This window comes from Sceloporus occidentalis, unplaced genomic scaffold (assembly GCF_023333645.1).
Source record: "Sceloporus occidentalis isolate IW3139 unplaced genomic scaffold, rSceOcc1.0.p SCAF_3, whole genome shotgun sequence".
Classification (NCBI taxonomy): Eukaryota; Metazoa; Chordata; class Lepidosauria; order Squamata; family Phrynosomatidae; genus Sceloporus; species Sceloporus occidentalis.
This window is the reverse complement of record NW_028316983.1, coordinates 41,477,813-41,537,454: the sequence shown is the minus strand read 5'-3', so window position 1 is coordinate 41,537,454 and position 59,642 is coordinate 41,477,813. Positions and strand designations below refer to the sequence as shown.

Genomic DNA, 59,642 nt, shown 5'->3' with positions numbered 1-59,642 from the left:
TTTGGCATTACTTTCCTTTTCTTCATCCTCCTCATCCTTTCTTATATGCCTTTGTTGAGTTTTACCCTCGACTTATCCATGGGTCATATCAAAATCCATAATTTTGCCCTGAAAATCTGCCCTCGATTTAACCATGAGGTCGACTTATAGTTATATATATGGAAAACTCTTCTAGAACATGGCCACATAGCATAAAAAACCCACAAAAAACTATTATCATTATTTAACTCTGGGAAAGCTCATGCTGCCAACTTCTTTCTTTCAATTAGTCTCAAAGGTGCTACAAGATCTCTCTTCACATTATCATCATCATCATCATCATCATCATCAAAGAAAGCTGTAGGAAGCCTTAGGGGTTATTCACATGATGAAAATAATGATGAATCTCTTTTGTTCACATGCATCCCAAATGCACTCAGTTAAGTTTTTTTTTATGGGGGGTGGCTGCAAAAAACCCCCACTTACCCTGGGATAATCGATATCAGACTTTTCCTTGGATTTTTACAAAAGATTTGAATCCTTGGCTGTGTGAACAACAATGCGAATAGACCCAAATAGACTCGGGATAAAACTCTTCATGCTTTAATGGGCTTTGAATGCATTTGCATTCTGGTGGGTGCAGGGACGAGGGAAGGATGATGAACTCACAGAGATGAGGAGTGATAGGGTTCCCAGAAAGATATGGTTCCATGGTGTGAATAACAAACCCAGAATGTAAAAATATAGCCATGTTAGCCTGTAGAATCAGTATGTAGATAGATCTTGTAGTACCTTTGAGACCAACTTTTGCTCTGGATTTTCCAGAAAGACTTGGGAGTGCTAAGCAGTGGTGGCAAGTAACAACCACCCGCCACCGCTGCACAGCACTCCAGGTTTTTCTGGAAAACCCAGAGCAAAAGTTGGTCTCAAAGGTACTACAAGATCTCTCTACACACGAACCCAAAATGTGTGAGTGCAACATTATTTGTATCATTCCGGTAAAAGAAAAGATGTATGGTTTTTCCTACCATCTGTATGCTGATGACACCCAGTTGTATCTTTCCACCCCTGACCTTTCTCCAAGGCTTGAACAGCAAGTCTCGTCATGTCTCACAGCTGTCTCGCAGTGGATGCGCCATCAGCGTTTGAAGCTCAACATGTCCAAGACGGAGCTTCTTGTCTTTCCTCCTAAGCCCACCCTTCAACACTCCTTTTCTGTCTCTCTGGACAACATTTCTATTCAACCAGTCCAGCAAGCCCACAGTCTTGGTTTTATCTTTGAATCTTCTCTGTCGTGTATCCCTCAGATCCAGACCACAGCCAAGGCTTGTAGATTCTTTCTATACAATATTGCCAAAATCTGACCATATCTGTCCGCCTCTACTGCCAAGATCCTGGTCCATGCCCTAGTGATCTCACAACTTGATTACTGTAACGTCCTCCTGGCTGGGCTTCCTCTTTCTCACCTCCGTCCTTTAATTTCTGTCCCTCATTCAGCTGCATGCATTATCACATCTGCCCACCGCTCTGACCAAATCTCTTCTGTGTTGGCATCCCTTCACTGGCTCCCCCTCCCTTTCCGCATTCAGTATAAGCTCCTGCTGTCGACATTTAAAGCCCTCCATGGACTGGCCCCTCCTTACTTATCAGACCTTCTTTCTCCTCACCTTCCCACTCAGGCCCTCCGTTCTGGTAGTCAAGGGTTCCTGTCTCAGCCCAGGATTTCCTCTGCCCCATCCCGGATTCGCCCCTTTTCACTCACTGCCCCTCACTCCTGGAACCTTCTTCCCCCACAAGCAAGAGCCATCACTTCTTTAACCAGCTTCAAAACGGAGTTGAAGACCATCCTGTTCAGGGAAGCGTTCCCAGGCATTGCATAATTGTCACTTGCTATTTGATGTTCTTTTGTTGCCTGTTTTATTGAATCATTTCCTGTATTGCCATGTACTTTATATGTATTATTCTACTAGAGAGGTCCCTTCCCCACCACCACTCCCTTCTCCTTTTGTGTCATGTCTTGTTAGATTGTAAGCCTGAGGGCAGGGAACCGTCCAATTAAAAAGATTGCATGTACAGCGCTGTGTAAATTTACAGCGCTTTATAAATAAAGGTTAATAATAATAATAATATGAATGAGGCCCTAGTAGACCACAAGTTGAACATGAGTCAACAGTATGATGCGGCAGCTAAAAAAGCCAATATGATTCTAGACTGTATTGTGTCTAAATTGAGGGAAGCAATAGTACCACATTGTTCTGCTTTGGTCAGGTCTCTCATCTGGGATAGTGTGTCCAGTTCTGGGCACCACAATTCAATAATAAGTTCCACCAGGCCCAGAATAGCCCTCCCTCCATTCATCTGCCATGGCCTTGGCCTCAGAGGGAGGGAAGAACCATTAGACTGGATCCCCTTCCCCACTGCCATTCCCTTCTTCTTTTATTTCATATCTTTTTTAGATTGTAAGTCTGAGGACAGGAAACTGCGTAATTAACAATTTGTAAACAGCTCTGGCAGAAGAGCCGGGTATAAAAACTATGAAGGAAGGAAGGAAGGAAGGCTGTTGGCAAGCTGGAGCTGTCCAGAGGAGGGTGACCAAAATGGTGAAAGGTCTGGAAATCATGTCCTATGAGGAACAACTTAGGGAGTTGGCTAGAGGTGACATGATAGCTGTGTTTAAATATTTGAAAGGGTGTCATATTGAGGATAAAGCAAGCTTGCTTTCTATTGCTCCAGAGACTAGGACACGGAGCAATGGATTTAAGCTACAGGGGAAGATATTCCACCTAAACCTTAGGAAGAACTTACCAATGGTAAGAGCTGTTCAACAGTGGATACATTGTCTTGGAGTGTGGTGGAGTCTCCTTTGTTGGAAATTTTAAAGAGAGGCTGGATGGCCATTTGTCTGGGATGCTCTGAATTTGCTCCTACATGGCAGGGGTTTGGACTGGCTGGCCCTTGTGGTCTCCTCCAACTCCATGATTCTAACTAGGCTTGAAACCAGATTTAAATGGATCTATATAATCTGTCTCATCCCCAAACCCTTGGAGCTGGGAGGCCACCACACGCTCTGGAATGTTTCCCAAGAATGAAATGTTAGAGATCATTAAGGCATCATATTAAGCATACATTAAACTAACATATATAGATGCAGTATTTATAGACTTAGTATTTATAAAAATAATACATCAAATCAATAAGTGATCTGGTGAGGACTGCCACATTCAAGAAATTTAGCCACTTGCTCAGTGACTTGCTTGTCATGAGGTCATGGAGCAAAATGGTCCAGAGTTCAGGGCAGTGGCCTGGGAAAAGCTGTATGATGTGTTGTATTAGATTTCCCCCAGCCTCTTGGTAATAACAGTCATGAAAGAAAATGCATAGGGTTATTACAGAGGCAGAAAGTATAAATCAAACATAATCTGCCCCATGTATGTTTTAGCATGTCAGATGCACTCTGTCATCTGGAGGACCAGAGGTTCAGATCGGGGTCTGCAAGAGGTCATATTTATGGTCCCCTAAGAAGCAGCTAATTATATTGTAATTCTAGGTGTAGGTATACAGAATCATATCACTATTAGAGCTGCTATCCAATTCTAGAAATTCAAATTTGGAAAGGGACAGAGGTGTGGGAGTACATATCCATTTGCAGCTGTCTGTGACTTCGGGATCTATAGAAAGGATTCTAGCCAGGTTTCATAAGACTATTTGTACATTTGCAAAGCTGACATGCTGACATCAGACTATATCCTGCAGCTTGGGAGCTTTTGTGCATACCATAGTTTGTACCATAGTGAATCAAGTACTCTTTGACAAACCTACAGATACAAGCAAGGGGAAAGGAAGTGTGAAGGGAGGTCAAAAAATCCAGCAAATATTACTGATTAAAAAAAATATGTGGGTCCACTTTCTCCTTCCAGTTCTGCAGAACAAATCACTCTCAAACACAATAAAAATGCACCATTTTTGCATGTTGCTTAAAATATCATTCAACACACTTTAGACATAGCATTCACTACTTTTTACTTATGTAAATGCTTAAATTGGATCTTGGAATGACAGGCTGGCAGAAAAAAATAAAATAAATACAGAACCCTTCTATGCAATTAGAGTCAGAAAATAGAAACCTCTCTGTTCCTTCCAGACAAATGGTCTTATTAGAATGAAAGGTGGAGGCAGAATTGCCAACATGGATCTTCTGTTCCACTAGTCTCCTCTCGAACTGTTTCAGGATTTAGTTCTCCTGCTAACCCATTTATCTTCATTTATTATTTATTAACTGTGCTTAATATGCAACAGGCATGATGCAAAAATAGTAAGACAATGGCCTACTACAATTTAAGAAAACAGATCCCCCCCAATTAAAAAAAAGGTGGAGGGAAGGGAAATCCTGCCAACTGCAAGATAGCAGAGAAAGGAGCATGGAAAAATTAAAAAGCATATAAAACTATTAATCGGTACAGGAAATTTTTTTTAAAAGCACATCATCAGAACATCCAGAGATAGAAAAGGGTTTTCAACACATTTTTTGATGCACAGCATTTCCTGCTTGCATAACAGGCAGCATTTTCCTCCATTTCGGCATCAGAAATATTTTAAGCAACAAACAACTAATTTTTAACAACATTAAATTAAAAGGATGGAATTGCAAAATGGGATAGTTGTTCTCCATCTTCTACTGGTTTGGCCACCAGAAATGCTCTATATCCGCTACATATCAGTAATTCATCATTAAATTACATCATCTGTTCTATCTCAATTATCACCCATGGGAAAAAAGTGATCTTTTTTGCATTTCTTTAATAATGTGACAGATGTGGTTTCTACTTTGTCCAAAGCTACTTCCTGCAGATCTAGGAATCTGCCCTTGGTAATATTAAAAATACAGTTTGCTACCAATTGTGTGGAATTATAGGTGGGATGTTTTCACCAGAACAGTTACATATGCATCAGAAGCCCCATCTTGACTTGATTTCCAAAGCTAAGTAGAGTCAAAACTGCTTGCTACTTAGAAGGGGGACCAGCAGGACATACAAGGAATCTCTAGATGGGACTAGAAAAGAAATATGCCTGAATAGTCACTGACAAATTAGACAATCGGGCTTGATGGTTCACTAGTTTGACTCATTAAAAGTTGCCATCAATCAAGTCATTTCTGATATTTGGCAGCCCAAAGATGAAACTGTCATGGGGTTTTCTTGGCAAGATTTGTTCAGAGTGGTTTTTGCCTTTGCCTTCCTCTGAGGCTGGGAGAATATGACTTGCCCAAGGTTGCCCTTGGGTTTCCATGGCCAAGGAGGAATTCAAACCCTGGTCTCCAGTTGTAGTCCAACTCAAACCACTATACCACACTGGCTCTCCGCTCATTAAAAGGCAGTTTCCTATATTCCATGATGATAAGTAATTACCATTCTCTTCAATTTCTATGCCAGGAATGAGTGAAACTCTATATTGTCACAATGAGTGCCCTTCTTAATGCTTTTGATCATTAAAGCATACATGAAATGGATAACCCTTCAAAGAGAGGAATCAGGCAAATAAAGGACTGCTTTCTGACAGTTGTTGAGTAGTGCTACTGAAAGTGGGGGCCCAAGGACCACTGCCAGTCCAAGAACCACCAGCTGCTGGTCCCTGGAAAGTTTCAAAGAAACAATGGGAACAAATATCACATGGGTCCCTGGCACTGGACAAAAACAAACTGCTGGTTTCCCACATTGGATAAGTAACACTGAAATAAAGGACCATATAGGCCACTTTAAGTATTTTATTGCATGGTATGTATTCCAGTTTCATGATATGTTAGTTAAACAGCTGGTGAGTCAACTCATTAATATTTTTAAAACAATTGATTTAAGATTGACAATTCCATGCTCTCCACAGGGTGCGGGATCCTCATAGTGCCTTTATTTGGCAGGATTACAGGAAATAGCATAAATCCAATTGCCAGTTCTAATTAGAGTAACACCATCAAATCAGCTAGTGAATGGCAAGTCAAAACCTATATAGAGAGTCCAACTGCAACTATGAGTTTCTTCTAATCGGAACTGTTAATTGGATTTAGGCCAATATCGTATATACAAAGCTGAAAGAAATAAAACTAACACATCTGATGGTCTAACAATGTTGGTATCAGTGTTATTTCAGTAGAATACAATTATCCAAAAGAATACTATCTTTGTAATGTATTTTACTGTTTACAGCTTAACCAATATTGCCAAAAGGAAAATGTTTTACTTACTACCTAGTATTCAAAATGGTCTACATACACTAGCTCAGTCTTTGGGTTTTGTAACCAGAAGATACGTTAAAGCATGAGTGGAATTTTGGTGATCTTTCAGATATTACTGCATTGCAATTCCCAAGAGCCCATATCAAGCATAGCCAATGGAGAGAAATATTTCTGACCCAACCTCATCTGAAAGGCTACACATTACCTACCCATGTTGTAAAGACTTAGCCAGCAGCTATGTTTTTCCTTTTCTCTAGAGAAAGTCCTTTGCTCCTTGTTGTGGTCCTGGCACGGGCCACGATTCCCCACAACTGCAGTTTTATTGCCAAAATGCACTGTCAGTGGACCACTTCTGGCAGTAAAAATTCTAGCTACACTACATTTTTAATGGCTATGAAAGATAATATCTTAATTTTGTAGATAGGAAGCAAAGTCTGAGAGCACACGGCATTCTAATGTTACACTCAAGTCCTAAAATATTCAACTTCATGGTGTACAACCCACTCAGCAGAGGCCTAAGAAGGATGCCAGTTTCAAAGAAACCCAACATAACTGCCTTGAGTTCCGTCTTTTCCCAGAGTTCTGTCAAGTTTAATAACATGGCTTCAAATTAACAGAAAGATAAAGCAAATTCAGTAGTACTTTCACATAAGCAAACTCATGTCTCAGACAGACTGTCTGGGATCAAACCTGAACCAGCTATTTCTCAGGCATCAGCTATTTCCTAGATAGCACAGTGCAGTAGAAGTTTAATTCAAACACTTAACAGAGCACCACTTGCAGTGGAGGAAAGGTAGGGAGGCAAACATGAATGTCTTGCTCATGCATCCTCCAGAAAAGTAGCCCTGAAGGGCTGGATGCTCCTTCAAGGGATCTGCACAGGTCATCTCTGCATTACCTTCCTCTAGCTTGGTGCTTCCTCTGAATGGGCAGAGCCCTCCTGTTGACAAAATAGCCTGCCTGAATCTAATCCAGCAACTCATTTATGTTAACTTTACTGTCTCCCTCCAATACCCTTGTTAACTAGAGAACTATTGTAACAGCCTATGGCTTCCAAATCAGCTATTCAGGCTGCCCATTACTGGTTTTGGTCTCATCTAGCTGACAGAATTTCATCTAGGCACCCACAACATGGACATGTAACATTTCCCCCTCATCTTTGTTCTAAACATCTTTACCCAAAGAATAATTCAAAAGCTTTCTTGCAATATTAATAGCAGTCTAATAATAAGAGGCTCTAAATTTTTCATTGCATGAGGCCAACATGGTTATTAATATCAGATTACAGTACTTTTCTTTGGCTCAACTTTAGTTCAACAGCAAACACACTCTCTGAAAAGGGGGGAGGAGTAAAAAACGGAGGTGTGAAGGGGACTGGTAGAATCTGAAAACAATACAGAAGTGTCAGACAGTAGCTGATCTTTCATTGACAAAACACTTCTGCTTTCCACTGTGGATGTTCCTCAAAACAAAAACTACCTTGCTCTGAAGAATAGTATCTCCTATTTATCAAGGAAACAGCAGCATAAAGGTGCAAATAAAATAGATATTTATTAATTCAGCAACTCTGGATCAGAGCAGAGGAATCATGTATTGTCCAGGAAAACCTGACCCAGAACAGCCAGTTTTGAGTTGAAGGGTTGACTGGGACAGCTTAGTATTGTTCTTCTTTTTTCTTTCTGTTTTATTTGTCCCTTGCAGTTTTCTGAGGAAGTATCTGCAGAATCCTTTTGCCTGCCCTCTTCCCTTTGATCAGAGGTTCTTGCAAAAGAGAACTTCTTGCTTCTTTTGAGAGAATAGAACTCCCGCATTAAATCCTCCACTTCCCACTGCTCTTCCTTTTGTTTCCTGCAACAGTGCAGGGCAGCAGGGTCTATCGGGTGGGCTTCAGTATTGAAAACGTATCCACCAGCATCAAGAATACACTCCCCATACGGTGTCAGTGTGACGTCAAAAGACGAGCCGTTGTTATGAATGAAGTTGTCAGGGTCAAACAGCAGATATAGGTATTTCACTGTTTCAGCCAGGAAGAAGGATTCCATGCGATTATCTAGTCTGTGATCTCTCAGGTCTTTGATCTAAAGGGAGGGAAGAAGTAGTTACACTGCATGTCAGAACTCAACATTTAACTATTTCAGAAGTAAGCTATCTGTTGCACTGGAAGAACACACAAGAAACAAGAATTAGGGGACTGACTCTGCTTCAATTCTGCTGGTTCAGAATTACGACTAAGAATCAATGATGTATTTGTGCTACAGAAAGATGACTGAACAGATACTGGGCAGGACTGGCCCTAACATTAAGTAGAAAGAAGTAGCCATCACAGGTAGTGGATGCTAGGGGTGGGGAGGGGACTGCAAAAACAGTTACCTGGCTATTCCTCTTAAGCAACCCATCTATTCTCCTCTATTAGAAGACAGAGCTATGTGGGTAATACAACATGTCCTGACTTGATCTTGGGAGACTCCTAAGCACAGATGGAGGTGCCATTTTGTTCTTTGCCTCAGACAGCAAAGAGTTTTGGTTTCTTTATTTGTTTGTTTGTTTATGCTGCTGGTAAAGAAAGCTTGAGAGAGCCAATCCGCTACTAGAAGGTTCAAAAGAAACACTTAACTGTTGCAAAGCCGCACTCAACCTTGCAGATTTTTTCTATTGCCTCTACAACATCTCTGCCCAGCTCCAAAAGGGTGGGATCCCGTGTAGCTCGATAGAGATACATAGCACTCTCTATTAGTTCTGCAAAATCCAAAACAGAGAAAAAAATACACTTAACCACCTTTTTGCATAGGCAGGGATGCAATATATACAGTACACCTGGTCAGTCTTCTAAAATTCTGAATAAAGGAAATTATAAAGGAAATGTCTCCTGCTGCTGTACATGGAATCTTTTAACATACCACTCTTAAGTTTAGAATGCATCACATTCTATGTAAAATGCAGCTGGTCTTTTTTTCATATAATTAAAATATAACACCCATTCTAGACCTATTCATCAGCTCGGCTATTTGGGCTTTCCTCACCCTGCATTCACTCACTCAGTCACTCCAGTTAGCAAGGAGTTTTGAAGAAATTTGAAATAGAAGCTTTTGAAATTTGGATTGATTTACAGCAAAGAAAGGATTTATGCAGCTCTTCCAGCTGTTTTTGTGACCTCCAAGGATGTTTTTGTGACCTCAGATTTTCTTGACTCCTCTGCCAAAACTCTGAGAGCATTAAATATCTAGAGCCCTTTCAAACTACACTTTATTACAGTACTATGATTTCACTTTAACCACCATAATTCCATCCAGTGGATTCCTGGGATTTGCAGTCTAGAGGGGCATTTAAAATTCTCAGCCAGAGAGCTCTAGCACCTCACTGAATTACAAACCTCAGGATTCCATAGGATGCAGCTATGGAAGTTAAAATAGAATCACTGCTAGTAGTGTCAAAGGGGTTTTGTTTTAGCAGAAAGTCCTCTTTCACATTTTTTAAATTTGCAAACTGGAAGTGACTTTCTTATCACTACTCGTTTCATGTGGAGAGGTGGTGTGGCCCTCAGAGGCTGTTGGAGCTGTAACAATAGTCCTTGGATCTCTGGAGTTTGCCTGCCTAATGTCTACAACCAAGCCAATCCATAAGGTAATATGGGGAACTCCCAGAAGGAAGCCATCAATACTATTTATTTATTTACATCTTACATACAGAAAGTGAGAAACTTATTACAGTTATACCTCAGTTAACAAAGTAGATGTGTTCCTGGGCTTTACATCTATAACAGAAAATTTGGTTCCAGAGATGAAAATGACATAGAAATACAGTCGGCCCTCCATATTGGTGGGCTAGTCAGAATGGAGAATCCACAAATGTCCCTTGCCCAATTGCTATCAATGGTGGCGTGTGTTGGCATTCACTGACCCTGATGGAACTTGAGGTCCTATGTTTTTTGTTATCTTCTGGGGTATGTGTATGTCATGAACTGAAACCCCACTGATAAAGGGCTGACTGTAATAGGATTAGTTTCCAAGGATGACTTTTTTATTATTTCATTAGCCTTACTTTCCTCATCATTTCTATAATTTTTCGCATGAAACAAAGTTTGTGTATATTGAACCATCAGATCTATGCTTCTTTAACATGCTGGGTGAAATTGGAGAGACAGGCTTATTTACTTTCCCCTTTTCTATCTGCTTTGCTATTTACGCATGCTCGGTAAGGGTTTCTGGAGGCAGCTGCTGTTTGCCTTATCTGTTGTAGGCAGGAATATATGACTACAGTCAGGTTGGCTAGAATCCTGCTCTTTTTCAAGTTTATCTTTATTGTATTACAGTGCGCCCTTCCCTTATGTGGGGATCCGTTCCAGACTCCCCCCTCCCGCATAAGGGAAAAACCATGTATGCTTGAGCCCCATTAGAAGTACAGTGCGCCCTTGCTTTAGGCGGGTGATCCATTCCGGACTCCCCCGTGTAAAGCAAATTCCGCATATGCTCGAGCCCCATTTAAATGAATGGGGCTTGTGCACGTGGTGGCATGCACGCACCATGGGTGAACACCTTATTAGTCCCTATGGGACGCGGCATCCCTTCTTCCCCGTGTGGCTTTCAGCATATGCTGAAAGCCGTGTATGACGCAGGTGCACTATAATGGGGCTCATGTACGTGGCACGCCATGGGGCACACACCACATTACTTCTTCCATGGTGCGAGAGGAGTTCTTCCAGTGCGGCTTCCAGCATATACTAGAAGCCGCATTTGGAGCGCCCGCCTATAATGTGGGCACGCTGTATTTGCTGCAAGCCACTGCTGTAACAGAGTATCAAAAATCTGTTCCTCCTGCCCTCCTTCACCATCCACCCATTTCTGATGCTGCTAAAAATCCTTCAAGCTAGACAGAGAACAAGGAAGAGAAGGGCAGGCTGGGGAGGCATAAAAAGACTTTGTACAGGTTGAGTCTCCCTTGTCTGGAATTCCAAAATCCAAAATACTGCAAAATCCAAAATTGTACACATGAACAGCTGAACTAGAAACATTTGCTTTCTGATGGTTCAATGAACGCAAACTTTGTTTTAAGACAAAAATTATTTAAAATATTGTCTATTGGACACAGGCTATGTGTACAAGATGAATGATTCATAAATGAACATATGAAGCAAATTAATTTTGTGTTTAAGCTTGGATCCCATCTCCAAGGTATTATGTATATGCAAATATTCCAAAATCCAAAAAAATCCAAACGCCCAAACTTTTCTGGTCACAAGCATTTCGGATAAGCGAGACTCAGCCTGTAAAAAGGAGCTTCTTGTTCAGAGGCTTTATTAAGTGACATATGCCTGTACAAATATGGTCTTGTACATACTTACCAGGTCTCAGTGGGTATCCTTCACGCTTTTCCACTGTATAGCCCTGAGGAATATTGTAGAACTCAGGCAGCCCACCAAACTGCTTCCAAACAGTGTAATAATTGAGGAATGTTCGCATTGCACTATCTATGTCTCCAATGAGGCTCTGTGGGATGGGGCAAACGAACCAATGAGATAATAAGGAACTGACCACCAGACTTAACATCACCTTTTTTCTTCTAAGTTGACATGAAAACTATAAGCTATAAATAATAATTACAGGGTAGGATGGCTCTAGAAGACTTTAGCCTTCTGATTTCAATAACTACTCTGCTTAAGAAATCCCTCCTTTAATTTCAATACTGGAATAATTTCCCCAGATGCTCAATAGGAATGGTGGTTCACACAGTCAATGGTGAGATTGGCTTCCTTGAATTTCCATTTATACAGGCTGAATATTGGCTCCAGATTCTACTTTGCGTAGTGTCTACTTTCAGTTTTTACAGAACTAACTGAACTAGAATTGAAAGGCAATTGAAATATGATTGTTCAAGAGAAGCCCTTACCTGTAATCCAGGCCAGTAGGCTTCAAGGGACTGAAAAACTGGCATTGAGACAGTCCCTTTGTACATTTGGACCCAGAGGTACCAATCATCAAATTTTGTATAGTTCTTTATAGCTCTGTTATAGTCTGTAGAAAGGACAAGTCAAAGCCAGTAATAAAGATCAGATAAGAAATGTAAAATTTCAGAGCAAAATTGTATGTCTTCTTGCTACCAATACTGCAAGAGGTCACCCTTTGGGAAATGTATCAGCCAATTCACTTTTTATACTTGAACATATCATAAGAATGGCAACATGAAAATGACTTTCTTTAAAGGTATGAAATTTGCTACACAGATAGAAAAGCTCACTGCGGGCCTCAACAGACTGGCATAAAGAGCTGGCCTTGGGGTGGAGTAGGGGTATGGTGTCCACACGCTGGCCACCCATACACCACTCCCATGCTGCCCACCTGACCAGACGGCGGGCAGAGTCACACCGCGTCTTTGGCTTACATGCACTGTGCTGAACAACTGTCAAAAGCTGCGGCTAGGGTGCCCTTTCTGCGGCGCAAAAAGGAGCCATGGAAATGTCGATCCGACAATGAAAGAGGCGGCTGCAGGCCGCCCCTTAGGGATGGTCTGTTCAGCCCCAGAGTCCCCTTAAACGTGATGAGCAAGTAAATAAGATCAGACTGCACTGAATGAAATGGCTACTTGTCTCACAGAAATGTTTCTAAGCTAAACCAGATCCATGATTTCTTGCCAGAGGCTAGGGCAGACAGGTTAACCCAGCCTCTGTGCAAGTGTGTTGTCATCAGTTCTTCAAAATGCCTATATGATTGTGAATTTAAAGTTAATGAGAAACAGGAAGTAACATAAGAATAAGCAGCTCAGGAGAGCAAATCAAATCTCCTTTTCTAGTTATGGCCATCTGAAGGCTAAATAATCATGGGGGAGTGAAGAAGCAGCTCTCATCCTGATCCAGAGGTTTTGTTTTTAACAGCAGCCCTACAAGTAGGTTCTTATCCTATATCCATTGACAACATACTGAAGAAGGTTCTTGAGTAGGAATCTAGTAAACCATACGTGCTTCTTACCTAAGAACATGGACATGAGTTCTTCATCTTGCAAAAGGATGGCTCCTTTAACAAGATATTCAAAATAAGAATCCACGCCTGCTCCAATCCCAGCATCTTGGGCTACCCATTTGGCAGTTACTACATCAACATGATTGCCCACCTGAAAAAGAAAAGAAAGTCCATGTTTTCATGGCACAATTTGTAACTAGTATTTGTATAACTGTGCATTTCTATATCACCCAGCACAAACTTATTTATATAAGTAGTGTGTGTGTGTGTGTGTGTGGGGAGTAACTCATAGCCACAATAAAATAAAATAAACTACCTCTCTTACACTTCTAGTGCAAATTTTGTGCCATACATGCCATCAAGGGTTGTATCTTGACTAAAAACCAGAAATGTTTTTGCCAGCACAGGACCAGTTATACTTAATGCAGAAAATTAATGGTTCCTCAACACAAAGACTATCTGCCTATTCAGGCATTTTATGTTGGTTTTTATCACCTCTGTCTGCAATTTTATGGTGTTGTTACCTCCCAGCTAAATTATATGAAGGAAGTGTTTTGTTTTTCATATTGTATTTTTAGTATTCTACACTGTCCAGGTATCTCCTGGAATGAAAGAAGGATCAGAAACGTTAAAAACAAAATAAATACATTTTAACAGTATTCTTAGGTACAGTTTTCAATACAGACTGCATTATAAAATGAGAACCAAAAGTGTGAGCTCAATACGCTACTGGAGCATAGTAGACAATAACTATGACTTAGCACTAAGGTTAATGATGCAACTGCATTCTAGCTGAAAAGACATTCAGCTGTTGACATTCAGAGGTGAAAGGAAAGTCTGAAGCTGTACAACACATATTACAGGAATATGGAAAATAAGAGAAGCATGAGAAAAGCATTAATCGGGAAACTAGACATAGTGAAACAAGAAATAGAATGTATTTCCGGGAACACTGTCAGGGAAGAATGCAAAAAGATAGAACCCTGAATACAACTGTTCATCAACTTGTGTGCAGGGACAAAGAGAATTACATAATAACTAATTCAGAGATATAGAAGGAGAAAATGAAGAGCAAGAGTCCTCTACCACAAGATCCGAGAAATCAAAGGGAAATTTAAACCAAGAGTGGTGTTGCTCTACCACCAACTGAGGAATTGATGGAAACAATACACAGAAGAAGAATATAAGAGACGAAAGAATGACAGATTCATTCAGAGAAGAACCATTTGAAGAGGAACCTACAATTTTAGAAAGTGAAATGGAAGCTACACTTAGGGCACTTGGGAGAAATAAATCACCAGGAACAGAAGGCATACAACAGAGCAGCTTCTAGCTACAGAGAAAGAATCCACTCACATTCAAACTAAAATATGTCAACAAATAAGAAAAATAAAAGAATGGCCCACATATTGAAAATGCTCAATATATATACCAGTCCCCAAGAAAGGGGACACCAGAGATTTGTAGTAATCACAGGACCAGTGCATTAATTTCCCATGCAATCAAAGTGATGCTGAAAATTCTACAAAGACTTCTGCCATACATGAAGCAAGAAATGCTAGATGTCCAAGCTGGTTTCAGAAAAGGCATAAGGACTTATACTGCAAATATATGTTGGATAATGGAGCATACCAAAGAATTTCTGAAGAATTATCAGATTATAGCAAAGCCTTCGATTGTGTAGAACATGAAAAACTATGGAAATGGGTGTGTCTCAACATTTGATTATCCTGGTGCGTAACGTATAATCAGGTCACACTATGGAGAAACAGAATAGTTTCCAATTGGCAAGGGGACAGGCAAAGTTGCATCTTATCGTCCTATCTGTTTAACTTGAATGCTCAACATATCATATTTAAAGCAGAACTAGAGGAAGGAGGCATGAAAATTGGAGGAAGGAACATTAACAACTTAAGATATGCAGATGACACCATACTTTATGGATTTTGATATGACCCATAGATAAGTTGGGGGTAAAACTTAGAGGCATGTAATGAAGGATGTAAATGATAAAGCAAAGGAAAACAATGCCAACAAACTTACAAAATTCCAGCAGTCATAATTACTTGTGCTCATACTAAAGGCTGGATGGAGGAAAGAGTAGAAAGGTATCAGTACTTCCAGGGCATATTAAACTTTTGTCTTTCATCAGGGAATGGTTTAATGTATACGCTCATCCCTCCATATTTGCAGCTTTGATATGTGTGGATTTGATTAATGTGTTCTCCCTAGGAATATCTAGGTCCTCCGGTGCAATTATATGGTCAATTTTAATGAAAAGTTGCACTGAAAGACCTAGAGATTCCTAGAGAGAACACTCCACTAGGTATCTGTAGCTCCTCCAGTGCAGTTTTATGGTCAGTGTCTGTCGGATGTTCACAACAGAGTTGCACTGGAGGACCTAGAGATTCCCAGAGAGGTGATCTCTTGGTGTTTTTGCTATTTGCGGTTTCCCCATATTCACGGGGGTCTTGTGCCACTAACCCTAGTGAATATGAAGGAACAAGTGTATATATGATTTAAAGTACAGTACTTATATTGACCCATGGATAAGTCGACTCAGGTTTTTTGAGTCAATTTTTTAACCTAAATTTCTAGACTTATACATGAGTATATACAGTACTGAAGAAAGTCAAAAAAGAAAGTGTAAAGGCAGTTTTATCACTGAACTTTATAAAAACAAACCACAGATAATGATCCCAGATGAATTATATCACTTTAAAGTATGTAAGGTTACATTTACATAACTTTAAAATAGATGAAGGCACTGAAACAGTGAAAGATTTTCCATACCTTGGCTGGCATTAGAATGGAGATTGCAGTCAAGAAGTTAGAAAAAGATTATGACATGGAAGGGCAGCTATAAAAGAACTGGAAAAGATTCTGAAGTGTAAAGATATATCATTTAATACCAAAGTTAGGATTTCAGTAGGAAAAGAGGAAGACCCCATTACAGATGGATAGACTTAGGTCCAAAACACATTGCAGAAATAGTCCAGTTTGAGGCAACTTTAACTCAGTGCTAGGGAATTCTGGGAACTGTAGTTTCATGAGACATTTAGCCTTGTCTGTCAGAGAGCTGTGGTGTCACAGTAAAATACAATTCTCATGATTCCCTAGCACTGAGCCAGAGCAGTTAAAGCGGTCTCAAACCAGATTAATTCTGCAGTGTCTTTTTGGCCTTAATCAAGGAAGCCACAGCTCTGAGTCTGTAAGAACTGAATAGGGCTATTGATGATAGGGTGATTTTCATTTATGGGGTTGCCATAAGTCAGAGTTGATTCGATGGCAGCAACAAGTGTGATAGGAATTTTTCTACTCACCAAGCCAATATCTGACCGGTTTTTCCAAAGGGTCTTAAGAGCTTTTCTGGCAACATGTTCAAATATTGGGTCACTTGTGAGATGACTTAATGTAGCAAATTCCAGTATAAATGTACCGACACCAGCAGTACAAGTAATTGGTGTCTCTCCAGGGTTTACTCCATGTAGTAAGTTCACTGTCCCATATGGCATTCCAGTTGGTGTCTGGAAGGCTTCAAAAGAAAGGCATATATTAGGAGTGAACAAAATGTGGGTTTTTTTGGCAGTATGTAGCGCCTAAGACTGTTTTTGTGATGCCAGATACCCCCAGATTATACTCTTTTTTAGTATAACAGTTCTTTTTTAAATAGGTTGCCTACTTAACCCACCTTCCACACAGATCAACACCAAAAGGTCAGCTTTTAAAAATTGAAAGTGTTTCTCTGGCCACATCTGCATTTGTTCCCCACCCACCAATTTTTGGGAGAGGTTTTATAGTAGCCTGCGTGGCCCATGGAGAGCAGAAAATGGCCCAGACATTAAAAAAATTAGTCCCCACACATTAAGTTGCAAACCCCAGTACACAGGACCTTAGGGCTGGAAAAGATATTATCAAAGGCAGCTCTGCATCCTATGGAAGAATTATGGATGTTGTACTATTAATGGTTTAAAATTAAAACATAAAGCCTTATTCAATATATATTAGCTGCTATTAAGGAGGTGTGTATTCCACACATTCACAGATTTGGCACACAACAGTCCAATCTGTTTTCTGACATCAAAAAGGACATCCTGAGAATTTCAGCCTTCATCCAACAAAAATATGTAAGGATGTTTCCTGCTAGAAGTTCTTAAAAACTGCAGGACATTGCGATAAAGGCTTAAAACAAGCACCTTCTTGGCCTTATTAGAGCTGAATATCATAGATATGCATTTTGAAATTATTTTAAACTTGGTGTGTTTTAATGCTTTTAAAATATTTTGACTTTTTAATATATAAAAATGCATCTAATAAACAATGGCATAATGATTTCTGCATTATTTGGCCAATTGGTGCTTTTGCATTTTCCCAGAGCAACAGTGACACGACTTATAATGGTCAATAAATTATTTCTATACCTTCCTTTATTGCCAGTTCCTTAAGAACTCCAGCTTCATTGCCTCATTATTAGAAAGGATGCAGTATATGCCCTCCCCAAGTGTCCTATATTTCACCACTAAATGAGAATATAAACATTTAGTCTTCCCAATGGCATGTATTTTAAAATAATATTTTTGGACTATAGTGCCTAGAATTTCCAACCTTGTATGGCCAATAGCCATACTGGTTGGGGGATCATGGGAATTATAGTCCAAAACAGTGTATTTCCAAAGCTAAGACACACAATATGATGAACTTCAGCCAAGTTGATTTCAATCAATTTTCTCTTAAGTACAACTGAGGCTGCACCCACACTGCAGAAAAAAAATCAGTTTGACACCATTTTTAACTGCCATACCTCAATGCTATGCAATTCTGGGAACTGTTGTTTTCTGAGACATTTAGTCTTCTCTGTCGGAGAGCTCTGGTGCCACAACACACTACAATTTCCAGGATCCATAGCACTGAGCCATGGCAGTTAAAGTGATCTCAGACTGGATTATTTCTACAGTGTGGATGCAGCCTGAGTCTGAATTCAATCTCCCAGTTACTACTTAAATCTTGGAGAAAAAAATGGCCAGCTTCCTAATAAGATTCTGGAGAATTCTTTGGCTTTAAGCAGTCCAAATAAGAACAGAGCTAGAAATAAAAATTGAGCACTATGAAGGAATCATTGTGATACAATATGAAGTCTTAAGGTAAGAATTCCAGGAGAGGATGTAAACTACCCAGATTCAGTGTCCCTGACACTCAAAAGCCACAAAGAGACTGAACCATGCTGATCCCCATGAGATGAAACAGGAAATAAGGTTAGTGAGCTAATGCAGACAATATGAAATCTACAGTGCTATATAAATAAAGCATAATGATGATGATGATGATGATAATAATAATATAGTTTAGATGATGAATTCCCCCAGGGATTATTGAACAGGCAATTGTGCAACCTCTGTAACTCTTATCAAATACCAGCTTTCAAAGAGAACCATGTTTGTGTGCTTCACTATTAAGAAAGGAAGGAAAAGGACTCTTCTGGCACCTTTAAGACTAATAATTTATTTCAGGCTATGCTTTCATGGTTTACAGTTTATTTCTTCAGATGCATGAAAGTCATAATCTGCACAAAGATTACTTAAAGGTACAATGCTGTTGTCGTTGCATGCCTTCAAGTCATTTCCGACTTACGCTGACCCCAAGATGAACCTATCATGGGGCCTTCTTGGCAAGATTTGTTCAGAGGAGTATGTCATTGCCTTCCCCTGAGGCTGAAAGAGCGTGACTTGCCCATGGTTACCCAGTGGGTTTCATGGCTGAGCTGGGAATCAAACCCTGGTCTCCAGTCATAGTCCAGTACTCAAACCACTACACCAGGTGCAACAGGACTCCTTTTTCTTGTTTTTTATTCTTATGTATGTTTCACCTTTTGCTTTCAGTTTCACATGAAATCATGCAACCAACCGACACAATCTAAATACTTGGCAAACAACTGAATGCAACTACTGCGGAGATTTTGCATTATTTAACACATTGAGACATTTGGGTTAGCAAACAACCACCTGTCTGGTCACTGTGGTGCATAGCTCTGTATGTAATAAAACTAGCAAACTACTTACCCACATGTAATTGTTACACAATCCACAAAAATATCCAATATATTGCAAGATCTAATTCAATGGACTTTAGCAACCAACAGATTTTCTAGATTTGTTATGGTTCTTCTGGAAACTTTCCAGAAAAAGACTAAAATTGAACAGTGAAGAACACATCTGTTCAGTCCATGTCTACTGACTGGTATGAACACACCAGCCTAATGGTAGCAGAAAACAGGAGTCATAAACCTGAAACAGACAGGCAGGAAAGAGTGGCTTCCAACCACTTGGGGGTGGAGCGTGCAGATGATGAATGCCCCCGGAGCAGCTGGAAACATTTCTGTAGCTGCCTAAGGTGGCCTGAAACTGGCCAAAAATGGAGTGCTGAAAAGTGCTTCTTGCTGATGCCCCATTCAGGGCTGTGGTAGCGGCTGGTTCCGGTACCGCAGCATCTGATTGCCATGGTCCTGTGCTGATCAGGGGCCGACTGGGGCTGGAGCAGCCAGTCTTCTTTGACCCTTAGTAACCACAATCCAAGAGGATCACCACAATAAAGGAGGAATATGGAATGTGTGTTATTCCATGTTCTGTTGGACTGTTGCTCCTCTCATCCTTCAGTGTCAGCTATACTGACTCCAGCTGATGGAAGTTGCATTCCAACAGATGAAGATGTATACTGCCCCTGTAGTAAAGTCCTCTACGTGCTCTGTTTCAGTTCAAGTGTCAGATGAGTATAAAGTGACAAATACATCACTGAGCACAGTGTCTTTATCCCTGTCAAAATGGCATTAATTTCACCTCTAGATCACACTAGAACCATGATGTTACCCTCCACAATGAGTTTAACTAATGTTTTAATTTCTTTTGTATACATGTTTATAAAGGGTGATAAAGTTACTTATTAATTTCCATATTACTGTATATACTTGTGTACAATTCAACCTCATGTATAAGCCGAGGGAATGTTTTGGGGCCAAAATTTTGGATTTTGATATGAACCATGGATAAGTCAATGGTACAACTTTGGGGCATGTAACAAAGGATGTAAATGGCACTCCCCCCATGCATACACTCTCCTTGCAAAGGCAACTGGCTGTTTCCTGCTCCTTGAGAAAGGAGGGTCACATGCATACATACATGTGCGCCTTGCAAAGGCAACAGGCTCTTTCCTTCTCTTGAAAAGGAGGGACACTCACATGGTACCTCTTTCTGAGCAGTATTACCGTATTGACCCATATCTAAGTCAACCTATGATTCTGGGGTCAGTTTTTTGGCATAATTTTTTTGACTTACAGACAAGTATATACGGTAATTTCTTCAATCAGAAGTATTCTAGTCATTACCTAAACTTTCTCTGCTTCCAGTGAACTGAATGGAAATATTTATACAACACCAAGAAATTAAGCTAAATATATAGTCTAAAATGTCAGAGCACAAAAGGAGGGAGGAGATACGTTCTCAGTTTCTTTAAGGCCACTCACCTGGTAAAAGTTTTCGTGCTACATCCTCTGCCATTCTCAAGAGGGGACCAGAGCATGGCCATCCTGCTTCCACTTCAACACCAGCTTTCTTAGACAACAAATGCGCAGACAGGAGGCCACCAACCACTGCAAATAGGCAGACAGTGCTAATTTAGAATCATAGTAGTATTGTCAAGTGTGTAAACATCACCAATCACTTTCTTTTCAAAGGCTACAGAAGAGCCAGTCATTCCATTCAGCTTTCTCCAGGGACACAAAATAAATTTTTAATGTTTCTCTCAGTCACTGCAAGGAATAGATTATTTAAGCCATTAAATATTCAATTAAAACAGAAGCCTTTTCCGACAGGTGTTTTGGACTACAACCCCCACCATCCCTGATTATTGGCCATCTTGGCTTGGTCTGATGAGAATTGTGACCCAAGATATTTCAAAGTCACTGGGATGGAGAAGCAAGAACTACTGGATTAACGATGAATACAGAAAATCCACAAACCAAAAAACATGCACATGCATAATCCCAAGAACATAACATCAGCTTTGCTGGATTTGACCAAAAGTTAATCTTATTCCAACTTCCTATTTCTGCCAGCTAGGTGCTTCCAGGGAGCATAAAAGCTAAGTATGAAGACAAGATTTTCATCTTTGCATAAGTTATTGAGATACTTTACTGCTCAGCAAGGAAATTCCATTAGCTTTATTTGTACAGAAGCTCTAACCACTGTGTAGTTACAACCAGTAAGGGTTTTTCATGTTATCTCCCTCACACAAAAGAATGCTAAGTTCTTCTCCTTTTTTAACCACCCTATCATTTATGGCTATTACTCACTAATGCTGCAGTTCTAGCTCTCAAGCCTCCCATCTCCTGATTGCATGAGGACTCTACCTTTAATCAAACTAGACAAACCAGTGGCAATTATGAGGTGAAAACTGTGGTTTTACAATCCTTATCCGCAGGTAGGACTAACTATTGGCAGAAAATACCTAACATGATTGCCTTAGAAAACAGAGTAGTACAGCGAGATCCTTTTGAACTGAGAGAGGTATGTTTATATGCAGGATCCATCTCTTAGGAAACAGGCTTATATGGCAATAGCAACTCCCTCCTTCTTGTAAATGGATACAGTTTTCTTTAATATCCAGTTAGAACTGATTGGGAGAAGTTGGTTTGCTTTGTACAGTGAGCCCAAGTTATTATATTCCTTTTGAGTGCTTTGTTAATGTTTATGGCTCTGGCCGCTGTAAAGTTATGGTTTGTCCCTTATATGTCCCTACATTTCAAAAAGAAGAGAAATGTCCTAAAGAGCAAAATACATTATGGTTGCAGCTATATCCCCCAAAAAGAAAATTTTGATCACAGATCGACACACCCATACCAAATTATAACAAATGATCTGAAGGGATGGGGAACATGTAGCTCTCCAGATGCTGTTGGACTTTACCTCCCATTGTGCCTAATCATTGTCTAGGCAAAGCCTGATAGAAGGGGGGCCACATGTTTCTCCATCCCTGTTTTAGAGTTTGGCTCACCTCTGATATTTGTTTCAAAGACAGAAGCGTTTACATCAATATCAAAGTTCACGCCCTCCTGCAGCACACTGACAACTCTCTGGAATTCAGAGATATTACCTAAAATCTAGAAATAAATTTTAAAAAATTGAATTCACAGCTGATGGTTCATAGTACAGCAAACATCTACAATGTAAAAGATAAAAGATCTATTCCCAGATATCTTAAAAAAAGAAAGAAGGAAAAGGACATAGGAGCAATCTACTCCTCACTTGAACTGCAAGCTATTTGACCTGACATAAAATGCACAATCCTGTCATGAAGTGGAAAGTACCAAAACATGAAGGAAATGATTCTAGTTCTAATTCCAATGTTCTCATGCAGGTCTGTTGCTGTTGTGTGTCTTCAGGCTAAGACTTATGACTACTCTAAGGCGAACATATTATGGAGTTTTCTTGGGAAAACTTGTTCAGAAGGGGGTTGCCCTTGTCTTCCTTTGAGGCTGAGAGAATGTAATTTGTCCAAGTTCATTCACCTAGTTTCCATGGCTGAGTAGGGATTTGAACTCTGGTCTCCCAGTGTCCTAGTCCAACACTCAAACCACTACACCACACTGGCTTGTGCAAAAACTGATAATGTTGAAGCTACAAGAACGACAATTTTACTTAATCTCTCACAAACAGAGAAATTGAAATAGCAAGTTTGAAAAACAGAAATCATTTTCTGTAACCATAGGGCATACTTGACAAATAGGCAACACATAAGAAATGTAGGTTAAAAAGCTGATACTGAAAGTATGCATCTTACTTACTAGTAGGGTATCCAGTGCATCAATCAGTGTAAGAGAAAAACTGAAAAAGAACAAATGACAAAAATAAAGCAATGCCTCTTAAAGAAAGTGGCATCAATTGAAAAAGACATGGAGATGTGTATACTCTGACACTGAACTAAAGGACTTCCTTTCCCCCTCTGTCTCCCACCAAGTCAGGAAAAAAGCTAATCAGACATATGTTTGGAGCCAGGTCTGAGAGCCTCCACATAAAATAATGTTTTCCTACAAATGTTAGGCAGGTAGGAAATTGCCACAGATGATGAAACTATCAGAAGTCTACAGTACTATGGATAGAAATTACAAACAAAAAATTACAAGTTTACTACATAACAGAAAGAAATAGCTTCATTGAACATCTGCTTAAAAAGGCAGAGTTAAAATGCCTTTAAAAATAAACAAATAAAGTTGATGTCACACTAGCACATGCTGTCAGCATCCTGTAAGCTTCTGCATTCAGCTATTGCATTTTCAGTGCAACAATGCTGATTGAGGTGGCAATCATGTAACCTTCCAGATGTGGTTGAACTGCAATTCACAACATTCCTCACATGGACTACGCTGACTACATTCTCTTGTGTTGAACTATAGTTCTGATAATCAACAGCCAACATGGACAGGTTTGTACAGAAAGAATTACTTTCTCTCAGCTATCTGAGTAGAGACAGAAATATTTTATCTCTGCCACAAACTCTGTGCCTGCCAGCAGATTGTAAAGTTCTGCAAGAAATGGGTAACCACTTTAAAAAAAGAGAGAGAGAACATTCATTCTTCCCAGTACCTTCCCCAAGTGTCCTGGCCATCACATGTCAGTGGTCGCAGTTCATCATACGGGAAGGCATTTTCTAGGTAGTTATCATAAGCATGATAAAACATCGACTTGACTCGTTCTCTAAGGGAGGGAAAGATATATCAGAAACATTGCTGAAAAGCAATTCATATAAAACAAATAGAGTTCGTTTCTGTTGTTAACTTTTCACATACTACTGTGCTTCCCCTAAAATAAGATACTGTCTTATATTTATTTTTCCTCAATAAGACACTATGACTTATTTTCAGGGGATGTCTTGTTTTTATTAAGTATGGTACAACAATCTACATTTATTCAAATACAGGTATGTCGCCTTCTTCTGAAACATTGTCATAACTCTCCAAACCCGGAATTCCATCCTGAATTTCTTGTGGTTCCATTTTCTTTAGAACCATTGGCCCCAATCTTCCCACCCCCTTCCGTTCTGCGCCAGGCCTATCACTATGTCTTATTTTCGGGGTATGGCTTATATTGCACAAATGTTTAGAAATCCTGCTACGACTTATTTTATGGGTATGTCTTATTTTGGGGGAAACTGGGTAGCATTAACAACATGTTCCTTAGCATCCTTCAAAATGTATAACTTTGGACATGGGCCATGGCCTACAGCTCATATTCCATCACCCTGTCCCCAAGGCATCTAGAGAAAAAAACCTGTATTAGGCTTCTTTCTCCCTCTCCCACTATATATGAAGGCCTTTTTAAAAAAAATTTTCTTCAGTACCAATAATCTGGAATGCCCCAGCAACAGTAACAATTGGCATATGATCAAGGAGCTGGGGGCAACAGTATTTACTGGAGCCAAACATTTAGGAACTAAACAAATTAGTTGATTGAAATCTTTACTATGCATTCTTTAAAAAACAGCAATGCCACTACTTGGAATTATTTTCAGGCAGCCCCTATGCAACAGTTATACAGTGGACCCTTGTTATACGCTGGGGTTTGGTTCCAAGATCCCCATGTATAACAAAATCTGTGTATGCTCAAGTCCCATGAAATATAATGACATAGCAAAATGGTGTCCCTTATAAAAAATGGAAAATCAAGGTTTGATATTTGAAATTTATACCTTTTTTTGAACATTTTCAAACCGGGCATGCTTGAATCCGTGTATAAGAAGGGCCGACTGTAGCACTGAAATGGACACTTAGAGCCTACAGACCAGTGTTATACACTGACATGGGGACAGCGTGGGGGCATGGCGTATGTACGCCGGTTACCCCCATGCTGGCATCATGCCACGTGCCCAACTGTACGATGGGGGGGCATCACGGCACTCCGTTGGTGCAGCATTTAAACATGCGGTGCCAAAGGAGCCCTGAAAAGTCACTGCGGTGGCGGCTAGGGTGCCCTTTCCATGGCAGAAAGGCCAGATCGGGTCTGCAGCGCTCAGTTGCTGTGGCCCCGATCCGGCAAGGAAAGGGGCAGCATGGCGCTGCCCCTTAGGGGCTGTCTGTTGAGCCCCTTAGAATTCATATTGCAGCAGTTCTTTCCTTTTCAACATGGTGGACTGCTTAATAAAATTTTTGAACAGGAGGGGGAATCATATGTCAAGACCCTCTGGAGAAGTAATCCTCAAGAATCCACCGTTTTACACCTGTCCATCTTAGACCCTGACATTTTTTATCTCTGCCATTCAGCCAAGAGGAAAAAGTATAATTACTACTTCTCATGCCTGGGCTTTTTATTTCAATTTCATCCTCAGTCAGGCAGAGATCTGTGCATTAAATAACCTGCAGATAAAGGTATGGCAAAGGGATCTTGTGCCACTGAGACTAACTGAAAGAGAGAAGTTGGTAGCAGACTTAAGCCTACTTTCTTCCTTTCAGATGCATCTGAAAGTAAGCTCAAGTCTACGAAAGCTCATGTTACCGATTTCTGGATTTTACTTAGTCTCAAAGGTGCTACAAGATCCCTTTGCATACTGATTTTCCAGACTACCATGGCTATATCTTTGAGCTGGAGATAAAGGAATGCTCCTGCCAACAAACAATGAAAGGATCTTCAACCTTCACCCTCATGTTTCCTTCTGCTCCCACCTTTCCTTGACATGCTTCATGGCGGGCAAATGTCTTGCAGGTTCAAGTTACCCACAGTGGGAGAGCGAGATGGGAGGAAGCAAAAACTTCCCCTGTTGAACTCTGGCCAAACCAATTATTAAACAAATGCAACTGGGATCAAATTCAAAGCCATAGCCGTGTTAGTCTGGAAAATCAGTCTGCAAAGCGATCTTCTAGCACTGTTGAGACTAACTGAAAGAAAGAAGCTGGTATTATGAGCTTTCATACACTTGAGCCTGCTTCCTCAGGTGCAATTGGTGGAGTAGAAAGCCCAGGAACAGACCAAGGCTGCATCTACACTGCAGAACTGACGCAGTTTGACACCACTTTAACTGCCATGGCTCAGTATGATGGAGTCCTGGGGTTTGCACATTTTGTGGGATATTTAGCCTTCTGTCAGAGGGAAAGTGTGGCCTGATGTCGTAACTCAGGTGCCACAACAAACTACAATTTCCAGAATTCCATGAAGCCATGGCAAGTTAAAGCGACATCAAAGTGGATTATTTCAGCAGCAGCTCCCTAAGTCTCTCCTCATAGGACATGACTTCCAGACCTGCCACCATTTTGGTCGCCTTCCTCTGGACACTTAGAATCATAAAACTGTAGAGTTGGAAGGGACCGCAAGGACCATCCAGTCCAACCCCAATCTGCCATGCAGGAACTCTCAATCAAAGCATCCCCAATGACAGATGGCCATCCAGCCTCTGTTTAAAGACTTCCAAGGAGGGAGACTCCACCATTCTCCAAGGGAGTTTGTTCCACTGTCGAACAGCCCTTTCTGTCAGGAAGTTCCTCCTAATGTTGAAGTGGAATCTCTTTTCCTGGAGCTTGCATCCATTGCTCCGGGTCCTAGTCTCTGGAGCAGCAGAAAACAAGTTAGCTCCTTCCTCAATATGACATCCCTTCAAGTATTTAAACAGGGCTATCATAACACCCCTGAACCTTCTCTTCTCCAGGCTAAACATCCCCAGCTCCCTAAGTCTCTCCTCATAGGACATGACTTCTAGATCTTCACCATTTTAGTCACCCTCCTTTGGATACGTTCCAGTTTCTCCACATCCTTTTTGAATTGTGGTGCCCAGAACTGTACACAATATTCCAGGTGGGGCCTGACCAGAGCAGAATACAGTGGCACTATTACTTCTCTTGATCTAGACACTATACTTCTATTGATGCAGCCTAAAATCGCATTGGCCTTTTTAGCTGCCGCATCGCACTGTTGACTCATGTTCAACTTATGGTCTACTTGGACTCCCAGATCCTTTTCACAGTAGTTTCATTCAGCCATGTGTCCCCCATCCTATATCAATTCATTTCATTTTCCCGTCCTCAGTGATCCCCAAGCCTTTGCTCCTCCAGATACTTTGGACTTCAACTGCCATAATTCCTGCAATGCTGGCCAATAGTCCAGGAATTCTGGGAGTTGAAGTCCAAAGACCCGGGGGAGCATAGGCTTGGAGATCACTGGTTTAAACAGATGAAGGGAGGCCCCTCACCTGTAATGGGCGACGTCGACCTCCTTCCCAGCCCCAGGGGGCAACTGCCCGGGAAGATGCAGCACCCACAGCCAGAGCCAGCCCAGTAGGGAGCCTGAGCGCCGCATCTAAAAGGCAGCTAGGCCTCCCCAACGGCCTTCCGCGCGCAGCCATCCGCCCTGCCACGCCCCCTCCCCTCTTCCGGGTCCCGCCCCCTTCTCACCGCCGCGCACCAATCAGCGTTGCCGGCCCCGGCCCCGCCCGCGGGAGTGCTGACTGGGAAAGAAAGGGTTGGTGATGCCCTCGCCCGGCCCCCACTGCGGCTGCGCAAACCGCCTTTGGGGGGGCGGGGCCTCTTTGGCTCAGCAACTCCCTCAGGAGCAGTTGGTAACCATGGTGACCAGCAGGCCTAGCCTCAAAGGAGGGCCCAGGGCAGGCGCCTCGAAGTGGAGGGCGTGACCAAAGTAAAAGAAGCTCAAAACACTCTATTCCTGCTTCTTAGTCCTGCTCAAAATGGAGGATTAGGCTACGGCCAAAATATAAAGCTCAAAACAGTTCACGCTTTTTAGTCCTGCTCAAATGAAATTCCTTCTGGACAGTCAAGATACACGTTGGCCATGACTAAAACAAAAAGCTCAAAACACTCAATTCATGCTTCTTAGTCTTGCTCAAAATGGAGGACTTTTTTTGAAATCCCTCCTGGACAGTTAAGAAAAATGTAGAACATAATCAAATAAAAGCTCACAACACTCAATTCATGCTTCGTAGTACTGCTCAAAATGGAGGGCTTTTTGAAATCTCTCCTGGACAGGTTGGAATGTAGGACAATCAAGACAAATGTAGGACATGGCCAAAGAAAAGCTCAAAACAATTGATGCTACTTAGTGATGCTCAAAATGGAGGACATTTTGGAATCCCTCCTGGACATTGATTTAAGACGAATGTAGGACATGACCAAAATAAAAAGCTGAAAACACTAAATTCATGCTTCTTAGCGATGCTCAAAATGGAAGACTTTTTGAAATCCCCCCTGGACATTCAAGACAAATGTAGGCCATAACCAAAGAAAAGTTGAAAACACAAATATAAATACATGGTGCTTCTTGGTGATGCTCCAAAAAGCTCAAAACACTAATATAAGTGACGCTCAAAATGGAGAACATTTTGGAATTCCTCCTGGACATTCAAGACAGATGTAGGACATGAGTAAATAAAAGCTCAAAACACTAATATAAGTGACGCTCAAAATGGAGGACATTTTGGAATTCCTCCTGGACATTCAAGACAGATGTAGGACATGAGTAAATAAAAGCTCAAAACACTAATATAAGTGACGCTCAAAATGGAGGACATTTTGGAATTCCTCCTGGACATTCAAGACAGATGTAGGACATGAGTAAATAAAAGCTCAAAACACTAATATAAGTGACGCTCAAAATGGAGGACATTTTGGAATTCCTCCTGGACACTTACAGCAAATGTAGGATATGACTAAATAAAAGCTCAAAACACTAATATAAATCCATGCTGCTTTGTAGTGATGTTCAAAATGGAAGACATTTTGGAATTCCTGCTGGACGGAAGGTTGAAACAGAAGACATGTCCTGGAAAAGGAGGATCTCTTGTTTCTTGTCAGTCCTTAATTGCTTGAAGAGTTTCATTTGTCATTCATTGAGACTTCTTTTTCTTTTTGGCTGCATTTCTCCTTGACAATGTCCCTGGTTTCAGTCCCAAGTTTTTCTGGCCCACAGTCAATCAGGCTTAATAACATAAATCTGTTTTTTTTTTTTAGATTATCATTAAATTCCACGGGGATGTTCTTCAGGTTGTATTTTGTCACAGTGGTTGGCTTAATGTTCTTCTCTCACTTTAATATTAGTGGTTCATGTGCACAATCTGCTCCTGGTCTTGTTTTTGCAGGGAAAATGGAGATTCTCCATTTTCTGCTTCCAGCTATGTACTAGTCTATTTGATTTCTATATTGGCCATTACCTGTGGTTATGTGTTTGCGATGAACAAACTATTGGCCTGGCAAAATTCAACCAGTTACTCTCCCGTTTCATTTCCTGATCCTAGGCCAAATTTTCTCTCTGTTTCCAGCTTTTGCATTCCAGTCGCCTATGATTAACAAGAAGTCTTGTTTTGTGTGTGATTAATTTCCTTCAGGACATCAGCACAGCATCTTTCATTTTCTTTTTCTTCTTTCTCCATAGTTGTAGCATAAACATGGATGATATCGCATTCCTATCCACTTTAGCTCGCTTAACCCACATATTTCAATGTTTATATGTTCCATTTCTTGTTTTACTATGGCTGCATCTGCACTGGAGAAATAATGCAGTTTGACACCACTTTAACTACTGTGGCTCAATGCTATGGAGTCCAGTGTTTGTACTTTGTTGTGGCACTAAAGCCCTTTGACTGAAAAGGCTAAGTATTTCAAAAAGCTACAAACTCCAGAATTCCATAGCATTGAGTCATGGCAGTTAAAGCAGTGCCAACCTGCATTACTTATGCAGTGCAGATGAAACCTATTTCTAGCTACCTTTGGTTTATACTTCTCACATCTCATGTTTGTATGTGTTGTGCAACTTCAGAGTTTACTTTCACCTCTGAGCTGATCTTTCAGCTTAAGTCCATTTGGGCCATTAGCCACAGTGCTACTCATACCTGTCCTCTGTTGTACCCCAGCAGTTCACTGAATGCAATCCAACCTGGGAGTTTCATTTTTTGGCATGTAGGCGGGTTACACACCGCCATTAAAGTATGCGCGGAGCGTGTACTAGGGTTAGGGAGGTGCGGTGCTTCTGCACCTCCCTAACCCTAATACGCGCTCTGCGTGTAAAAAATGACAGCGGCTGTTCCAGACGGCCGCTGCCATGACGTCACAGCCGCGCTGCCTCTATATGGGGCGGCGCGGACGTGACTTCCTCGCTCCGCGCCAGGGCGCCTACTGTGTCCTTTGCGCGGACCAGGAAGGAGCTCCATTTCGGAGCTCCTTCCTGGTTTGCGGCGCCGCTTTGCGTCGCTGGGCGCAGCCTTCAGACGGCTGTACCCAGCGAAGCAAGGGAGAAAGGGGCCAAGCGGCCCCTTTCTCCTCCTCCCCGCCGCCGCGGGGTGTCCTTGGGGCTTGAAGCCCCGAATGTTACCCATGCTGCTCCATATAAATTTTGGTATAAATGATAGCCCTTAATGACCCCTAGATGAACTCTAATAGCCTGTCCACCATTGCCAGCAAGGCATGAGGACATGTACACACACCCCTGAGGGGCACCCACATCATCATATCTAGGAAGTCGCATAAAGGGATTATCATAGGACCAGGAAGAGCAAATATTTGCCTTGCCTGAGGCTCTTGCCCCCTCCCAGGTCTGTTGTCCGAGCAGCTTAAGACCACTAAGACAATCAGACAGGGACATCCAGGTGAAAAGAAAGTAATTAAACACCTTTGTTCTCACCATCAAGCACCTTTACCAGAAGCAAGATTTTGCCTATAAATATCATCAGATTTGCTTGTTCATGGGGCCAGTCTGGATTTCAGGGGGAAGCTATGTCCCTTTGAATCCTGGCTCCTGGCCAGTCATTCCATGGCTGAGCCTCATGCCATCCTCATCATATTCCATTTGGATTCCTGGAGGGAGTCTACATTCTGGTACGTATCACCCCAGTGATGCCTAAAATCCTATTCCATGCTAACCTATGCTTCTCCTGAGCCTTGTATGTGTGTGTGTATGCTAGTGAATTGTATGTGTTTTCCCCCATTATAAATAAATTGGTTATTAATTCTAGAAGTCTGTCTCAGCTCTATTTATTGGGATCCCCTGGTCTACTCCGTATACTCACCGGGAGACGATTCTGCAAGGGCCGTCGTAGCAGGCCCTCCTCTTGCAATATTTGAGCTAAACTACAATAATAAATTTCTCCTAAACGGACCCATGGCTACACAAGGACACCCCTTTTCAGGCTGCGGGGAAGCGGCGTTTTGCCGCTTCCCCGCAGCGTGAAAAGCGGCGAATCGGGGCCTCAGCGGCTGCCGTTCTAGCAGGTGAGGCCCCGATACACCGGGGAAAGGGGCGGGTACAGCCCGCCCAAAATGGGTGGTCTGTAACCTGCCTATCTCTTGTTTCATTCTGAAATGTGTCATCATTGGGTATTCACGGTAAAAGGCATTCAAAAGGGGTTTACCATGCCTCCTTCTGAACAGTACTAGCAAACTTTATACTCTGCCAGTGTCACCCCCTCCCCTTGCTATTGCTGCCGCCCAGTAGCTGTTTGGCAAATTTAGGTTCAAAACACACTGCAGAAATAACCCAGTTTGATACCGCTTTTACTGCCCTGGCTCAATGCTAGAGAATCCTGGAAACAGTAGTTTGGGGAGACATTTAGCCTTCAGTGTTGGAAAGGTCTGATGCCACAATAAACTACAGTTTCCAGGATTCTGTAGCACTGACCCAGGGCAGTTAAAGTGGTCTCAAACCAGATTATTTCTGCAGTGTGTTTTTTGTCTGGCTCTTCAGCAAAAGTGTGTCTGTCATAGGAGACCCAACTAGCAGCACTGTTGCCATCAGCATGGCCTCTTGGCTCACAGGAACATGCATTCTCATTACTGTGCCAAGGCAGTGTCATTGGCAGAGTGGTATTATATACTAAAATAATAATAGTGGCTATAAATAGCAACAGCCGTTTACTAAGGGGAATATCTGAATTGAAAGCTAAAAGTTGAGATGTACAGAATATTCATGAATTTTCTCAGGCTTGACAAAAAAGACTGTCTTGGCACATTGACATGTCCCATCCAAAAAACGGTTAGCCCTCATAGCAGGGACGTAGCTAGGATTTTAGGAAGGGGGGGGGGTCCAGACTAAGTGCCACCATTATAATGGGGCTTGGGTGCGGCGGCGCAGCAGCACACACCATTCATTTTTCTTATGGAAGGGGGGGTCCGGACCCCAAGAACCCCCCCCCTTGGCTACGTCCCTGCTCATAGGATGTTTCCCCCTGAATAAGAGTGAAAAATAATGTTTTCTTCTCACCACCATCACCGTCATCTGAAAACAAACAAACAAACAAAAACAAACCCACATTTTTTTTTCTTGTGGAAAATTTTAGGTTTGGTGCAAAGGTGTTCTGGCTTTGTGCCAAGGAAGAATTTGTGTGAAACACTGCAGGGAAAAAAACAACCCTCTGCATTTTTTTAAATCATAGAATCATAGAGTTGGAAGAGACCGCAAGGGCCATCCAGTCCAACCCCCTGCCATGCAGGAATCCAAATAAAATCATCTCCGATAGATAGCCATCTAGCCTCTGTTTAAAGACCTCCAAGGAAGGAGACTCCACTACACTCCGAGGGAGTTTGTTCCACTGTCGGACAGCCCTTACTGTCAGGAAGTTCTTCCTAATGTTGAGGTGGAATCTCTTTTCTTGTAGCTTGCATCCACTGCTCTGGGTCCTAGTCTCTGGAGCAAGTGAAAACAAGTCAGCTCCCTCCTCAGTATGGCATCCCTTCAAGTATTTAAACAGGGCTATCATATCACCTCTTAACCTTCTCTTCTCCAGGCTAAACATCCCCAGCTCCTTAAGTCGTTCCTCATAGGACATGGTTTCTAGACCTTTCACCATTTTACTTGTCCTCCTTTGGACACGTTCCAGTTTTTCAACATCCTTTTTGAATTGTGGCACCCAGAACTGGACACAATATTCCAGGTGGGGCCTGACCAAAGCAGAATAGAGTGGCACTATTACTTCCCTTGATCTAGATACGATACTCTTACTCAGGGGTAGGCAACCTGCGGCCCGCGGGCCGGATGCGGCCCGGCGAGGCCTTGGAACCGGCCCCAGCCTGGTCCTGTCACCGATTGCCGCCAGGGCCTTTGGGGGGCAATTGTCTATAGAAGCCTCAGAAACATGCATTTATATTAACATTTTTTAAAAAATCAGCAATTTTTTTCACGTGTCCTCCATTTTTTAAAAAAAAAGCCGTCTTCCATTTGAAAATTTTGTCCTACATTTGTCCTGGTTTATTTATATATTTAATTTTTTAAAAAAATTATTTAATTATTTATTTTTTGGCTTCGGCCCCCCAGTTGTCTGAGGGACAGCAACCCGGCCCCCGGCTCAAAAAGATTGCCTACCCCTGCTCTTACTGATGCAGCCTAAAATTGCATTGGCCTTTTTAGCTGCCGCATCACACTGTTCACTCATGTTCAGCTTGTGGTCTACTTGGACTCCCAGATCCCTTTCACACATAGTCTCGTTCAGCCATGTGTCTCCCATCCTATATCTGTGCATTTTATTTTTCCGCCCTAAGATTCTTGTAATTTCACTCAGTGGGGAGAAAATCTTTTGAATGTTTTACATTCTTCATTGATAGAACAAAACAAATGAAGATTTAGATCCCTAAAAGAAAGCCATAGTCGTGCCACCTTCTGCAGCCCACAGATGTGTGGTACTACTTTCCAAACATTGATTTGTTCCCATGTTCCATTCCTGGAAGGAAACCTGATGACATTTTGCTGTGCTTTGATATATCCACTCTGTTGTTTAGACAAGAGACATTTAGCCTGCAGCAGCCTCTGAGCCAGAGTCTGGTTTTCTTTGAAAGGTGTTGGTCCACTAGATGTCACTGTAGGTTTGTTGACTAAGATGACAGCCAGCTATATTCCTGCCAGCTGTCTCTGCAACAAAAAAAGCCACCAAATAATTTGGACATATTGTTCATTTGGTGCAGTTGTAATTTAGGTTTCTAGGACCATTTATCATAAAGCTGTCTGCTTGCTTATTCCATGGCTCAAGGCTGCTTGAGTATATCTCACTGCATTCCTTGGAGAATCAGAGTATTGAAGCTGATTTCTCTAAAAGCTGTCACAGTACATTATTGGAGCACATTTTATTAAAGTTAATTTTCAAGACTTAAATTTAACAATGTTCTAGACCATTGTCATTTACCATACACTGGAACAGTAATTTCTCTATCAAAGTCAGTTATTGAATTCTAAAAGTTGACTAAAGTATTTTTGAAACATATGAAGTATGTGACCAGAAAGCAAACTAGGAGGACCAGATACTTTCCAGGTGAAAGAATCTTTCTTTCAAGCAGCTACATCTTGAGCATAGGATGCTGAGCAGGAACATTAAAGAAGAGATGTTTAATAATATTTTTTTTAAAAAAAGAGATAATGTAAACAAATATTTAATGAGGCAAGGAAATATATTAAATCAGTATGACATTCTAGCCAACAAACAGTACATACTAATATGAGGAAAAGATTCACTCTTGTACTATGAAAAATAAATCTGGAGTATCAAAGCCAGGGTGAGGATCCAAACAAGATCCCAGAGGCCAACTAAAAATGCTGTATGCTGAAGAGTAGCAGTGAGCTTGGGGGGAAAAACAGTTGTTCGAAATTAATTCCTCTTTGCATAATGAAGGTATAACAAGTTACATTATGACTGTAATTTGATAAGGGAACAGCATCATTCATTTTATGATGTGTGGTTCAAGTGCTGGTTTGTGCTGTGTCTCGTGTTGCTGCAGGTGCCAAGACAATGACAAGGTGGATTGGAGAAAAGTCCGTTTTGTACCACAGGCTAGCAGCATTCGGTTTCATAGAACAGTGACCTAAAGTAACTATTTTAATTCCTTTTGAGAACTGGGAAAGCAAGGGCTTACTTAAAATTAACTACTTTGAGGGATTGCTTTCGAAAAGTAATTTTTTCAGCTGTGGAGCAGCTTTGTTGACAGTGGCAGGGGAGGAAGAAGACAGATTTTTGAGTGATTTGCAAAAAATCTGCAATGGTTTCCAGATGCCAGTGATTTAAAAGTTACAAGAACAAAATCCTCCTTTTTCTTCCTAAAGGAAGCAGCTGAAGTCAAGAAATTTCTGGAGGAAACAGAGCAGATTTGTGCCTGCGGTTATGGCTCAGGGGTACAGCAACAGTTTTGGAAGGTCCGAGGTCCAATCCCTGGTATTGCCAAGCTGATCTAGGACAGAATCTTGTCTGAAATCTTGGAGAGTCACTACCAGTCAGTGTTAGGGCTGCTATAATGCAGTTTCACAAACCCATATAGTCTACTTTATATTTCATGCAAATGTGTACAATATGCAAGTCAAACATATTATATACATTTCAACATTATGCAAATTAACCACGTTAATTTTTCCATTGTTTTCTACCACTTTTTTTAGCCTGGATAATAATAATAGTAATTTTTATTTATATTTCCTGCCTCTCCCTGCAGATTGAGGTGGGATTACAACAATAGAAACAACATTACAAGATAAAAAAACTACAATTTCATATAAAATATACTCAATAAAACAGTAAAACCGCTATCAATACAATACATAGATTAAACCATCATTTAAAATAAATATTTTTACAAATAGAGGTGGGCTATTTCTAACTCTCTTATAGCAGATTGGGTGGATAGGCCTGCTGGAAGAGATCCATCTTAAGTGCCTTCTTAAAGGCATCTAAGGTGGTAATGAGATGGATCTCCTCCGGCAAAGCATTCCATAATTTAGGAGCTACGGCAGTAAATGCCCTGTGAGAAGTTGTTGTTAACCTGGTGTTTACATACTCTAATAAGTTCTTCACGGTTGTTCTGAGAGTGCGGGACGGATTGTGTAGGGAGAGGCGTTCCCTCAAGTAACTCGGGCCCAAGTCATGTAGGGCTTTAAAGGTAATAACCAACACTTTGTACTGCACCCGAAAGCTAATCAGTAGCCAGTGAAGAGATTTTAATACTGGTGTTATGTGGTCTGATCTAGATGCTCCAATGATATTTTGTATGATAAGAACTGATTTGAGAGAACCAGCAGTGTGTAACAGGGTACTAAATTTGGAATAAGGAGACCTGTTCAAATCTTGCTTGATCACAAATCTTAAGGATTTAAGCAGTCTTAACAGGAATTTTGTGAAGACAGGGAGAGGGGAAGCATGTAATAACAGCAGCAACATTTGTATTTCTTGCCATCTTACATATTTGCCAACTTATTTGCCAACTTACATATTTATGAGAACATCACAGATGGCATATTGTCACAGGGGAAAAATTCTGAGTAAATTGAGGGCAAAACCCAGGAATCACAAAGAAGAAAATACAGTATGATTTCCATCAGATATGCAAAGCAAATATTTTATTTTAACTAGGAAGTATTCTGTTTTAACTTTATCTTTCTTGGTTTTATCATAAAAATAAATGTATCATTCACTTCATCTGCTAGGTTTCAAAGAAGTAGCCGTGTTAGTCTCTTGCAGCACAAAAAGGAGGTAGGGAAAATGGGGGAAGGAATGTGGCAGCACCTTTAGCATGATTTTTATGGCTATAAACCCAGTTTTTCAGTACAGAGTGATATTCAAGCCTCAGGTTATAAAGCATGTTAATACAGTGAGACCTTGGTATCCGCTGGGGTTTCATTCCAGAACTTCTTGTAGGTACCAAAATCCATGGATGCTTAAGTCCATTTAAATTCTATGGTGTCCCTTCTATAAAATGGCAAAATCAAGCTTTGCTTTTTGGAAAATATATATATATATATATATATATATATATAATATTTTCAAACCATGGGTGCTTAAATCCATGAATAAAGAATCCGTGGATACAGAAGGCTGACTGTAAACTTGTGAGAGTGGGACAGAATGTAATAAGATCCAGAAATATACAATTCATGTCCCTTGCCCTACATTTTCAAATGATCTGAAAGGATGTCTGTGCTATCACCCAACTGCTGTTTGTTAATTACCACAATTAAGGTGATAATCAATGTTTGTAGTTTTTACATTTCAGTTCCCTTTCACTTTGCTGATTACACCCTCCCTTTCAAGCATGAGGATTATAATCATCTACAGTGGAGCCTCGGGTTACGAAAGTAATCCGTTCCGCGGCCGCTTTCGTAACCCGAACGGCTTTCGCAAGCCGAATCCCCATAGCCGCTAATGGGGAAAAGCCGCGATTTGGTGTAAAATCGCGGCAAAAAGCACCAAAAGTTTTTTCGGGACCCGAAAAAAATTTCGTAACCCGGATCAATAATTTCCAATTGGATTTTTTCGGGTCCCGAAAAATTCGTAACCCGGGTATTTCGTATCCCGAGGTTCCACTGTACTAGCAAAAGCAATACTCTGTATGTTTGAGGAAGCAGGTTACACTTCTGAAGAAGGGCTAACCCTGTCATTAGGCAGAATGAGGCACAAAGTCAATTCTGGTTTGCCTCCCAAGTCAAGTCTGCACATAAGTGTGTTATGTGAATTGGTGCAGATTTTCGCACTTCTGAATTTACATTCAATTGTCTTCACTTCTATGCATTCCTACCAATTTGCATTTATGCACGTTCTGTTGGTCACATGCAACACCATTGTAAATTAAAATGGTGGACAGGAAGGAAGTCTCTGTGAATTATTTGTGTGCAACACATAACTAGCCACTGCACATTATTATTATTTTTGGTTCAGGCCCGTAGCTAGGCCTTTAGGGGCCCTGGGGCAGAAAGTATATTTGGGGCCCCTATATTTTTTAATGTCCCGAGTCCTACCGCAAGCCACGGGTGCCATCTTGGTACACCGCCATTTACATGGGGTGACATGTCGATGACGTGGCTCATGCGCTGTGTCCAAATGGTGCAGCACATGAGGGACATCACAGCACCGCTCCAGGGTGCTTATGGCACCTCTGCTGCGGTAGACAAAGGAGCCGCGTGTCGTGGCTCCTTTGAGGTAGGGTTGTTATAATTCTCTACTACCAAATCAGGACAAAATGTAGAAAAATGTAGGATAAAATTTATCCCCAAATGTAGGACATCCAAGAACAATGGAGGACATAACCAACTAAAAGCCAAAAACATTAATTTAATTTTTTTTAATATAAATGCTTATATTATGGAGATCTTGTTGCACCTCTGAGACTAAATGCATCTGAGGAAGCAGACTTTAGGAAAGCTCATGCTGCCAACTTCTTTCTTTCAAATAATAATAATAATAATAACAACAACAACAACAACAGAATTCAAAGACAGAAATTTTGGAGCACCTCTGAGACTAAATGCATCTGAGGAAGTGCGGCAGGAGGCAGCGGTAGAGGAGAATCAAAGTTCAATCTCTTCTTTGGACCTAAAAAACCCACTGGGCTTGTAACACTCTTTCAACCTTAAGGGAAGGTGCAGACAAATCCCCTCTATGTTCCAAGAAAATCTTTGGGCAAGTCACACACTCTCAGCCTCAGGATAAGGCAAAGTCAAACCCTCTCTGAACCAACCTCCCAAGAAAACCTCTTGAAGGCACACACACACTCACACACACCCAAGTCACCAAAGGCAAACTCTCTGAACAAACCAAGAAAACCCACTAGGCAAGTAAGTCACACACTCTCAGCCTCAAGGAAAGGCTGGCAAAGGCAAACTCTCGAACAAACCAGGATGTTTTGAAATTCCTCCTGGGCAGAAATGTAGGACGTGTCCTGGATAAAGGATGATGTCTGGTCACCCTGGTAAAATGGAGGACATTTTGACATTGCTCCTGGGCAGGGCTGAAATGTAGGCCGTGTCCTGGATAAAGGAGGACGTCTGGTCATCCTACCAAAAATGAAAGACATTTTGACATTCCTCCTGGCCAGAAGGTTGAAACATAGGACACATCCTAGAAAAAAGGAGGACATTTGCTCATAAAAAAGAGGACATTTGTTCATCTTACAAAAAATGGAGGATGTTTTGAAATTCCTTCTGAGCAGAAGTCTGAAATGTAAGATGTGTCCTATAAAAGGAGACCAGAAAAGAGTTAAGCCTTGAGCTCTAGGCCCCACAACTTACTCTAACTCCCAGAATTCCATAGCCTTGACCCAGAAAAACAGTCCGGCCTTGAGCTCTGGGCCCCACAACATACTTCAACTCCCAGAATTCCATAGCCTTGACGCAGAAAAGAGTGAAGCCTTGAGCTCTGGGCCCCACAACAAACTCCACCTCCCAGAATTCCATAACCTTGAGCCAGAAAAGAGTTAAAGTGCTGCCAAACCGGGTCAATTCTCCAGTGTGGATGCAGCCTGATGCAGCCTGATGCAGCCTCTCTTCCCTCCCTCTCCTCCAGGGCTCTGTTTTGCCTGGCGCCTCCCCCTCAGGCCCCCACATGGCCAAGAGTCCTCCTGACTTCCCTATTGTTGGGAGAGGGAAGCCGGGTGGGCCATGCAGGGAAGACACACACACACACACACACACAGATTGGCGAGGCGAGGGAGTGCGGCACGGGGCCCCCTATGGCTGGGGGCCCTGGGGCCTTGCCCCGCTTGCCCTATGGTAGCTACGGGCCTGTTTTGGTTGTCAGTCAAATGGGCAGGGGGAAACATATGCACTTCCCCTCGTGTTGTCACCTATTCCTGCTGGTGTCAGTTTTGGCTCTCCATCCAAGGGAGGAACATAGGCATTTCTGCTTCAGTTGTCACCTATTCCCACTGGTGTCATAGTTACATGCAGTCTCTGACCAGCAAAGAAGCTTTGGAGTGCTACATGGCTCTTGTTGCAAGCCAGGATTGCTGCTTTATGTTCTTGATCAATGTAGTGTTTGTCTATTGTCTCAGAACAATAAAGTATATAAAACCTTTTTTGGTATTTAGATAAATGACCCATGAACTATCTCTCCCCGACCCCACTCAACAGGCTAGCATTGTACTTTTCTTCAATCACCTACTGTTTGAATCTCTTTGGTTATTGTATGCTGCCAGGTTTCCTGAAAACAATATTTATTTATTAATGTTGTTAAACTCCTCTTGTGTGCTTTCTCCAGTGCAGCCTTCAGCCCTTTCTCTTGTATGTAACTAGATCTGCCCCCACCATCGGGTTTGAAGTTTGCGTGTACAGTAGAGTCTTGATTATCCGACATAAACGGGCGGGCTGATAGTTGGATAGCCGAAAATGTTGGATAATCTGAAGGGTCCAAGAAAAGCCTTGAAATCACTATGAATTGCAAACGTATTGAAGTTTGATTGCAGTAACAGTAAAAGTAACGTTGCAGTAACGTTATAGGAATAACATTGTAATGTATAAACAGTCCTCTAAAAATGTAAAGAAATCACTGATCAACATTGTGATGTACAATATGTATTGTATAAACAGTTCAGTCCTCTGAAAATGTAAAGAAATCACTGAGCAGCAATGTTGGATAATCCGGAATGTTGGATAATCGAAGGTTGGATAATCGAGACTCTACTGTATATGTTTGCATATATGCATTATCTGTAACATGGCAAGATTGCCAAACTATGCACACTATCTCCATCAACATCCTCTCCCATTCTGTGCCATAATAATTGTTAGGACAAAGTTTGCATATTTTGAACTATCTTGTCAGAACTTCATAACTGCAAGACCTTTAACTTTTTAAATGCCCACACTTTTGGTAGTGGGATAAAGAAAGTGGCAATTGAATACCAATTTCAAATGACCTGTTTCAGTCTGAAAAAATTAATTAAAAATGCTGTAGTTGCCAAGGAGAATAGGCAAATCATGTAAGTACCTAGCTAACAAAAAAACAAAAAACAAAAACAAAGAAATCAGTTAGCAGTAATGCCCATCCGCCCACCCTCTGATGAAATGTGCTGCCATGCAAAGGCATGCAAGTCAGATAGTTGCATGTTTGATAATGTGCACTCTCATGGTAAAAGTTGTGAATTAATGTTCTGCAGAGTTTGAGAGTTTCTGCAGGGTTTGAGGAGTTTTTCGCACCCCTCTCAAGCTCTAACTCCTGCAAATTGTGGGTGGCAGGATAACATTCTATTCACATAGAATGCAGAGGATTTTCATTGTGTAGACGGGGCCCCAGTTTACTCTTTTGTAACTAATATCCCTCTCATAGTTAAATTCCCCAAGTGGAAGTGGGTGGCATTATTAGATTAAAATTAAAAAGGGGGCAAATTAAAATGAAAAAATTCTGAAGTTGGGCACATAGGGTGGTGTCAGATTTGAGGAAATTCAGAACCAGTGTGCACCAATCAGTCCAGGTTTTTGAAAGCAGAAGAACAAATAGTCAGTAATTCACCAGTCAGTGTTTAAGCTGAAACTACTCCCCCCCCTGCAATACCCAAGCAGTATATTAAAAACCCCAAATCTAAACTCCACCCCAACCCCAGTTGGCACCAAAACTAATACACACCTTCAATTCCCATAGCTTAGTCTCCCATAGAAACTAACCCCCCTTCTAAACATTCTCACCAACACTATCTCTTCCTGCCTCAGGCATTTCCACCATCCACTCCCTTCTTATAGTACCAGACACTGACGCATCCCCCTCACACACACATTCCAGACCTATGGTTCTCCAAAGTAACCTAGCCAGCTTTACCCATCTCATCCTCTCTATGGCAACTAGCTACCCACTATCCCCTATGCCACAGCAACTATCAGTATACCCATCAGCCCCAATAGCAACCAAGCATATAATTTTGTTGTTTCAACATCAACCCTCCATCCTCCAATAATCACATATTCAGAACCCTGATAGAAACCATGCCTTCATGGTTCTGACAGGTGGTAGCGGCTCTCAAGTCCTGCAGGGGACTAATGCAGTTCCCCAAACCTCTGGAAGTTGCTCATCCTGGTCTATATCAGTTGACAGATTATCTTATTTACTTCCATGATCTGAAAATCTTTAAACTTAAGGTATTAACAAGGACTAGGACAGGTCACTATGGCATGCACAATATGGCACGCACAAACTTTGATTTTGCCCTTTTATATAAGAGACACTTATTTAATAGGACTTGAACATCCACAAATTTGGGTATCCACAGGGAATCCTAGAACCAAACCACAATGGATGCTAAGGGCTCACTGTAATCCACATGAAGTTTAGGAACATTAACTGCAAGATAGAAATAAAATGTGCATTTCAGTTTCTACATGATAATCATTTTCAAAGTGATGTAATAGTAGCTGCTCAAGGAAAGGATGCTGAACAGGGTAGTGTCCCTTGAAGAAATAACATGTCTAATAGTGGGATTCTAAAAATCTTTATATTAGTGTTAGTGGACATGCTTGGTGTATGATCTCTTATCAGTTACAATTTGACTTCCACACACATGCTATAAACTCTGTGAGGCAATCCTGGTTTGAAAAATGTGAGGCAATCCTTTTTATATATTAGAAAATAGTCCAATTGTGGGAGTTGCAAGTAAGATCAAATGTTTCTGCCATTTTCAAATCTTGAGTTTATATACCATTTATTCTGCGGCTCATTTTGGCAATATCTACAATTATAACACCTTCTGGGGTCAGTATAGGAGCCACCAGATATGAATGCTTTAGCCATGCCTGTTGTGTTGGAGCACTAACTATCCTCAGAGGAACTGTGAAACCAATAAATGTTGTTTACAGATGTGTGTTGGACAGCACTAAATTTGATGTCAGTGAAGTTAAAATTCATTGGAATTAAAAAAGTTAGATTGTCATGTGCAAATCAAATCTCTTTGAACTTAAAATTATGTTTGGTTTAGCAAAAATGGATAATCTGAGTATGGTGTTGTGTGTGCCTTCAATTTGTTTCTGACTTATGGTAACCCTAAGGTGACCCTATCATAGGGTTTTCTTGGCAAATTTCTTTGGGGGAGGGTTGGCATTGTCATCATCTGAGGCTGAGAGAGTGCCCAAGGTCACCCAGTGGGTTTTCATGGCTGAGCCAGGATTTGAACCCTGGTCTCCCAATGTCCTAGTCTAATGGTCAAACCATTATACCATGCTGGATTTCAGTTTGAATATATTGATATTATACTCGATTTGAGTATATTGGATTACATCTTTTTAGAAAGAAACTAACCGTTTCGGCTAAGTGTTGACAATGTAATACAGGAAATGATTGTGGCATATGATATAGGAGTGGACAGTCCAGTGTTTTTGGCTGTATCCACTGCAATCTGTTTAAGTTTGTATTAGAAAAATGTTTGATATTTGCAGATGCATATGTACTTTTAAACTATTCCTGTGACCAGATCTTGATGTTTAGATCTCTGCTACAGAACTCATGCACCAAGAAAGGAAAGACAAATATTCACCATTCATTGCTCACTAGTCCAAAGATCTTACTGCTTTAACTATGCATGCATTTGTATTCTACAGATGTTAGAATCAAGTAAATATTTTTGACACATGAACATCTTACATTAATGTATTTACCTAGGTCATATTCATATCCTGTGTATTTCTTCTTTCCTCCTTTTTCACACACACACACACACACACACACACCAAAAGTATCATAGATCAAGGCACACACAATGTACTCTTAAAGTCCAACTTTTTATTGGGAGTGATTTACTGCACATGCTTAACTCTCCCATTGAAACCAATGGCACATGCAATCTGTTTCTATGGGTGTTTAAAGAAATGTCTTACTGAGCTGTCTGAGAACTTATTCATAAGTGTGTGTGTGTGTGTGTGTGTGTGTGTGTGTGTATAGCCTTAAGAATAGTTATGTTTGGCTGACTTGTGCCCATTGTTGTTTATGATTTATTTCCAACAAGAAGCCACCATAGGTCGTAATGTAATATATGCCAAACAAAATGCTGAAGCTGCTGCTTTCCACTTTCCAGGGGACTTCTCTAAAATATTTAGACCACATGGCACTTGAGTGCTTTTCCAGCCATCATGCTGTCCAGCTCAGATATTCTTCGTTTATCAAGGCACTGCTGATAAAGTAATGCAGATTTCTTTGAGTAGTGGTAGTGGTGTTAGTGGTGAGGATAATATGTAATTATTACATCATCAGCCTTTTGGTTCATGATATTTTAAAGCCAACGATGGCTTATTTACTATACATGATTTGCCGTAAGTGGTTTTGTTGCCCTGCTTGCAGTTTTGGTGCCCATTAGGATAGAAACTTTATGTAAATCACAATTATCCATTAATATCTATAATTCATGCTGGAACAGAGGAGATTGCTTGTTATGGGAGGAAACCATAAACAGGGGTTTTATGAACAGTAAAAAAAAATTCTTGCAAGATGGTTCTCTAAAAATAATTTCCTCTACAAGTCTAACATAAATCCTTAATTTTAGTAGCACAGGTAGAAGGGTGGAATGATGATTGACTTTTTTCCAAAGCATTGTGGGCTGCCACTACAGAGTTTTTGCTATAAAAGACTAGACATTTTTCAATTGCTTTTTATAACTTCAGAATTGATTTTATTTGCTTAGCACCTTACTAAAGTAATGAAAGAAAAAGAAATACAGCCAAATGCCAAGGCAGACAGTTAAAAAAAGAGCAGTTTTGAAATTATGTCACCATAGATTAAAGGGAGAAAAAGAACATTACACAGCTCTTTCTATAGAAATGACAAGGTATCCCACTGCTGCACTGTAAGATCAGGCAGCTCTTGTGGAATACCACTCTTAGCACAGAAAAATGGCAAGAATTCAGTGAAGAAGTAGGATCTAAAAATTAATTGTTGTGTGGGTGTCAGACTACTCTCAGAAAGGCTTGTGTTTAATATCCTGTTCAGCCACGAATCTTGCTATTGAGCTATTCAGTTGCTCAGTCTTACCTATCTCACAGGATTGTTGTTAGGTGTGTTGATACATGTATGCTACTGTGATATCCCTGCAGAAAAGGTGGAATATAAAAGGAAATAATAAAAATATCAACACAGATATCAAGGTAATGGTTTTATTAGAGCTGCATTTGCACTGGAGAGGGATCCAGAGATATTCTGCATCTGCACAGCAAAGCTCTGGTGCCACAACAAACTACAATTCCTAGAATTCCATAGCATTAAGTCATGGCAGCTAAAGTCGTGTTGAACCAGATTATCTCTGCAGTGCAGATGCAGTCTAGATCACCTCAAAGGTCACAAAACAGGAGACGAGCTAAAAAGGAAAGGGAAGAGGAAAAAGTGTCTGGTGTTCAAGACATGTGCAGTCTTAAAATCATAAATTTGAAGGAGGAGGCTACAGACATTCAAATTAGGTTCTACCCAGTGATATAATTCAAACTAAATAACAACAGGTTCTATTGTTTGTTTTCTTTTGCCAAAATGTGTACATGCTAACAAAAAAAATTCAGTTGTATGATTCATCATTTCCCTTACAACATGTGGTGTTGTAATTATGGTGATGATAACAATAATAACAAAAATAATTTATGCAACATGCATGAAGAGGAATTGATTGGAGAAATGTGTTTGCATGTGCCCTTACCTGCAGCAGAGGGCAGGGGAGAAAGTCAAGTTTTCCCAGATGATCCTCAATCCCTGCCTCCTTTCTTCTCTCTTGCCCACCTTTCCTTTCCCAAGGAGGGCTATTACTTACAAGGCCACAGTTGATTCCCTTTTCTTCTCATCCTTAGGGCACCATCCCTGGCTGCATGCGCCACTGGGGTAGAGCTGGGTCTGGCCAGGAAACCCTTTAGCTTGTTGCCACTGCAGTTTTTGCTGGGAATAAATCAAAGTGTGTGCCACTTGGAGGGGCAGTGGCATCACTAGGGTTGGCGTCACCCAGTGCAGTAACTCATGGTGTCACCCTCCCATTGACCTCATCCCATACTATGCCATACAAAATCCTTAGTAATTTTTTTTTACTAATGTTATTCATAAATTGTAATTCCCATGTATCACTGGAGGTAACGATAATAGTTGTGACATAAACAACTAGTGAAGTTAAAATTATTCCTTTAAATTACAATATCATATGCATAGCCTAAATGTATTTACATATACATAGTTTCATGTGGTTAAAGTGAAAAACTGGTAAAATGTGATGTTTTTAAATAATTTTTTTTAAAAAAATTTAAATTAAAAAATTGAAATGTTTTAATTTTTTTAATTGTTGAAATAAAGGGGCTTCTCCTTTCTCCTCCCACTGAGCCTCAGCCCACTCACACCATCTCTTCAGCATTTTAAAGGGTCATGGGTGACAGCCTGTTTCTGCCAAAAGGCAGGTGTTTGAGGAACAGTGGTGTCACCCCCCCCCTTAGGAGTGTCCACACACATTGACACCACTGTGGAGGGGGAGAGTGCCAAAAATCTTTTCGTTTTCTGCCCCCATTATGAACAGTTCTGCAAACCCAACAAATTTTTAACAATCAGTTTAGGTAAACCAGTACAAATCAGCTGAATTACTGGTTCTGCCTCATACTGAGATGTGACTTTCAGGCTGTGCCCAGGACCCCTTCACACGACATAGTTATAGCATCATGTCTCCCCTTTAATTGTTACAGCAATATCCTATAGAATCCTGGGATTTGCAGTTTAGGATGGGGAATTTAGAATTCTCATCCAGGGAGTTTTAGTGTCTTACCAAAGTACAAACTGCAGGTTTCCACAGAATGCAGCCATGGCAGTTAAAGTGGAATTATAGCACTATGAAAGGCCCCCAGATCTGGTGTAAAGTGGCTCCTTTTCTTCCCTCCTTCTTCTCCATGGTTTTTTGTGCCTTCTGCCGGCAGATTTTTGGCAATCTGTTGTCAGATTTATTCTTCCACTGGCAGAGCAGTTCTGCTGGCAGATCACATAGGAGTTTATCACACAGGAGGGAAGCACTCAAATCCTATGGATAAACAAGGTTTAAATCAAGGATTATTTTCAGATGATGTTGTATGACTTTGGCATTAACCTGACATTAACCAGTGCAAAAAGTGGCAAAATCATGCTGCTTTTTAACTTCGGGAAAATCCAAAAGTTAAAAAGCAGTGCGATTTTGCCACTTTTTGCACAGGTTAATGTAGAGTTAATGCCAAAATTCCCCAGTGTGTCTGAAAACAATCCCGCTCTTGCGGGATATTCATGGGATTTAAACTCCATTTATCTATGGGATTTGGTTGCTTTGCCTCCTGTGTGAAAAACTCTTTACACAGAGGGATCTCAGAGATCTGCTGGCCAAAGAGGGTTGTGCTGGCTCAAGATAATTTCTGGCAGCAAAAAAAGAATCATGCCTATTCCTTGCCTCCTACAGTTGGCACATATCTGAGTTAGGATCACATTGCTATATAGCAATGTGTGAGAAGGATAATAGTAGATTTCAAAAAATGAATAAAGAAACTAGTGGATCATTTGAATTCTTTTTAGGGTATATCTATACTGTAGAAATAATGCAGTTTGACACCACTTTAACTGCCACGGCTCCATCCTACAGAATCCTGGTATTTGTAGTACAGTGGTACCCCGGGATACGAAAGCACCGCCTTACGAAATTCCCGGGTTACGAAAAAAAATAATTTAAAAAAACTGTTCCGCGTTACGAAAGTTTTTTCGGGTTGCGAAAAACTTTTGGTGCTTTTCGGCGCGATTTCACACCAAATTGCGGCTTTTCCCCATTAGCGCCTATGGCAATTCGGCTTGCAAAAGTCTTCCGGGTTACGAAAAGGGCAGCGGAACGAATTAATTTCGTAACCCGGGGGACCACTGTATTATGAGGAACCAGCACTCTGAAAGAGAAAGCTAAAGACCTTCTAAAGCTACAAATCTCAGGATTCATAGGATGGAGCTACTGCACTTAGTGGTATCAAACTGCGTTATTTCTACAATGTAGATGAGCCATTAGTGTAATATTTATTATTGTTTCATTACACAAGTGTTGTTTCCAGTTTACAGACCTAAGAAATGTATAGGGATATTTTTTTTAATTAAAAAGTTTTAATTTTCAGTTTTTTTGTCATATACGTATTGCTGTGGTGATGGTTTAAGGTCTTCGGATTATGTTGTGATGGAGCTGAACACTGAGATGAAAAGGGCTGATGAGAATGTTGTGTTTTCTTTTTGAAGAGAGATTTCACATCATTTAGATAGACACAGAAACACCATACCTTTGAACATCCCTGAAAGATGGTTAAAATAAGGTTGTTGTTGTTGTTGTTGTGTACGTTCAAGTCATTTCTGACTTATGACAACACTAAGTCAGAACTTAGACACTATATGTTTCTTCAGAGGAGGGTTGTCATTGCCATTCTCTGAGGCTAAGGCCCCTTTCAGACTGACCCATAAAGCCTGGTCAGATCCGGGTCGATCCGGAAGGCCCCTCTTCGGGTCTACCCGGTCGCGAGTGCCCATTGCTTTTCCACCTTCGAAGCCACCCGCGGCAGTTTGACCCGGGTGAAAGTTCATATTCCCGCAATCCGAATAAATATGGGGCGTCTTACCCGGTCATTTGCGAACCTGTTCGGTTTTTCCGCATGTTAAGATCTGTCAATCAAGTGACGTAGGTGGCGACGTAGGTGCTGACGCACCCGGAACAGACCGGGGATTTTTTTTTCTTTTGCTTTGGGTTGAAAGATTGTGCGCATGCGTGCGTTATGTATTCACCCCGTTTCTTTCCCCTATTGTTTTTTTCGCTTCGATTCATGTTTCCGAACATTAACCGTCCCTTCCCCGGAAAGATTTCATTCTGATTGAATCTTCAACTTAAAAAAAAATTACTGTAATTTTTGAAAACATATGCGCATGTGTGTGTTCTTTTCCCCCTCAGTTCTTATTTCATCCCGTTTATGAACATTCACAGTTCCGCCTTTCCCGGAAATTTTGCATACGTACCTCACCCTCCCCTTTTAACACGAAAAAATAACATTATTTTCAATTTTGAAAGCTTATGCGCATGCACGCCGTTTCTTTCTCACGAGGTTCCCAACAGTCACGTGTCTTTTTTGTTTTTGTGTTGGTTTACATGTTTACTTCCGCTGTTGGCAATTGCCTTGCGACCACACATCTGCTGTCGCCATTTTGTCCGGCATTTGCAGTTCCAACAGTAAGAGCGGAAGATGCATCCCTTGTTGTATCTCATCCTGGCCCAACAAGCTATAATCAGGTCTGTTGTTGCGTTGTTGCGGCGCAGGCATAGGCGCCTCCAACAGTTCCACTGTATGCTCGCTGCGAACAGGAGGAGGGCGAGTAGGAGGAAGCACGCTCGCAGGAAGAGTAGCCTCGTGGTTGGTCGCCTTGCCCAGCAAACTGTAGCGACTGTGGGTGGGAGAATTTCCCAATGTCTCCGGCCATTGCCCAGGAGGTGGTGGGTCTACCCACACGAGACGGACTTCTGGCCGAAGCTGTTATGCACCGTTTGGTCCGATGAAAAATGGATAGAGCATCTGAGGATGCCTAGGAGGCTTTTCCTGCTTATTGTCGAACAGCTGCGTCCGGAGATCTGCAGGGAGGACACCCGTCTGCGCTCCGCCATACCGGTGGAGAAGAGGGTGGCAATCGCACTTTGGATCCTGGCTAACCAGGGGTCCTATGGCACAGCGGCCACCCGGTTCGGCGTGGGGAAATCGACAGTGTGCACCATTTTTATTTCTGTAGTCCTGGCTATAGAGAAAGTCCTCCTTCACAAGACAGTGTACCTCGGGGACCACAGGAAGGTACTTAATATTGCTATTGCTGCCACTGATTACACCCTTTAGGGTAGGGAAAAGTCTAGATGCATTATTAACAAACTGTGAGCAAACCTTGGCTTTAGGGTGGGGATACCATAAATGTTATTATTTACCTACTTGCCATTTTTCTCATAATATTGCTATGATTACTTCCCATTCTTTCCTGGGATTTGTTGAAGGCGGTGTAAGTCTTCCTTCCCCCCTTCTTGCAGATCTACTTGTATATATTCCTGCTTTGCATATAATAGTAACTACAACAACACTAACCTCTAAAGTTATTATCATTCAGCAATGGTTCTAGGTGGGGTGACATGCTATATCTATTTACATACATGCAGGTTTGTTCCATGACTGCTGACCTTTAGCCTTGCTGTGCTATTTACAGGTGTGCTGTTTCTATTCCAGATCATGGCAGGCTTCGAGGCTATGGGATTCCCACAAGTAATCGGGGCTGTTGATGGGTGCCACTGTCACATCATTTCGCCAGTGCGTCAGGGTGGGGAGTATATCAACCGCAAGGACACGTACAGCATGCTGTTGCAGGGAACAGTGGACCACACTGGACTATTCATCAATGTGTGCATTGGATGGAGCGGGACCTCGCATGACGGCTTCGTTTTCCGCCACTCTTCCATCTACCAAACCATGCGTGCAGGCCTGTTTGTGCCAGGGAATCCTACTGTCACCATCTGTGGCAAGCAGGTGGGCCCACTGCTTATTGCAGATGCAGCATATGGGGTGAAAAACTGGGTCATGACCCCATTCAAAGGCACTCTCCAGCCGCGCCAGGCCCTGTATAATCGCCACCTCAATAGAGCCAGGAACACGGTGGAACGTGCCTTTGGCCGCTTGAAGGCAAGATGGCGGTGTCTCACCGCACCATTGGAGCTGGCAGAGGAGAACGTTAACTCTGTCATAGTGGCATGCTGTGTTCTCCACAACCTCGTGGAGACTGGAGGGCGCATTTTGGAGGGGGCACCATCTCGGCCAAGGCGATTTGTGCTTAATGCTGCCAGTTTACGCACTGCAAACGCTGACCAGGAAAAAGCAGATGGTGTGCAGACAAGGGAGGCACTGGTGCAGTATTTCTGGGATTTAAAGCATCGGGTCCCTTAAACACTTGTCTACCACCGCGGTTTTGTGTTTTTTTCTCTTCACTGTTGCAAAAATAAAGGTTTGCCTTTGCTATTCTTTATGTTTTCCTTTTCTTCCTTGGAAACACAACATGCCATGAGCGTACTGCGAGATTGGGTGCGCGTGTTTAGGGATGTCATGACATTCACCCTGCATCTCCTTCTAGTGTTGGTGGGAGAGGGGAACTGTGAGAGCCATCACATGCCACGTTCAGTGGAACAAGCTTTGCACTCCCATTCAGTTGTGCAACTTTAGGTTATAGCTTGGTGGTGCATAAATCTCCTCCCATTACATTGTCTGCAGCTTTGCTGTGTTGGAACAGTGGAGGCCCTGACCACATGCACAGTTGTGCATTTCGCTGGTTTAATAAGCCACACCATTTGTTCCCTGTCCCATCAACTACCAGCTTCCCCCAACTTGCAATGCACTGGCCTCGCATGGAGCACCCCAATACAGGCCATAGTACAGATTGTGTCCTGCAGAATTCTTTAGGAGGGAGAAGTCTGGTTTCCTGAATAGGAAACCAGATCCAACCCTTTCTTCATGCAAGCGTTTACACAACATGTAACTGCCAAAAAAAAAAATTGATAATTTATGCGCATGCACGCTATGCGCATAGTTTTAGGCCGCTCTGGGCCACCGTAGGGGAGGGGGAGTGATGTCACCGGCTGCACTCCTCCTCTAACGGCGCCAAGCTTGAGTTGACTACATTGTAACAATTTACCTGTGGAGCCCTCCAGCCATTGGCTAACAGGTGTAGGGCTACTTTTTGAAACTTTGGGCCCATGTGTGCGCAGAGTCTGTCCGTTGGGGGAAGATGGCGCCGAGGAGGCTCGCAAGGATCGAGCATTGGACGGCACAAGAAACCGACCTCCTGCTCGATTCTCTCAGCCGTACAGATGCGGGGTTGAGGCGGCTGATGCGATCCAGCAGCCACCCCAACCTCCATCTGTACGAGAGAGCCTCCCGGCACCTCGAAAGGCACGGTTGGAGACGGCTTCCGGTGCAATGCCGGACCAGGTTCAAAAATCTTAAGGCTGCTTTCTTCAAGGCCCGGGACATCGCCCAGGGCAGCCCCCCGCGACATGTCCGCCCGCCTTTCTACCAGAGGCTGGCGGACATGTGGCGGAGGGCAGGGCGGCCTGCAGCTCGGGAACGGAGGCCACCGCCAGGTAAGTGTCAAAGGTTTGGCTACCGGTGGGGTTGCGCGGTGGGGTTGCACAAGTAGGGGGACGGAATGACTAATTGTGCGCATGATCTTTCCTTGAGACCGTTTATTTTTTTCCAGCCCCCGACTCTGATCGGGGAAGACCAAGGAGGAGGAGGGGGTCCCGGCGCCGTGAGCCTTCTTCCTCGCCGTCTTCCGAAGAGGAGGAACAGGAGGAGGAGGAAGAGGAGGAGCCCTCCGTGTTGGGAGAGGAGGGAGAGGACGAGGCACCTGCTGTCCGCGAGTCACCAGCGGAGGAGGAGGAGGAGGAGGAGGCGGGGCAGATCGAGGGTACGTTGGATCAGGGAATGTCACGCAGGAGTTTGTTTTTGGAATTAGGTTGCCAAGGAAGAGGAAAACTAGACCGTGGGACACTATGTGGTCATCCACTCTGACCCTTCCAAGGGAGGTGTTATAGAAGCATATTTTGCTGTCAGGCCCCATTTCTGTTCTGTTGGAGGTAATGGCAAAGCAGTTGCTACGAGGTATGTTAGGACGCCCCCACCCCCCCACACCCCCTGAGGCCGGTTAAACTGTCACACAACAAACCAAGTAATGTGTACTTAACTATTCTGTCATACCCAACAGCTGAGGAATCGCAGTCGCAGCCTGGACCGTCCCATGCTGCTGGGGTCACTGCAGCGGCACCACCCGCACTTTGTGAGTTGCAAACATGTTTGCTCTAGTTAAATCTTGGGATTTAAGTCCTGCAGTACTATTAGCGGGAAGCAAGACTGTAGACAATTGTGCATGTATGTGTCCTGTCTATTTCTAGCAAGCTGACACATCAGTGTACATGTATGCTTTTTTGTGTGGAGGAGTGCATGCCACAAGGCGGTTGCCACAAGCAGGGCAACACTGTGGCACCTAAGTGTGGAAAGACTGCTGTTACATGTCTGCTAAAGACATCATGTTAAGAGGAATACTAGATAGAGTAGTTTTGGTGCTAGTGAATATGTGACTGGCACTTTGGGGTGAAGAGAGTGTTGACACATCTATTTGTTCTTGTTTGTTGTCTGTAGGGTACTCCAATATTCTGTTACGAGTAGGGGCCCAAGACCAGAGGCTGGCCCTGATGGAGAAGAGGCTGTCCAGGCTCGAGGGCCTGGAACAGAGAGTGGAGAGGCTGGAGCGTGTCCTGCGCCAGCGGTGGCCGGAGGACTTTGAGGATGTGTAAATAGTTAATATATTGTGTGTACATTGTAAATACACAGTTTGTATTTTTTGAAAGAATGTTTCCTTGTGGTCATTTTGCAATGCTACTTGTCTGCTGGAGACATACATATTACACACATGTTTATAGAACATTGGTTTTATTAGGCCACCTCAAAGCTAAGGACTAAGAGGCCAATATGTAATGTAAAATCATTACAACAATTTAACTCCTTGTCAGGAAACATTTGTAATGTAAAACCATTACAACCATTTCAGTTAACAACATGATACACGTCAAATGTGGAACCATTACAACTAGTCATGTAAAAATTGTCATAAACAGTTAAACCAATGTAAACATTGGAAGTAAGGCAGATGTTATGTAACATGGTCCAAAACTTTAATCATGGGGACAGTGTTACCGGCTTCTTAATCCTGCGGATGGGCCTGGTACTTGGTCCAGGAACTGCACCCCCAGATGATGCTGTAGACCCTCCCTGAGACTCCTGCTGGCTGACAGAAGGGCCAGGAGGGGAATTATTTGATGGTTGCATGGAGCCCGGGGAACGCTTAAAGCGCTTCTTCCTCGGCATACCAGTAGCATTGCCTTGGGTACCCTGCGACTCCATCAGCTTGTACATTTTCTCCATTATCTGGTTGCTAGCCAGCAGAGCACCTGTTAGTTGCTGCATGCTCTCTCTGTCCTCAGCAATTAGCTGTGTCATGACGCCTAGTGATTTATCTTCCCTGGCCTCCTCTTTTTGACTCTCCTCCCTCAAAAAACCCAGAAGCGAACTCATCTGGGCAGCGGACTGGGTGGCAATCTTTTCAAGGGCCGCAGTGGCAGAGTCCCTCACCTTCTTGCGTTTAATGAGGGCCAATCTCTCCGCAGGAGTCATCACTGCTAGGGGGTTCATGATGGCACAAGCTGAAAGAGAAAAGGAATTTTAATAGGGAACTGTAAGTGGTGAGGCAGGAAGGCAAAGGAAGAAGACATTACCATTGGGGGCCAGCTATGGACCTGTGTATGCTGATATCCCATGAGGGCAAAAATTACTATTGTTGTTATTGTTGGAGGACAACAGCATTGGCCATCCCAAGGCGGACGCCTGGCCATTAGCCCAAGTTTGCAGTGGGTTAATGGTGCTGAAGCGCCTACCCATTGTTTATGCCCTTCTACAAGCGGAAAACAATTAAGAAACCAGTTCCACAGGTCCCACTCTCAAAGGGTGTCCCTTTTCCTGACCTTCTAGCGGCTAGAGGAGAGCAAGGGGAATATCAGGCTTTACAATTAAAACAATTACAGTTGAGGCTACCCTCTATTCAGCAGTCCAAACTCGATTTCCATAACAAAAGTAGGGTGGAAGATTTTGAATGGCATTCTCCAGTCTTTTATAGTAGGCACAGCCAGGGTTGAAAACAAACCTGATATTCCAGTTTGAGGGGAGGGGGGGAAGGAAAATGGCTGCTGGGGGAACCCCAGACTTTTGGGGTTTGCCATGTGCTACCTCCATGGGTGATAAGGGGAAGCTCAGGTTGACCAGTGCTTGTGATTTTATGCCAAGATTACTGTGTTAATAAAGGTTCTGGTAGGATGCAATTAATGGAGGGGAGCCCATACATCTAATGTATTTTGAACACAGCCTATACACACACCATATGCAAAGCAGAAGCCGGAAGTGCATTTTGTCATCAATGGAGAACCTACCATTGCTTCCCGCCCGGGTTTGGGTTTGGTTTCCGTTAGACCCCGAGCTGCTGGCCGCTGGTTCCTGCTGCTGCAGTTCGCGCACCAGGGTCTGCGGATCAATCTCCTGCAGCACCAGATTTATCTCCTGATCTGGATCCGGAGTAACAACGGTCTCTGTAAAGCGGAGATAAAAATGCACAGTAAACCAGCCTTGCTCGGATGCCACAGGCACACGGACACATAGACAGAAACGGTGTTCAGGGATTCATGAGCGGCTTTCCATTGCGGCGGCGGGCCACATAAGGGGGCCTGGCACACAGCGGAAACCGACTGCTAAATTGGCAAAACTCTAGTGCATATAATATGGAACACATGCGCACATTCTTTCAAAACTTTTTTATAGAGGAAATTAGTATTGGCATGTTACCTTGGGAAAACAGATCCTGCGAGTCCGCCAAGGGAGCCTGCGAATCCGCCAAGGGGTCCTGCTCCGTGATGGGTCTAGAGGGCCCTTCCTCCACCAGCTCGAGGTTCTCGCTGTCGTGGTACGTAACTTCGGTCTCGTCCGAGACCCGCTTTGCCTCCACGCTGGCATCCCCCGCCAATATTCTGCGCAGCTCGTGGAAGAATGGCATTTCTACTGCGCCGCTTCCGCTCATCCTCGATTTTTGATATTCCTCCTTAAATTTTCTTTTCAATGCCTTAGATTTCGTGCGACATTCTTCCGCATTTCTGTCATGGCCCCTCCTCCGCATTTCTGCGGCGATGTTTTCAAACACATCTATGTTTCTGTGATTCTCCCTTAGTTGCTGCTGCACCTTTTCCTCCCCCCACAGCGCTATTAGGTCCACAGTTTCTGCATGTTTCCATGCTATCCCCCTACCAGATGATTTCCTGGCAGCCATCTCCGAAACGCCATGTGCTTGCGATCCCGCCATTGGAAAGGGTCGTGATGATCCTACCAGCTCGAGGTTAGAAACAGCAATGGCGCCAAGCCCCCAAAAAGGGGGAGTGGGCAAATTTGAAAATGAGGGAGGTCCGGGGTTGGCATCGCCCACCTGGCAGGTTATAAGCCTCGCCATTGGCTGGGCAGCCAATAGGTGCCCACCAGGTGACCCTAAATTGGGGTTAGGTCACATCCGCCGTCTGCTTGGGGGAGGTGCCACTGAGGGCGAGGGATAAGGGGCGAAAGGTTATTGGTCAAGTTTCTGGGCATCCACCCACAACCTGGCATGGCATTTTGGCATGGCGCTCGCAGGAGTGGCGGCCAACATGTAGAACTGCACATTGCACTTGTGGGGAAACGGGGGGGCGGGTTTCCGGGGCCCATTAAATGTCCCGGGGTGGTAGTGGTACAAAAGTCCACAAAAGAGAGGGGGGGGAAAGGTGTGCTACAACTGTCAAAACACCCCCATTGAAGCGCCCTATTACTATGAAACTGTGCGCATAATCTATCAAAACAGCATTCCAATTAAAAAAAAATTCCTAGGAGACGGGAATGGAATGCTAATCACAAGGGAAGGAGAGGTGGGGCAAAGGGTGCACAGTAACCAGTTTAGAGGGGAGAAAGGGTAGGGGACTGCCGGCCAGACAGCCTTCTCTCAGCGGCCCCAAATACGCACATCGGCGCGCATAATCTGTCAAAGCGGCTGCTTAAACAAAAAAAAAAATAGTTGATGGCGGGAGCCGGCTACAGCGACACGAACATGTGAAGGAGAGCGAGGGGCGACCGTGGGTGCACAGTTACCGGCCGGGGAGAGAGGGAGAAGGGTGTAGTTTCACCTGCAAACCCCTAAGGCACGAATCGGAGAGGCGCGTCTGTGCGCTTAATTTGTCAACGCAACAGTAGTTAAAAAAAAAAATTATCCGGGGGGAGCCTGGTATGGATAGCGACGAGGCATAAGAGGGGATGTTCGTTTCGGACAGAAATGCCCACCGCCCGACCTGTCCCTTCTCCAGCCATTGATTTGTACGTGGGCGGGAAGGTCTGCGGCTGCGCAACATAGCGCTCGAGAGTGAGGGGGTCATGAGGGGCGGGCTCTACTGCCCGCCCACAGCAACCCGGCCCTCCCCCTGCAACTGCCCCGATCACGACCGGGGCGAAGTTCTTATTTCCAGGAACCGGTTTTTTTGAAAAAGTAATGGTTTATAACCCGGTTGCAAAAAACCCGCGCTAGGGGCCATTTAACACGGAACGGGTGTGCAAGCCCCGGATTCGCTTGTGTGAGATTCGGGGTGAGTAGGAACTTCACGTGAATGAATCGGTTTCAAAACCGATTTTTTTTGTAATGTGAATGGGCCCTAAGAGTGTGTGATCTGCCCAAGGGCACCAAGTGGGTTTAGATGGCTGAGCTAGGATTCAAACCCTGGTCTCCAGAGTCGTAGTCCAATCCTCAAACCAAGGCACTATGTTGCCACCATTACTGCAAGAAAGTTTTGTGACATAACCTTTCCTTGTAACAGCTTTACTGCCAGTGGTGCAGACTAGCTTAACTCAATGAACTGTAGAAGATTATTTTGTCAAGAGAATGCAAAAATACTATATTTAGATTGCACAGTTTTGGAGGTTATTTGTTAGCTGTGAGTTAGTAAGCAAATCTTAAAATTGGCTTGGATATTGTGTGCTCTGGATTTCAATCTGTTAGGTCACCACACTCTCCATTTTTCCCCTCTCAGCAATTCTTCTTACACTACTATTATTTGATTGACTGTGTAGGAAGACTGTCATATTAAGACAATAAGAGAGCACCTTGTTTGTTGCGCAATCCTTGTTTTTGACAGTTGTAAATAGCATGTTTTCCTGTGATGCTGTTGTTTCATATGTTTTACTTGGAATAATAATATGTCCAAAGGAAGAAAACGTTATCTTGTAGGAAAATCACCGGCCTACTAAATAATTGTTGATTTTGTGACACGAAGATTGCTGTGAAAACAGCATGAGTGAATTTTCTTAAATGCCTGTGTGAGCTGATATGTCAGCCAGTGCTACTGATATGGGGATGTGTCTTAGACGTTTAGAAGAGGGGATTTGTCCAATGCCAATGGCCAATTCTTTTCTTAAGGACTGATTAAGTCCTTAAGAAGAACCACTGGTCTTGATATGCCTGACTCTTCCCAAACACATGGCAGAATGCTCCCAACTTTCATCTGCTAGTGACACATGAACAAAAATAACAGATTCTCAGTTAAAAAGTAAATCCTCCTATCTGATATCATAGGACCAGCTGTTTGCACCACACACACACACACACGCACACACACATACATTGATCTTAGGGAGGAAATTTGCAATATATATATTGATCAGAGAGAGGAAATTGTTACTCTCAAAACATCCATGGCAGATATTATTTTGACTAGTAATTTCTTTTAAAATATGAACACTAGATGAATGAGGGGCAGTGAACAAGACAGTTTCCATGTCAATATTGATCAAAGGCTCAAGAGAATGAATATATATTTGATTTAGTGCTTTAAAAGGTAAAATAGTTGATGGCAAGCAAATGTCATTGGGAAGAGTATTTCACAATCAGGGTGTCTCCACAGGGGAAAAAACAATAACATCCTGTCCCTGATGCCCAACTATCTAGCCTTCAGAACTGGAGGTCCTAGAGCAGATTCAAGGCATAACTAAACTGTGGAATTTGGTATACCAAGATGTTGTGATGGCTGCCTGTTTTAAAAGAGGTTGGACAAATTCTTACATGATAAAGTTATCAATTGAGAGCCAGCATAGTAGAGGTGTAGTGGTTTGAGTCTTGCACTATGACTCTGGAGACTAAATGCAAAACCACTCTGAACAAATCTTGACAAGAAAACCCAATGACAGGTTCATTTTTGGGTCACCATAAATAGGAAATAACTTGAAGGCCAACAACAACAACAGTATTATCAATGGATACCAGTCATGATATCTCTGTGTTACCTCCACTATTAGAGGCAGTATGCATTTTGTTATTATAATCATCATATGTAGCAATCAGAAGGTGGAAATTAAGAAGTAATTAGCTGCCCTATAAGGGAAAATATACTATAAGTAATTTACTCAATTATCTTTTTATTGGAACAAAGTATCCTTTTATAATAATCTTGATTTTGAAGGAAAACAAATTATCCTCCAGAAACAACATTTCATGAGACAGATTTGACATACAGAAGATAATTGTATAGCAGGAGAGTTTTAGACTTTGTGAATCAATGGTGGTGGAAGTCTTTTTATTTTTATTTTATTTTATTTTCCCTCTTCTTTCTTTCTTTCTTTCTTTCTTTCTTTCTTTCTTTTTTGTTTTTGTTTGTTTCTTTTTTTCAAGTGTAGAAGATGATTGAGCTGGTAGGGAAGTTAATAACTTGAATAGGAGTGAAGATAAGGAAGACTCTGAGTCACTTTGGCTAAGAAGGTAGATGAAGGTTAGGTATGTGAAGAAGGTTGGAGTAAGTAGTTAAGGAGAAGATAGGTAGAATGGGTGATTAGGTAATTGAGTGAGAGAGATAAGAAAGGGAATCTGATGTAGAGGGTCAGAGGAGGATGAGTATAGTGAGATGGTTTCAGAGTCTCCAGTTTAGAGGAAAGCTATTATTATATTAGGTAACTTCTCTATGATGTTGGTATGTTGGTAGGATCAATGACGATGTACACGATATTTGATGTTTGATATGATTTGCTTTGTGTATGTTTGTCTTTTTTTAAAAACTCAATAAACTTTTCTATTAAAAAAAAAAAAGAAGAGGCAGTATGCATCTTAATACCATTGCTGGGGAAGATGAGAAGCAG

At 42.2% G+C, this 59,642-nt stretch overlaps 1 protein-coding gene across 3 annotated transcripts; it reads right to left on the bottom strand.

Annotated features, from left to right (window-relative positions):
* Positions 1-7,737: 7,737 nt before the first annotated feature.
* Positions 7,738-28,996, bottom strand: LOC149315797 (ER degradation-enhancing alpha-mannosidase-like protein 2). Of its 3 annotated transcripts, none has more exons than XM_089514110.1 (11): positions 28,828-28,996; positions 23,787-23,897; positions 22,988-23,027; positions 22,198-22,303; positions 20,669-20,794; positions 16,479-16,690; positions 13,165-13,306; positions 12,089-12,213; positions 11,544-11,688; positions 8,820-8,941; positions 7,738-8,283 (listed from the first exon to the last, which is right to left on the bottom strand). In XM_089514110.1, exons 2-11 carry the CDS (start codon positions 23,879-23,881, stop codon positions 7,792-7,794), a joined length of 1,605 nt encoding a protein of 534 aa, XP_089370236.1. In that variant the 5' UTR covers positions 23,882-23,897; positions 28,828-28,996; the 3' UTR covers positions 7,738-7,791. The 3 variants fall into 3 exon arrangements, with proteins under 3 accessions (XP_089370236.1, XP_089370237.1, XP_089370235.1); XM_089514111.1 differs by lacking the exon at positions 28,828-28,996 and adding an exon at positions 27,578-27,598; XM_089514109.1 differs by lacking the exon at positions 28,828-28,996 and adding an exon at positions 27,376-27,544.
* Positions 28,997-59,642: the final 30,646 nt, after the last annotated feature.

Bases quoted from the DNA above. Each gene is read 5' to 3' on its own strand.
- LOC149315797 (XM_089514109.1), bottom strand. From the start codon at position 27,482: ATGCGGCGCTCAGGCTCCCTACTGGGCTGGCTCTGGCTGTGGGTGCTG. The intron at 23,028-23,786 runs GTACTGGGAAGA...GTTCTTTTTCAG, and splicing joins GGCCAGGACACTTGGGGAAG to TTTTTCTCTTACACTGATTG. The intron at 13,307-16,478 runs GTGAGTAGAAAA...TTTCTTTTTCAG, and splicing joins ACCGGTCAGATATTGGCTTG to GTGGGCAATCATGTTGATGT.